The sequence below is a fragment of the Dromiciops gliroides genome, chromosome 4, assembly GCF_019393635.1.
Source record: "Dromiciops gliroides isolate mDroGli1 chromosome 4, mDroGli1.pri, whole genome shotgun sequence".
In the NCBI taxonomy this organism is placed as follows: Eukaryota; Metazoa; Chordata; class Mammalia; order Microbiotheria; family Microbiotheriidae; genus Dromiciops; species Dromiciops gliroides.
The window spans coordinates 224,129,439-224,201,527 of NC_057864.1; the positions used below are offsets into that span (position 1 = coordinate 224,129,439).

General features: G+C 37.5%; 3 protein-coding genes across 3 annotated transcripts in view; 1 reads left to right on the plus strand and 2 right to left on the minus strand.

Moving 5' to 3' along the window:
- Positions 1-6,710: 6,710 nt before the first annotated feature.
- Positions 6,711-28,010, minus strand: LOC122755683 (protein SCO1 homolog, mitochondrial). Its single transcript, XM_044004416.1, has 6 exons — positions 27,530-28,010; positions 25,285-25,375; positions 22,887-23,084; positions 17,926-18,018; positions 16,038-16,153; positions 6,711-7,480 (listed from the first exon to the last, which is right to left on the minus strand). Exons 1-6 carry the CDS (start codon positions 27,977-27,979, stop codon positions 7,346-7,348), a joined length of 1,083 nt encoding a protein of 360 aa, XP_043860351.1. The 5' UTR covers positions 27,980-28,010; the 3' UTR covers positions 6,711-7,345.
- On the plus strand, positions 27,918-50,060 carry ADPRM (ADP-ribose/CDP-alcohol diphosphatase, manganese dependent). The gene is made up of 4 exons (XM_044004417.1): positions 27,918-28,015; positions 45,893-46,545; positions 46,881-46,997; positions 49,435-50,060. The coding sequence occupies exons 2-4, from the start codon at positions 45,918-45,920 to the stop codon at positions 49,749-49,751; spliced, it is 1,062 nt and encodes a 353-aa protein (XP_043860352.1). The 5' UTR covers positions 27,918-28,015; positions 45,893-45,917; the 3' UTR covers positions 49,752-50,060.
- Positions 50,061-56,711: 6,651 nt separating this feature from the next.
- Positions 56,712-72,089, minus strand: part of TMEM220 (transmembrane protein 220) — a 19,116-nt gene continuing 3,738 nt past the window's right edge. The window contains exons 3-6 of the mRNA XM_044005394.1: positions 66,844-66,904; positions 60,411-60,534; positions 57,513-57,572; positions 56,712-57,106 (exon numbers count right to left, since the gene is read on the minus strand). Of these exons, the coding sequence (XP_043861329.1) occupies positions 56,971-57,106; positions 57,513-57,572; positions 60,411-60,534; positions 66,844-66,904 (381 nt within the window). The 3' untranslated portion in view covers positions 56,712-56,970. The remainder of the gene's footprint in view (positions 57,107-57,512; positions 57,573-60,410; positions 60,535-66,843; positions 66,905-72,089) is intronic.

Here is a 72,089-nt window from a genome sequence, read left to right on the forward strand (position 1 = left end):
CCTAGCTGTCCCCAGAGATAATTTTTACAAGAGGAATAATAACAAAGTAGGGGAATTGGATTTCTGTTCAGAATTTTTTCTAAATTGTTTGACTTGTTGTATACTCTAAAAAGAAATTGATCAGCAGAACAGAGCTTACAGAACATATTACAGTCCTAAGCCCCAAAATGAAGGTGAAGACACTACAGTATATAAAGTCCCAGCCATAATCTTTGGCTCAGATTCCCATATTAATCTCTTATTAAGAGTCTCAACGAATTCAGGAGTGAGAAAATCAGAGATGCCAGTTCCTTAAAGAGATGTAAATTCTGTGAAATCAAAATGGGCTAAGAATGAATTACCTAACTTCAACTCAAAACTTTAAATAATTAAACTCAAAACTTTAAATAAAAATTGTTTTACATAATTGCACATGTATAACCTATACTGATTGCTTGCAACCTTGGGGAGGGGGGAGGGTAGGGAGGGAAGGAATGAGAGGGATAGAATTTGGAAAGCAAAACTTTAAATAAATAAATAAATTACCTAACTTCAGGACTGTAGTTGAGTTGCCCAGATGATTCTTTGGCACTCATTCTTAAAACCGATCATTAAGTATAACAAAAAAAAAGTTACCATATGGGGACAAACTATATTTTCCTTTTTAAAAAATGGCTCATTTCCCCATGTGCAAATATGTATGAAAGCACACATAGGTTCTTTGGATCATGGCTCATGTTTGTGGTTTACACATCTGAGAGAGTGGATATCCTGCAAAGAAGGGAAAGAAGTTAGAAACAAAATTATTACAATTCATTTTGTATATAAAATGACTACCCAGCTCATGAATGACAACATGAAAATGGCTGGTCTGTTCTGCACTGTGGGTGGGAAAAAGCTCCTCATATATCCATGGAAAGGGAGTCACCATCTTCTCTAAAACTGCTGCACTGGGTAAGGCATGAAAGATCACTTTTTAGCCCTTATTAGAGTTTTCCATTGAAATAAAAGCTGAAATGGTGCTATCAAGCTGTGCTACATAAAATGCCTGAAATATTATAATACTAACAGGACTATTTCAGCCACTTTTGTACTATTTTCCCCATTGTTATTTTGGTTGTATTATTTCTTAGAATAAATGAAGGTCACTTCTACCTTCAAATTCTATCAGCTTAGTGAGATTTTGTGGGTTACTGTGGAAAACTTCACTAAATATTGTCTCCACTCAGTGAGGGCTAGAGCAATCTAGTCTCCCCTGAAGCCTCTCCAGATCTCTTCCCTACCAATCCCAGAAGATTGAGGGTAACATTATGGAAGCAGTGGTTCCATAAGTTTCAGTGGCAAGAAAAAGGGGTAAGGTAGCATAATAACGGGGGAGACCCTAGATTTGGAAGAAGTGGGTTCAAACTTCAGCTTTGCTATTTCTTTATCTTGAGGCACTTGCTTCACTTCTCTATTCTTCAGTTTCCTCACCTATAAAATCAGGAAATCCTTTGTGATGATATAATGAAAGAGGGCTACATTTAGAATTTTATTGAACATAGCAAGCACTTAATTGACATGGATTTGAATTCTGTCTGTCATTTACTACTGGTATGACCCTGATCAAATCTTAACTTCTTTGGACCTCAGGTCATTATCTACAACATGGGGAGTTTGGACTTGATGGTTTCCAAGGTTTCTTCCAGATCTAAATTTATGATCCAGTGAACTATAAAACAGGTTGGACAAGATGATGTTTAAGGTCCCTTCCAACAGTCTACACTTCTATGAGAACTGGGGAGATGAGCTTGTGCTGTAGTTCTTTCTAGGGTTAATTTGCTGTATGATCTTGGGCAAATCACTTTACTTCTCTAGGGCATTTCATTATGTGTAATATGAGGGGATTGGACTGAATGATTTCTAAGGCTCCTTTTGGTTCTAACATTCTATAAATGCCACCCTTATAACTTGATGCTGGAATAAAAAAAGAGTAAAGACAGAAGATTTTTTTTTTCTTTCAAAAGCTGCTGCCTCCTTTTCAAGATGATTACCCAAGGTCTAACCTGCAACAGCTGAGAATGAAGGTTTGAACTTATCAACCCATACAACGCACTTAGTGCAAACTGATCCAGGCAAATGTTTGATGGCTTAAAACAGACAATCTTTTTTAATCTACTTGGCATTTCAGATTCAGTTAAGATCTCTCAGGTTACATGGAAATATTCTTTTAGTAAATTCTTCACCTTCTTGGGAAGGTTCCCTGAGACAACTATCCTTTCTAATTTATAGCCCCTTATAAGCCAAGTGCTACAGCTGCTTATTAAGGAAACTAACTGAAAAAGGAAGAATGACTATAAAGTTTACTGATTTCTAACTTGTCTTGTTTGGTGTTGTTACGTAGACAAATAGCAGCATATTGAACTTAGTAGGTACTTAATGACTGTCTGCTGAATCGAAACTTTAAAAGCATTTTTCAGGAGGTATGGAAAAGTCATAAGAAAATAGCATTAATTACTAGCTATATGACTTTGGGCAAGTCACTTAACCCTCATTGTCCCATGAAAAAAAAAAAGTAAAGAAATAAAATAGCATTGCTATACCAATCAAATTACCATGGTGATACTTTATAGAACTTGATGAAATAACAAAATTCATTTGGAAAAACAACAAAAAAAGTATCTAGAAAGTCAAGGGAAATGAAAACAAATAGGGATACATGGAGAATAGCAATTTCAGACATTAAACTATATCATAAAGCAAGTCATCAAAACCATCTGGTATTAGTTTTAAAAAACAGAGATAGATCAGTGGAACAGACTAGACAAGGGAGGATCACAAACAACAGAACTCAATAAAGTGGAAAACAAATGACTTAGAAAAAAACTCCTTATTTGATAAAAGTTGTTGGGAAAACTAGAAAGCAATCTGGCAGAAATTAGGCTTAGACCAACACATTATACCATACTTTCTAATGTATATTTGACCTTAATATTAAAGATCATGCTATAAAAATTAGAAAAGAAACAGATCACATACCTCTCACAGCTAGAGGTAGAAGATGCATTTTTTTCACTTATAGTATGTTATTTTTTGCCAATTACATGTAAAGATAGTTTTCAACATTCATTTTTATAAGATTTTGAGTTCCAAATTTTTCTCCTCTCTTCTCTCCCTCCTCCCCAATATAAGCAATGGTATACATCATACATGACAATCATGTTAAACATATTTCTACATTACTCATTTTGCAAAAAAAGAATAAGAAAAGGAAAAAACCTCAAAAAACAACAACAACAACAAAAGTGAAAATAATATGCTTTGATCTGCATTCAGACTCCATAGTTCTGTCTCTGGATGTGCATAGTATTTTCCATGAGTCTTTTGCAATTGTCTTGGATCATTGTATTGCTGAAAAGAGCTAAATCTATCACAGCTGATTATCACACAATGTTGCTGTCACTGTGTACAATGCTCTCCTGGTTCTGCTCACTTCACTCAGCATCGGTCCACTTAAGTCTTTTCAGGTTTTTCTGAAATCTGCCTGCTCACTTCTTATAGCACAATAGTATTCCATTACATTCATAAACCACAACTTGTTCAGCCATTCCCCAATTGATGGTCATCTCCTCAATTTCCAATTCTGTGCTACTACAAAGAGAGCTGCTAGAAATATTTTTGTACATGTAGGTCCTTTTTCCTTTATCATCTCTTTGGGATATAGACCTAGTAGTGGTATTGCTGATTCAAAGGGTATACATATGCACAGCCCCATAGCCCTTTGGGCATTGTTTCAAATTGCTCTCTAGAATGGTTGGATCATTTCACAACTCCACCAACGATGCATTAATTTTCCAATTTTTCCACGTTAGAAGATGTATTAATCAAAAGAGGTAGAGGCAATTATAAAAGACAAAATAGATAACTTTGACTACTTGAAACTGAAAAGCTTCTGAACAGGCAAAATCAATGCATCTATGATAAGAAGGGAAGTGGTCATATGGGGGAAACAATCTTTGTAACAAATTTCTCTGAAAAAGGTCTGGTATTCTCCAAAAGATATGTGGTCAAAGGAGATAACAAAACAGTTCTCAAAAGAATTACAAAGAATTCCCAATTACAGGAAAGAATACTTCAAATCACTAATAAGAGAAATGCAAATCAAATCAACCTTGAGGTTTTTACCTTACATCCTGTTAATTGGTGAAAATTAAAAAAAAAAAAAAGGCATGTCAATATTGGTTGTAGAATGATAGACACATTGTTGGCAGACCTGTGAAATGTTACAACTCTTTTGAAAATATGACTTGAAATTATGTAAAGTAACTAAAATGTCTATAACCTTTGAACTACTATCTTCATTACTGGTTTCAAACCAAAGGAAGTCATTGATAAAAAGAAAGTCCCCATATACTCCAAAATATTTATAGCGGCATTTTTTGTGATAACTAAGAATTGGAAAAAAGTAATTAAGCAATGGATAAATAAATTGTGGAATATGAATTTAATAGGATATTAGTGTACTACAAGAAATGATATATGTGATGAATACAGTGAAGCATGCAGAGTAAAGTTATGCAGTCAAAAATATACACATTAACTACAACAATGTAAATGGAAAACACACACGCACACCAAAAAAAACCCCAAAAGTAAACATAATTGTAAATATCCGGCAATACTTAAATGAAGAGATATTAGAGGACACCCCTAATACACACCTTTGAAGAGATGGGAGTTGGTCAGGTGTTACATATTGCACAAGTTTTTAATTTTTTTCAGTGTATTGATTAGGTGTGCTGTTTGTGTTTTTTTTTCTCTTCAAAAATACTATTTGTTATAGGGGATGGCTCTCTGGGAGGGGGAGCCAGGAATACTTGAGATAACCATGATGATGTAAGAAACAGAAGATATCAGTCAAAACATTTTTTAAGAAAGACTACCATTGGACCGGAACTCTTAAAAATGGAAGCAAAAGTATTTTTTGGAAAATGTTAAATGTATAAACATAATTCAGTAAGCATTAAGAACAGATCATCCTAGAGAAGACAGTGAGACTTTTAAAATGAGGAGTGTTAGACTAAACTCCAACAATGTATTGGGAAAGTAGGAAAGAATGGAGTGATTGGAGTTTAGAACAAGGATGAAAGATTGGTTTAGAAATAAACCAGAGGGAGAGTTGGAATAAGAGATTTTGGTTGGTGTTTTAATATATCCTGAATTAGGATATATTAGTGGGATCAAGGGTGTGACTGTGTTGACATCAAGGTGAACCTAATGGTATGGCTGAAGTGAAGTGAAAATGTAGGTTATGAGAATTGTGGTTAATGAGCGAGGAGGACAGTGTGCTTGAGAGAACATTTCTATGCTGAAATCTCCAAGTATAAAGTTAGAGATTAGGGTTGAGGGGTTAAAAAGGTAATAATACTTTGTGTAAGGCACCATACTTAACACTTTAAAAATATTATCTCATTTGGTCCTCCCAGCCCAGCAAAGGAGATACCATTATCCCCATAGAAGACTTGTGTCATGTACTCAACACCTTTAAAAAATAACTGAAGTTTAGTAGATAACTGCAACAATGATTTGAGTACAATAACGAAATTAGATAGAATGAACCTTAAAAGAGGTGTAGAGTTATGGTTATTATAATAGAGAAGGGTCTGGAACTGTCAGTGAGTAGCAAGATGCTTATTTACTTTTCTGATCAGCCCTGTGTACTGGGGGGAAATGAGAAACAGTATACTCTGCACTGGAATGGGTGGTGATGAAGAATCTTCTGTAGGGAAAATATATTTCCTGAAGTTATCAGTAGATACAGAGTAAAACAAAGAGGTCTAGACTGAAGGGGACCAGGAGCTGAGGTGAGGTAGGGATGAATGGGATGGGAATGGGAGAACCATAACTGTCAGCAGTTTTGCCTAGGTGCCTGAAACACTAAGTCAAAGGATTAGGAAAGGAAATGGGAGTTTGCTAGCCTTAAGAAGAGAAAGCAGTATCAAGTGACTAGGGATCCCACTACTGAAAGTCTGATAATGACATAAGAATAAGTCAAGTTATTCAGGGAGATCAGATAAGGCAACTGGATTAATAAATACATGGTGAATGAAAGCCATTCATGACTGAACTCAAAATCAGTTCCTTTGCCTCAGCTCAAGATATCAGAGGCTGATACTGTCAAAAGATTCCTTGAGATGTATAGCAACTTGGACCTGGTGTCTTGATGTTCTACAACTGGATGAGACTCTAATGGAAAGAAGCTAATGTAACTACTTGACTCCTGTTGAGATAATGTCTTTAAAGGGTGTTTTCAGGTTAGCTCTATGCCTTTTTTACATTAGGATATTTAATCAATATCCCACTAGAACAACTTTATTTTAGGTGATAACTACCCATGAAATAAAACTGATAGTTAAGACAGGGAGCACAGGATAGGCAAATTCTGAAAGTTCAGCCTAAAATTTTATTTTTCATATGGCATTTATTTATTCAAAACTTAGGTTGTGTTTGGCTCTGAACAGTTACACTAAAGTAAGGTAAAATCTTCAAATCGTTTTTATCCCAGTAACCCAACCTCCTATCTCTAGAGCAGTACACTGGCAATTAATTTAGGCTCAAATATTTACCCACAAGGACTAAGATCTTGGTTCTATTAGAATTTAAAAAAAAAAAAACCTGAACTAAACTATGCAAAAGGAGGTTAACATCTTTATTTTACATTCAGTGCAACTATACAAAATTATAAACCATTATTTATAATCATAAGTCACTTTTATTTCCAATTATTCCCACGGAAGACCTCATTCACAGGACAAGTGAAGGACCCAAAACAGTTATCACCAACTTAAAAAAAAAAAATTAAAACCTCCTGTGAGTTCCCCTTCCCCAGATCGGTTGATGTAGGTTAAGCAAGCAATAAAGGTGGCATCTCTGCTTTTAAATATAAAAACTACCTTTGCCCAATCATGGTCCCAGAAATCAGAGGGAAGAGAAATAGTATTCTGAAGGTTCCTCCTTTTCTCTGGAAATGACTTTCCACAATTCCGGAGTGTCTGTGAAGCCAGGAGGTCAGCAAGATGAAATACAGGGCACTGAGAGGGCCTCCAATGTCTGTGGATAGATTACATCTATGATTTTTATGCTATCATTAGCTATTGCTTTGATCTCTCCCCATACCTTAGTAATGCCATGAGAAGTGCTTCTTGAGAGACTTTAATCATTACAATTCAAAGAACTGAGCAAACTTGTCTTGTTCTCCTGCTCTGGATGGGACAAAGGTCCAATGCAGTCAGGGTATTGGATTTAGAGAAGCTGAAAACTTTGTCCTAAGGGACATAAAGTTCTCTTACTGTTAAATAAACATCACCACAACACAAGCAACATTATTTTAGTGTTTCTTCTTGTGATCTCTCATGTGTGCAGCAATTGAGCCAGCTATTTCTGTATTCTTCTTGTTTTGGCCAAAATAATCCAGAAATTTACCATCTGGGCCAATCAAGTACATTATTATCGTATGATCCACCTGCACAGAAAGAGGAAAATATAAACTGGTGAGGCAAGCAATGGCTGTGAAAAAGAGGATAGCATAACTTTTACCAATGATTATTAGAAAGTATTGTTACATTATTAAATCTGACTTTTCAGGGCAAAAGTGCCATGTAAAATTTGGGTCAAATTATGTTACAGTAATTTCCTAAGGACTGACTAAATATTCTTCTGTGTACTGGAATATTATTGCATCAAATATTTCTTGATCTATTTAGTCAGAGATTATATTCCCTACTTCCTCTTAATCATCCCCACCCCCATCTTCAAAGAGTAGATACTTCAGTTTAAAAAAAGCATTTTAAAAAATGAAATAACTGACTTCAAGCAGGGGCTCCATCTTTTCTATCCCTACACACTCCAATGTAGGTTGGGTATGCTTCCTCATTCTTCCTTCCCAACCTGAGTGATTTTAGACTGAAAATACCTAAATTCTCTAAAATCTACTTCAAAGATCATCAGCCATGCTAAAAGAAGCAATTAACCAGCTATCTCATTAAGTAAATTTTTTTGTCTTGTGCCGAGTATGAAGGAGGTTCTACCTATTCAATGAAACTACTTGGAAATGCTATTTAAGAACATGTACATGACATGGGGGAAGACGGAAGAAAGGTAGCAACAATGATGCAAAAAAACCAAAAAGAGACATAGTAAATATTTTTAAATGCACAGAAGAGAAAATAAGGAAGTTCAGAAGGAAATACAGAAAACCAGGACAACTTTAAAAGGAATGTGTAGAATTCATTACCTACTTTTAAAGAAAGCAAGCAGTGTGACATGGAAATTCAGTTTCATATAGAATCCTCTTTTAGTATTCTTTTATGTGCATGGAAATGCTCTTTTTTGTTCAAGTTAATAAAATTAATTTTTCAAAAGTAGCATGTACATATACTAATTTATGAACAAAACATTTCATCCAATTCCTGAACTTTAATATATCTTCTTTAAAAAGCCTAGGAAATAAAAGTATAAAATGGTGTCAATAAGAATGTTACATTTAAATCAAGCACAGCAATTTTTATTTTGAATTGGACTAAGTCTGTTTGATCAAGACTGTTTACTGCTTATACTATTAATACTTAAGTGTGCATAAACTTGGAAGAAGCCAGGAAGCTAAGAGAACTAAATCAGCAATCAGGCCTACAGATTTTAACAGTGAATTTAGTACTATTGCCAGGAATTTCAAATGTGGAGACTTAGGGGGCAAGGTGATTATTTTATCTTCTCCTTTATAAACTTCACCCACCAAGTAATCCTATCAGAAGTAAAGTTCCCTGCATACTCCTAAAAAGGAATATAAATGACACCCTTGTGAAATAATTTTAAATCCATTATCCTTTTTTCCCCTTCTGGTAGAGTTCCTAAAACTGTCCCTAGTTTACTTTTCTCTAATTTAAGGTTGGATTAGCTAGCTAATCTCAGCTAAATGTCTCCAGAAAGTCCTATTTTAAAAGAACACCTCAAGTATTACATCTATCAATCAAGAACCTAACACTTAGTACCAGAGTCCTCAGAATTAATAGTATGTTTGGCTTTCATTTGGCAAGAAAGACTAGAATGTATACCTAATACTAAATCAGAGAGACACACAAATACAAACATACATTGGTAAAGTTATTTCTTATATACACATATGTATAGAGAAAGAGCCAGTGTCACTTGTCAAAGGTCTATTCATTTACAAGAATATATCCTGAGGGAATTAAAATAGCTAATGGTTTCTTTTGTTTCAGAATAATTCAATGGGGGAGCTCAACTCCCACAAGGAATCCCTGGCTAACCCTTTGGCATATATACTCTAACCATATAGGTAGGTAGGTAGGTAGGTAAGTAGGTAGGTAGGTAGGCAGATAGATAGATTAGATAGATAGATAGATAGATAGATAGATAGATAGATAGATAGATAGATAGATAGATAGATAGATAGAGAGAGAGAGAGAGATAGATAGATAGATAGATAGATAGATGAACCGAATGTTTCATAATCAAAATGAAAATAAATGTCTAGGAAGCTAGGTGATACAAGAGATACAACGCTGGGCCTGGAGTTAGGAAGACCTGAGTTCAAGTTTGACTTCACACACTTACTAGATTTGTGACCCTGGGCAAGTCATTTAATTTCTGTCTCAATTTCCTCAACCATAAAATGGGGATAATAGCCCCTGCCTTGTAGGGTTGTTTTGAGATCAAATGAGATAATATTTATAAAGTACTTAGCATAATACCTGGCAGACAGTAGGTGTTATATAAATGTTTTTTTTTTCATTCCTTCCCCTTTCCCCTTCAAAGTAAAATTGATATGCATTTTATTTTAATATAAACCACTTAGGACTTTTAATAACTGTTTATAACTGAGGGTTTTCAATGACTTTCTTTAGCCTAGTCATAGACCAAATGCAAAATCAAAACATTGGGTTACAAATCATAAACAGGTAACAGCCTGAAGTATATATGGGATCTAACTAAAGCAGTCCTTGCAAACACACCATTTACCATCAATATTCACCACCTAGCCCCAGCAGTTCTCACTCCTGTAACAATTAAATCTATTTTAAAAAGATATTGTGGATTAGGGTTAGGGTTAGCGATCGCTAGAAAAAATCCTAGACTTGGGAGTCAGACGACTTGGGTTTGAGGTATGGCTGTAACACTCACTTGCAGAGCAAATCACTTATTCTCTCTAAGGCTCAGTTTCAAATATTTAAAATGGAACAACATGTGTATAGTATCTACATGAATTATTTTTGAGGAATGTTCTTTTTAAATGTAAAGGACCATACAAATATGAATTATAATTAAAGTGTAAAACAGAAGACCATTGACACAGTAAGTAAGTTCAAGAGTTTTATGGATCATAGCATGGTTCCTTGGGACCTAGCTTCAGAGAGGCTCTCTCAGCCTTGGAGAGAAAAAAGGGATGCCCACAACATGTGACCATAACTAAACAAAGAGTTAATATATTTACCTGGTAAAAACTGACTTACCCTCTAAGACTGGATAATTAATTACAAGACTGCTATATATTACCACAATGCAAACTGATGCTGCCTCAAAGAAGCATGCTAATAAATGTTCAGGTTTATTGTTAGTTGTGGATTCAGACCTAATCTATTCTGTTAAATATCCTAGTTTGGTTGTAGTATTCCTGGTTTCAGAAGACCTGCCTGAATGGACAGGTGTCTTAAGACCCAGTCAGGGATTTCTATCCATTCAATTCAGTCAACATTAAATTCCCCTCATACATCATGCTACATTCCAGCCAAACTGGGCTACTTACACCTCATTCACAACATTCCACCTCACACCTCCATGCTTTTTTTTTTTTTTTAATTGGACTGCTGTCCCTTCTCACCATCACCTCTGAGAATCCCTAACCCTCCCTTTTCAGGACAGTTCAAGTGTCACCTACTACTTGAGACCTTTCTTCGTTCCCCCTACTTGTTAGTGCTTTTGCACCCCCCAATTACAAAATATATACAAAGTATTGTTTTCTCCCCCAGGAGAAGCAGTGTCTGGCACATAATAGATGCTTAATGTTTGATGATTTAAAGACAAAATTCTAATACTCCCTTGCAATGCTGGATGAGGACTGACCACAAAGATATGAACCTACTCTATTAGGTTGGAAAGATTTCATCTACAGGAGAACGTGGGATTATATTCCAATGACTAGCAAACTTCATCAGCTTTGATACAATCATGGTATTTTATATAATGTACAACAAAGAAAATTCAAAGAAAAAGAATATTTGTATTACAATTTTCTGGGTGAAACATAAGATCCTTGTATCTCTAAAGCTCTGTATTTGAGACATAATATTTTTTTGGGGGGGAGGGGGGGCAATGAGGGTTAAGTGACTTGCCCAGGGTCACACAGCTAGTAAGTATCAAATGTCTGAGGCCGCATTTGAACTCGGGTCCTCCTGAATCCATGGCCAGTGCTTTATCCACTGTGCCACCCAGCTGCCCCGAGACATTTTTGGTTTCTTTTGTTTTAGTGAGGCAATTGGGGTTAAGTGACTTGCCCAGGGTCACACAGCTAGTAAGTGTTAAGTGTCTGAGGCTGGATTTGAACTCAGGTCCTCCTGAATCCAGGGCCGGTACTCCACCCACTGTGCCACCTAGCTGCCCCAGAGACATAATTTTTTAAGGTGCTGAATAAAATATGGTAAGCAAGATGCTTTAAAGGGATCAATAAACTATTATGAGCGAGTATAATTAATATTCCTTCAAGATAATCAAAGATGAAAAATTTTTAAAAACCCAAACCCTTGAGGTTGGATAGCTTGAAGACTAAGGATAGGAGCTAAACCTGTGATTTCATCAGTACATGCAATTCCCAAGTGAGGAAATTCTACCAATGCAGATGGCACCTTCTCTGATAAAAATACTGAAAGATTAAATGACTTTGTTACCCACATAGCACATGAGAGGTGGGACTTGAATCTCAGTAGTCAAGGATCTGAAGGTGATCCTCAAATCAATTTCAAAAATTCCATCTTGTTTTATGTAAGCCCTCCACTCTCGTCCTGGATGTGTTCCTCAGTTTGGAAAACTCCATCTTAAAATAATCTTGAGTTTTATCTCTAAATCAATGATGAGATGTTAAATGATTAAATAAAATTGATCCTCTTGTGACTAATTTGAATTTTCCCCTTTTCATCCTGACATCATTAATTTTCTTTAAAAAGTGGTTTCTAAATTTTATATGATACTATTTTTACAATAGTCATGAACCCACATTAACTTATAAAATAATCAAATGATTCTTTAGTTTGTACTTTATTTTAATAAAATGGATTAAAATTTTATACTACACAAAGCTTAAATATACAATAAAAATAATGTATAATCTTAGTTGTGCTCCATTCACTGTCACACAAGATCACAGGGTCATATATTCTGAAATGAAAGGGACCTTCTTGCTTCATTTTAAAGTTGAGGAAATGGAGGCTTACAGTAGGCTCATTCAGGGACCAGCCCCTGTAGGCCATAAGTCAATCTCTGAAGGGCACTGCTAATAGATGAGATAACCCAAATCCTCTGGGTACATGCTCTGTGATCTTGGGCAGGACCTCACCCAACTAGAAGACTTTACAAACACAATCTAATCTAAGTGAATTCTTGCCTTTAGGAAATAACCCATGTCATGTTGTACCCCTGGTCAGACTCTAGGGAAACCCAGCTTATGAGGGAGAAAATCAAGCAGAGTGACCTGGGTAGAGATGGATTCCTTTGTCTAAATTGCTGGAGGCACAGCCCAGTCTTATGATCAAGTCACTTCTCAGCAGGAGGAGCTTAAAGCTCTTAGACTACCTCCTCATTAACTCTACTTGTTCACCAATCAGGGTTGATTTTCATCTGTCAGGGGTACCTCCTTTTCCAAAAGTATTTAAGCATTCAGACATCAACATGGTTTTGTCTTTGGTTATTGAGAGAAACCACTGACCATTAATTCATTGCTTATCAACTAACCAAAATAATAAATTGTTAATTCCCCAGAAATAGTCTGTCGGGCTTTCCATTTGTTTCACTTTGAACCCAGGTCCTCTTGAATGAAAATTCACCTCTTTTTTTTCCACTGCACCATGCCACTTCCCAAAAGGCAAAGGGGGAAAAAAGATTGCAGTGGGACCCTCTCTGAATTTTTAATCCTCTGTACAAGGGCAAGCTAGGTATGTAGGAACAGGTATGAGAATCTGATTATCATGAGGAGGAATCATTGCTCTAAGTGCCTACCACCTTCCCCCAGTGGGTCGCAGCTCCTTCCTCTGCAGTAGGGTCGTGTATAATCTACAATGGGAAGAGCATGGAGGTGAGGAAAAGTAAGTGATTCATCCCCATTTGCCCACACCTGTGGTCCAACAACTGTGTTTTTCCCTTCGTCCACTCCCTACCAAATGGAATAAATTTGCTGTGTTAATATTATTTTCATTGACTTTGAACTGAACTTTATATACTTATGTGGGAACTATATTTTAAAATATCCCACTTTAAAATGGAGGGAGGGGTTTAGCTCCAATATGGAAAATTGCCTTAAAATAATCTTAGCTTTTGTCCCTCAACTTCTCCCTGTGGTTATTCTAGAGATTCCATATCTTCCCCAAGAGATGACTATTTGTGAAACTAAATATGAACCACAAATGACACACTCAATGGAATACAGAACTTGCTGTTAAGGAGCAGAGAGGAGGGTGTAGGTATATGTGGCTGTAATGACTCCACATTCTCCCTGGTGAAGGAAGATAGTGTAGTTCCAAACCCTCAACATTCTACCAACTAGAGATGTTTTAGAGTTAAGCCTACTGCACACTATACCTTAGGGGAAATTATTTTAAAATGGGTTATCAAAACAATACTTATGTGATATAAACATTCCCAGAAAAAAAAGGTTCAAATCAGCTTAAAATGGAGATTGAAGAATGGCCCTTTATGAAATCCAAGGCTTGGGAGGCATTGGGATCTGAAGAGATAGAAGTTGGGAGAAGGGTTCAGGATTGAAGATATGAGAGCATAAAATAAAAAAATGTTTTTCAATTATGTCAAGACACAGTAGAAAGAAGAGGAAGAGATGTATAAATGGATCTCTTATTGCCACTTTCATCATTAATACAGAAGTCCTATTTTTCTTGTGGGATTCTTCTATTTATTGTTTGGGGACCATTTTTTTTTAAGAGAGGAAGATACAATGTTAAGTACATCTTAACTTAGGAAAAGAGAATTCTTCATATTGTGGTTAAATAAAAAAAGCAGGGATGGTAGAAAGGAAGAAAAGAGAAGAGTAAAAAAGGAAGACATAGTGGACTGGATCAGGACAGGAAAGAGAAAACCATAAAGGAAGGGGGAAAAGAGAGGGGTAGAAACAAATATAAAGGTAAAAAAGAGGAGTTAGTAAGCTGGTTCAATGGTAAGCTGTTTTTCTTACATGTACTATTCATCTCAACAATGGATTTTAGAATCTATCATGCATAACTGTCCTCTGAAACTGATATTGTCTTTTCTGGAAAGGGAAGCAGATTGTTTGCTTTTCTAATTAAATATTAAAGTGTATTTGCAGAAAATGTTTATTTTCCAGTGGAATTATGAAAGTTTTTCATGAAAATTTTAGGTATAGAGATTTTTAAGCCTTAGATATACTTGATTAATTTTCCAAACTATAAGACTGCCATTTCTTTAACATTCAAAGCTGTATAGCTGCTTTATCTTTTTTCCTTCAATGATTAAAGGGGTCTCATTCCACAACTTTATTTTATTATTATTTTTTCAAAAGAATGATCTCCTTATTTTACCCAAGCTGGAAGTTCAGTGGCTACTCATGGGTCCAATACCACTACTGATTAGCATAGGACTTTCAATCTGCTCTATTTCCAACCTGGGTCAATTTGTGTCTCTCTTGTGGTGACTGGGGAGAATCCCCCTCTCTCCTTTGATCCTGGGGGTTCAATTTAGTGTGGACATTTGTACTTAGCCCACTGCAGCTCAAAATGTGAGAGTTCCTCATAACGAACTTCAGCTTCCTGAGTAAGAGGAATTACAGGTGGGATTTCCACACTGTGTCAGAACTTCTAACTCTAAAATGACTATCCTAATCTTTCTCTCAATGGATCTCAAGTTGTAACACCTTTGCTATATTGGACAAGTCTATGCTCTAGCAACAAAAACCTGAGAACCTGGATTATGCCTCCCTCTACTGGTCAGTGTACCCAACAACACTATAATAAACATTTTAGTTCAGTGCTAGGACCCTTAGAGGACAGGTAGTTCAATTCCCTTATTTTACAGATTAGGAAACTGAGGCCCACAGAAAGGGAGAGAAATCACACAAGTAATTAGCAGAGGTATAAAATCTGAACCAAGGTCTTCTGATTCAGATACACTGCTTTTCCCATACCATTCTGACTTGCCCTTGTTTCCTAGCATTGAAACTTAACCACTAATTTCCAAAGAAAGTATTACCATTGGGTCCTCTGGGGAGTGGTGGGGCAGGTAACTGGAAAAGCTTGTAGGAAGTATGGTGTTGGAACAGTTGGGGGCTTATGGAAAATGGGTGGGCAAAAGCAAGGAGCACATTATTTTGTGCCCCATTGGCAGTTAAGGCTAGAGACCTTTTCATGCATTCAAGTTCTTTTTATAGGTAGACACAAATTTACAAATGAGTTCTACTTCAAAATTATGTCAGCCATCTCAATCAGAGCATATTTTTCCACAGGAATATGCTACAAATGGGGAAACCAAGTAATTTAAACAACAAAAATCTAATTTGTGCATACATGATAACTTACTTGCTCTTCCTTATGAAATGGTCTGAAGACTGTGTGTCCAAAAACCTATGACCTATCTTGGAAGCCCAATTATAACCTTGAAGTTTGGCAAATTATCCCAAATTCATTCCGATGTTAAAGACACTTTCTTAAGGAACTGGGTATAGCTGGTGCAATTCTTTTTTTTTTTTTCCATCCCTGAATCCAATGATATTCTCGAGAGGTTATTATGGAAATACAAGAAATTAGGGCTGAAAATGGGCATTTACTTACTATATAGTCCTCATCTTCATCCTTTGGTCCTGGGCTGTAATAAACTCTGTATGCTCTGGCAACTTGATCAATCTCTTTTGGACCACCTGTCAAGCCAACTAGCTTGGGAGAAAATTCTAAAAAGGAAACCAACAAATGAGCATAGTTTTGATGTAAAACATACAGTAGACAGCTTTCTCTATTTGAAAAGTCAGCATTAATTGTCAGCGTTAAATGAAATATGTCAGCAGTTTGGATGCACGCCATGGTTTTGCTTGACCCTAACCATTTCTAAGTTGCTATAGTGCTAAGAACTTGGTAAGATCATGAAAATTAGTCTAATACAGATCAAATTCTTTAATGGTAACCACCACTACAAAGCTAGGGTGCATTTACTTTAAAGACTTATAGTGTTAAACTGGAAGGGACATCAGAAATCATTTAATCTAAGCCCCCCCCCCCTTTTTTTTTACCAGTGAGGCCCAGCCAGGTTATGTAACTTGCTTAGGGGCAGAGGCAGGAGTCAAATCCAGGTCTCTTTCAAACATTTCATTTAAATCACTTTTGGGGGTTGGGGGGGGGGTAACAAAGATTTAAAAATAAATACCTAAGGTAAAAGTTTCATTTAGTAGATACAGTTCAAAAAATGATAAAAGAATATGGATACTTTATAAGCATAGCGACAATTATTTAACTATGTAAATTTTAAAGAAAATGTCCTAAGTAGTTGATAGCAAGTTATATACTACTTTCCAGTAATTTCCTTGATAATGTATTTAATGTTTAGTACCAATATCAATCCCTAACTATTGATAAAGAAGAGTTGGCTATGCCTGGGCGATACTTTCCATAACATCAACTATAATAAATTTCTTAGTTAAGACTAATTCATTCAAGAATCTTTGCTGATAAGTTCAGTGCAAGGATTCTAAGAGTCAGAGGTTGAAATACTGAGTAATGCAGGTATGGGGAGTAGGCAGTACAAACAGAATGATGTGTTTTTTCAGGGCAGGGACTGTCTTGCTTGTTTGTATCTTTATCTCCAAAGCTTAGCCTATCACTTAAGTTCTTAATAAATCCTTTCCCACAAAAAGTGGCTTTTGCTAAAAAACCAAGAATGCCCACATACACCAGTTAGAAAGTGTATTATTTTCACAATTTAAAAAATGAAAACACTAAAGCACAGAAATAGGAATGGAACCCACATCTGTCCCAGTACAGACCTTTCATGGTCTAATTTAAGCTCAACTGTGATGTGAAGATAAAAACAAAAACACTAGAGAAAATGTCATCAAAAAATTTGGTTTGGGGCCAGCTAGGTGGCACAGTGGATAAAGCACTGGTCCTGGATTCAGGAGGACCTGAATTCAAGTCCAGCCTCAGACACTTGACATTTACTAGCTGTGTGATCCTGGGAAAGTCACTTAACCCTAATTGCCCTGCCAAAAAAAAAAAAAAAAATTGGTTTCTAGTCCTGTTTCTAACACTTAATAGCTGGGTATGTCTTTAAGTTACTTAACCTATCTCAGCCTCAGTTTCTCATCTGTAAAGGGGGGGGGGGGGGGGGGGAGGGAAACACACGAGTAACAAATACCTTTACTTCTTAGACTTGCTACCTCAAATGAAACAATACATATTAAAGCACTTTGAAAAGACTATAAAAAATAATACAAATGTAGAGTGTCATATTACAACCATTAATGACAGTTTAAAAAAAAAAACACAAGGCGGGCAGCTAGGTGGTGCAGTAGATAAAGCACTGGCCCTGGATTCAGGAGGACCTGAGTTCAAATCCAACCTCAGACACATGACACTCACTAGCTATATGACCCTGGACAAGTCACTTAACCCTCATTATCCCGACAAAACACACACACACACACACACACACACAGCTAGCATATCTTACCTTTCACATATCTTGCAACAGCTTCTCTGTTGTCTCTCTCTGGGTCAATAGTGATGAAAAGTGGTTTTAAATTTGGCAGAGTTGGAATACTATCTGAAAGAAAGTTTTTTTGGTAGACATCAGTACCATTAACCATCAGGCTAATTTTTTTTTTTTGTAAGGCAATTGGGGTTAAGTGACTTGCCTAGGGTCACACAGCTAGTAAGTGTGTAAAATGTCTGAGGCCGGATTTGAACTCAAAGTCCTCCTGAATCCAGGGCCGGTGCTCTATCCACTGCACCACCTAGCTGCCCCAACCATCAGGCTAATTTTAATGGACAGATTAGCTCAGTAGCCTAAATAACAGACTGAGGACTTAAGAGCAATTATCATTCTAGCTTGGCTTTTAATTCTCCATCAATCCTTTTTACAAAAAGAAAGCACCTAGCATCATAGTGAGAAGTAATCCTATTCCAGTTTATTATAAAAATGCTAAGGTTATCTGTGGTCATATTGAAGAAGTTATGACTTACAGCTTCAGAAGTAGCATATCAACTTGAATATTACATTGTACCATGCTGCATCATAAAACATTTTTTAAACATAAGACTATGTTTAGGTTCATTTATTGCATACATAATTTATTGTATACAAACTCAATTGAAGAAAATACCTTACCCTAAAAGAACCATCCCCAGAATAGGATAAAATTAGTGCTGGAAGATTTTTATATCTAGTATTTATAAGAAGCCCAGATTTAAGATAAATATTTAATATCTAGGTTTTTTTTAACTATTTGGAAAGGTTAGCAAAAGTAATATTGTTCTAGTGGTACTGCATGTCTGTGAGTCATGGAATACCTTAAGTCACTGAAGGCTTAACTATGAGGGTTACCTAAAAAGCAATGTAGAGGCACATGATTGGTGTGAATGGACTACAACACATCATCGACCAAACAAAACAAAGGATATCATTATGAATTAACTATTGTAAAATGTACACCAGTCACATGGCAATATTGAGGAAAAATAATCGGTAGTCCATTTCTTCTGGTATTCATGCAATATCAAGAAAAATAAAGAAATAATACCAGCATATTGAGGGTAAGAGCTGGGGCACCAAATGAGAGAGTATCCACTTCTATGAAACCACAGCCAAATCAAAGGATCAGAATAAGAGAAGCCTGACCATTTATTAATAAATTCTTAGGCCAAAATAATCCATAAATCAAAGAAAATAAAAATGGCTCCCAGTTCCATATATACCCTTTCTGCTATAACAGTGACTGTGTCAGAGAAGCAAAAAAGGGAACAGAGGGTCTTAGCATCAGACTGTGTAGAGAGTCTACAAAAAATAACTGAGTTGTATGCAGTCTTTTCCTCCCATTTGTTTCTTTTTTTTAATTTAGAATTTTATTTTTCCAAAATTACATGTAAAAACCTTAACATCAATTTTTAAAACTGTGTTCCAAACTCTCTTCCTCCCTCCCTCCTCAACTCCCCTTAAGAACTCAAGCAATTCAATATAAGTTATACATGTGTAGTCATGAAAACATTTCCACATTAGTCAGCTTGTGAAAGAAAACAGACAAAAAAACCTTTAGAAAAATGGAACTAACAAAAAATTATATTTCAATCTGTATTCGGATACCATCAGTTCTCTACAAATAGATTGCATTTTTCACAAGTTTTTCAGTTATCTTGGATCACTGTATTGCTGAAAATAAGTCATTCACAGCAGATCATCTTACAATATTGCTGCTATTTTATATATAGTACATTTCACTTTGCATCAGCTCATGTAAGTCTTTCTAGGTTTTTCTGATAGCATATTGCTCATCATTTTTTATAGTAAACTACATTTATATAGTACTTTAAAGAGATTTCCTTAAAATAAACCCAACGATATTGATTATTGCAACAATAGATAACACATTTATATAGTACCTTATACCTGACAAAGAATTTTCTTCACAATAGCCTATTTTATCATCCTCCTCCTCCTCCTCTTACATTGCTCTTGCCTCTGCTTCAATTTTTTTTCAGTTACTATTGCTGTTTCCCTCCATCCTATTCCCTCCCCATGATATTTACTCTATTTTATATCTTTTTTTTCACCCTTTGCCACTGCCCCCTCCCTTCTTTCAACCCCCCCCCCCCTTTATCCCCTTCATCATCTACTTTCCTGCAGGGTAAGATAAGAGTACTATAATGTGTATGTTATTCCCTCTTTGAGCAAATTCTGATGAGAATAAGGCTCACTCACTCCCCTGTACCAACCCCATCTTCTCTACTCCATAAGCTTTTTCTTACTTCTTTTATGGGATACTTTATCCCATTCCACCTCTCCCTTTTTCCCAGAACATTCCTCTCACCCCTTAATTTTATTGTTTTAAAGATATCATCCCTTCATATTCAACTCAGACCGGTTTCTGTCTAAATATACTCAATTCAGCTGCCCTAATAATAAGAAAGTTCTTATGAGTTACAAGTATCATCTTCTCACATAGGAATGTAAACAGTTTAACCTTTTGATATCCCTTATGATTTCTTTTTCCTTTTTATGTTTCTCTAGAATCTTTTATTTGAAAGCCAAATTTTCTTATCAGCATAGGTCTCTTTATCATGAATGCCTGAAGGTCCTCTTTTTCACTGAAGTCCCATTTTTTCCCCTTGAAAGATTATAGACAGTTTTGCTGGGTAGGCGATTCTTGATTGTAATCCCAGTTCCTTTGCCCGCTGGAATATCATATTCCAAGCCTACTGATCCTTTAATGTAGAAACTGCTATATCTTGTGTTATCATGACTGTGGCTCCACCATACTTGAATTGTTTCTTTCTAGCTGCTTGAAATATTTTCTCCTTGACCTAGGCATTCTGGAATTTGGCTATAATATTCCTGGAAGTTTTCATTTTGTGATCTCTTTCAGGCAGTGATTGTGGATTCTTTCAATTACTATTTTACCTTCAGCTTCTAGAATATCAGGGCAATCTTTCTTGATAATTTCTTGGAAGATGATGTCTAAGCTCTTTTTTTTGATCATGACTTTCAGGTAGTCTAATAATTTTCAAATTATCTCTCCTGGATCTATTTTTCCAAGGAGATATTTCACATTGCCTTCTATTTTTTCATTCTTTTGGTTTTGATTTATTGTGTCTTGATTTCTCATGAAGTCATTACCTTCCATTTGCTCAATCCCAATTTTTAAGTAATTATTTTCTTCAGAGACCTTTTGTACTTCCTTTTCTATTTGGCCAATTTGGCTTTTCAAGCTGTTCACTTTTTTTTCATGACACTCCTGCATCTCTCTCATTTCTCTTTCCATTTTTTCCTCTACCTCTTACTTTATTTTCAAAGGCCTTTTTGAGCACTTCTATGGCCTGAGACCAATTCATATTTTTCTCAGAAGCTTTGGATGTAGGAACTTTGACTTTATTATCTTCTTCTGAGGGTGTATTTTGATCTTTCTTGTCACCAAAGAAACTTTATAGGGCCAGCATTTTTTTTTGTTTGATCATTTTGCCAGCCTATTTCTTGACTTTAACTCCTTCTTAAAGTGGGGCACTGTTTCCAGGGCGCAGCGTCCCAAGCTTCAGGGGGTCCCAGGTGGAATGATTTAAGGAAAGGCACGTTACCCATTCCCCTGGCCTGTGCTTTGGTCTACAAGCAACCATAGGCCTGCTTGCCTTCTGACCCAGAAGCTATATGTAGTCTTAAGTATGAGAATCTTGTCTAGTGACATATTATTAAGGAAAGAAAATGAAATAATCTTAACATTCTTGCTATAAAAGAAACGAATACAAAAAAAAAAGCTACAGCTAAATGGAATGATGATCTATAGTTGCTCTTTGGAGAGGTAAATGAAAGTGGAACCAGTTCTATGATGTACTCAAAGACAACACAAATATAGCATGGGAATTTTATTTACTTTGTTTTACACTGTTGTATGGCTTATGTGCTAATATGTATTTTGTATAGCTTATGTTGCTAATATTATTGGAGGATGGAGACATAGATAAATTCTATAAAGAATTTATTAAGATGTTCCAAACTAAATAAATACTTGATGGTCTCAATGCAAAAATAGGTATAAGGAAGGGTGATGATAAAAACTTGGAAAATATGGTTTTGGAATAAGAAAGTAAGGTCAAAGGCTTGTAAAAAGTATGGAAGTTTCATGTCTATATTTCATAAATATCTTCTTTGAGAAACTGGCAGGCAATGGATACGGTGAAATGATACTACAAAAAATGAAATTGTTTCTCTTTTTTAAAAAACAGATATTTCTAAAATAGCTGTCTTAGTCAGACATTGACCTTTTGGAGCAAAGACCAAATTCAATACCAAACTAGAAGAATCAAAATAAGAAACTATGGCACCCAAAGAAGGTAACACCATCCTGACATATATAAACAAGCTGATGTTTAAAAAATGACAAAAAAATAAAATGATTAGGAGCATCATGGACTATAACTATGTATAAAGGAAGTTTTAAAAATAGATTTTGCTAACCTTAAGTCAAAATTACAGGATTAACCATTTCCAATAATAACCACCCAAATCATCTTTTGGTTTAGGGGCAGCGAGGTAGCATAGTGGATAGAGTGCCAGGCCTAGAGTCAGGGAGATATGAGTTCAAATCCAGCCACAGACACGAGCTGTGTGACACTTAACCCTGTTTGTCTTGATTTCATTATCCGTAAAATGAACTAGAGAAGGAAGTGGCAAACCACTCTAGTATCTTTGCCAAGAAAACCCTAAATGGGGTCAGAATGAGTTGGATATGGCTGAAATGAATGAACAACAACAACAACAAATCATCTTTTACGAAGTTTAAAATTAATTTCCTTAGAAGATTCACAAAAGAAACAGACTAATTTGATTCTGACAATGTTCCTTTAAAACTAATTTAAATTTCCAAAAATATATTAAAAAGCAGCAGTAAGAAATGTAATATGGGAAAATACAGAGTGACGTCTTACCAATTTCATCCACTACAGCTATCATTTTTTCCAGTTCCTCTGGACAGATATCAGGACAATGAGTGAAACCAAAGTAAATCAGTATCCATTGTCCCAGGTAGTCCTTATCAGTTTTGGGTTCTCCATTGTGATCCACCAGTGAGAAAGGTCCTCCAAGTAAAGGCTTTCCTATTGCTCGTTTCCGTTCCTTCTCTAACTCTAAAACAAAATATTAACAATAAGTATCAGGACACCTAGCTCATCACTTTGTCAGCTGAGGGATACAGTTAGTAAAGGAAACAGAATACATGATAATAACATATAATATATGGTTTCTGCCTGTAATACTTGTGAAACAAAGTGACAGAATAAAACTGAATGCTAAATCAATTAGTATAAGAGTTAGGCCTTATAACTTACTTGATTTAAAAACTGGAAAATTGCATTCAATTAAAAAAGCATTTATAGCACTGTTAACTCAAAGACCAAATGAAACAGATACTGCTTTCAAGAAGTATACAATCTACTGAGGGGAAACAATATGTACATAGATAAATAAGTATCATATATATACCTAGAAATAAATTAAAAAATAAAGTAATTTGAGGGGTCATGCTAAAAAGGAAAAATTCACATAGAAGAGGTATCACTTGGGCTCAAAACTGAAAGGGAACCAAGAATTCCAAGAGACAAAGGTGGGGAAGAAGAACATTTCAGGCAAAAGGGACAGTCTGTCTTTCAAAGGCATAGGTATGGTTTAGAGACTATAATGGGGAAAAGCAAGTAGGTCAGTTTGACTGGAGAACTGATTATGTGAGAGGAGGACTGTGAAATCATTCTAGAAAGATAGGTTGGAGCTAGATTGTGAAGGACTTTAAATGCCAGACATAAGTTTATATTTTACTTAGAAGAAAGAAGCAACAAAACTGAAGATTCCTGAGCAGGCAAATAAGACCTTCACTGTAGGAATAACAATTTGGCAGCTTTATGGAAGATGGGTTCAAAAAAAAAAGGATTAAAGACAGGGAGACCAATTAAGAGGCTACTACAATATTCAAGGTGAGACATAATAAGGCCCTGAATTAGAGTAGTAGTTGTGTAATTGGAGAAAGGAATGGATATAAAAGATAGTTCGGAGGGAGAATTGACAAAGCTTGTCAATCAATGGGATATGAGAATGAAGACGTACAGATGATTCCATGGTTGTAAACCTGAGACTAGAAGGATAGTGGTATCCTTAGCAGAAATAGGGAAGTCAGGAATAAGGGTCAGTTTAGGGAATAGAAAAATTAGTTCCATTATGGACATGATAAATTTGAGATGCCTATGGGACATACAGGTGAAGAGAACAGATGACTAGGCATATAGATTTTATCAGTAAAGAAATGAAACTTGAACCAAAGATATCACCAAGAAGGAGAGAAGGCTACATCTAACAGAGCCAAAGCCTATACTCAGGATAGTCTAAGATAGAACAATCAGGAAGGAGAATCGGGAGAAAGCGATAACATAAAAAACCCACGGAGGAGAGAAAATCCAGAAGAGGACAGTGAACAGTAGAAAACACTGCATAAGTCAAGGATTGAGAAAAAGACGATGAATTTAACAACTAAGATGTTGTTGGTAACCTAGAAATTTCAGTTTCATTTCACTGGTGGAGTAAGAAGCTAGGTAGAGGAATGAAATGAGTGTAGGAAGTGAGAAAGTGAAATCTGTAAGTATAGATGGCTTTTCTAGAAGTTTGAAAAGGAGAAGGATGAGAAATATAGGATGACAGATGCAAGGAATGGCAGGGACAAGTTAAGGTTTGTTAGAGATGGGGGCAAGTTTTTTCAACAAACAGACAAGGAGTCATTGGATAAAGAAGAATAGAAGATTATAAAGAGACTAGGTATGAAAAAAGGAATGAACTCCCAGAATGAAAAGGAGGGGATGGGAACAAAAGTACCAAAATAAAGGGGTTTTGACAAGAAGGGTAACTTCTTCCTCAAAGGGTAAAAGCAAAGGAGAAGGAAATGAAGGATGACTTCATGTTGTAGAATTGGGGGGAAGAGGCTCACAATGGATGGCTTTGATTTTCGTGGTGAAGCATCATGGCGAAGTATCCATTTCTGAGAAGGAATAGGCAGGGATTGGTATAGATAGCATGGAGGGGAAAGAGGTTTGGCACAGACTGTAAGTAAGGAGCATAAGCTATTAAGGGCTTGAACTAACATTGTCATTTCCAGATTAAAAAACCAATGAAGTTATAATAGCCTAGAATGAGTCCCCAGATTTAGGCTACATCTTAAAATGCTACATGGTATTAAAACAAATCTAAAACACTGAAATATAAATCTAGGAACAAGTTCTAAACATCCCTTCTAGTACATAGTTATAAAATGCTCTGTTCAAAGGCCATCAGGGGAGATGTACATACTCTCTGCCTTTTCTTTCTTGAAGTACTTCATTCCAGCCAATAAAGCTCCACCAACAGCAAATGTGAATGCCAGGGACTTCCAGGAAACGGGCTACTAGGACAGAAATTTCAACAGTAAAAATAATAATAGGCTGCAAATATGTAATCCTACTGATTTTACTTTAATAAAAGTAGGATGGGTACAACTGGAATAAAACTATACAGATCCAAGTATACATAAGTCCCAACAACCTAGTTTTTGATACAATGTATTTGAACTTATACAAGTTTCTATTTACTATTTGATATTGAAATGCAAAGGGACTTTGACACTCACAGTCACATACTGTACCCTGATACGAGTGAAAATAAACTGAAGATGTTAATTATAGGACCTAAAGGAGTAGTAAAAATAATATAAGGTAGCTCCGCCTCTTCTCATTTCTAGTGACTGCTAGTACTATGACTTGTGACCATACTGATTTCTCATTCAAGAAACAGCTCTTGCCTGTGTGCATTTGCTGAGGTTATCTGAGATTTTAAATTACTTAGAATAAAATCCCTAAGATTAGAAGTAGTGTAAATTTTAGTAAAAACAATGAGTCTTAAGTCCCACTTTCCAGATAAAGGCTATGATTTCTTCCTAGGCACATGAAACATTGTTTTGGCCTAGAAGATATTTAATTATCCTACAAAGGATACTAGCTCCATGATAATCCTATGTTTGGAAAGAAAAACAGACATAAGGTCAGAAGACACAGGTGTGAATAAAAAATGTGCAAAGGCATTTCCATCTAATTTGTTAGGGTATGATTTCAGCTATCTTACAGTTCAAAGGATGTTAGATTTGGAAAAGACCTTAGCAATCATCTAGCCCAAGCCCCTCATTTTTAAGGAACAGTAAATAAAGGCCCAGAGCAAACCAGTTCTTCACACACTAAGCAGAAGTTTATTAACTTTGAGTCTTTCCCTCATCTATAAAATGGTGAGAGCACCTCAAAAGGTTGTTCTAGGCAACTTTGTGAACACAAAGGATTCTATGAATTAAAGGTGTGTGGTTTAAAAAAACAAAAACGAAACAAAGCCCTATTATATTAGTCTAAGATTAAAGGTGCATGGAATTGTGAATGAAAAGTCAACCTTGGAGTTAGGAAGAGCTGGGTTTAACCGCTAACTCTCACACATATATAGGCTGTGTGATACTCAGCAAGCCACTTAATCTCCCAGAACAGCTGCTGATCTGCACTGATAGAGGCTATTTCCTACAATAATGAAATCACACACCCTAACCAAGAGGGAGAAAAAGTGTCTAAAGTACCTATGCACGTGACTCTATAGTATTATAAGGAAGAAACTTTGTAAACCTTGAGGTACTATAAACAAGTAACAAGTTATTAATTCAGTCAGAAAACATTTAGTAAGCACTTATGTTCCGGACACATTCTTAAGAGCTGGGGATACAAAGAAAGGAAAAAGACAGTCCTTGTTCTCTTGGAGCTCACAGTCAAACAAGGGAGAGAAATAGAAACAATATACATAGAGGATAAACTGGAAATAATCAACCAGGCACAAGCGTGTGGTGGGGCGGAGATGTCAGGAAAGCTTGCATAAGGTGATGTTTTAGCCTAGCCTAGAAGAAAGCAAGGAAAGCCAGGAGCAAGAGAATTCCAGGCATGGGGGTTAGGAGTGGGGGGTCAGGGGGAAGCAGCCTTTGAAAATGCCCATTCAGGAGATGAACTGTCTTGTTGGAGGGACAGCTAGGAGCCCCATGTCACGGGGCCTAGGAGAGAGAGTGGGGGGACTGTGCAGAGCTGTAGGAGGATTAGGGGAGGGTCAGATTCTAAAGGGCTTTGAACGTCAAACAGGATTTTTATGTTTTGCTCCTGGGGGTGATTATTGGTAATGATGATAATGACAACAGATGAGCCGAATGGCCTCCACTCTGGATTCATGATATGGGTAGGAGTAAAAGTCGATGCAAGGCAGCCAGGTGGCGCAGGGGACAGAACGCTAGGCCCGGAGTCAGGAAGGCTCATCTGGTTAAATCTGACCTCCGGCACTTACTAGATGAGTGACCCAGGGCAAGTCACTTAACCCTGTTTCATCCATAAAAGGAGGAGAAGGAAATGGTAAACGACTGTGAGGGTTCCGGACAGGCGAGGCTTGGAAAAATGAAAAGATGGAGGAGGAAGAGAGGAGGGGATGGAGAAGCTTGGCAGAGCCCTCGGAACACCTCCGACTGGGCCCAGGACCCAGCCTTACTTACCCCCGCTGCGTGGGGGCCACTCGGGCCCTTGGTTCCTCGAGGTAGCGGCCCCTCAGTGGAAAAGAGCCGGCTCCCGCAGAGTCCATGGGCAGCGCCCGCCGACTGCCAAAGAGACCGCGGCCGCACCGCCAGCTCCCCTCTCGCTCGGCCCAGCCCCAGGGGCTCCCCTCCTGCACCAGTCGATCTCTGGTAGTCTCTCTTACTCCCCAGGGCCGGACTTCGGCGCCACAATTCTCGCACTGATAGCCCCCCAGGTACCCCTCCAGGGGCCACGAGGCCCCTGCAGGCCCACAGCGCTAGCAAGGAGCTCGCCATTGGCTGATGGAGAGAGACCATCCGCGCGAACACTTCCGGCCTCTTTAACTTCCGGCTGAAAAGAAAAGGCCACTCTCGCCCGCTTGCACGCACTCTATGATTCCGCCGGAAGGGCGACTCCTCTTCTGGGTTCATAGTTAGGGGATTCGCGGGTCTCGGTGAAGGGAAGCGGTGAGTTCGCTTTGCGGGGGATTGGTGGGTCTCTCTTTGGTGTCTGTGCTCTCAGCTTCCCCTTCCCAAGTATCCCTGTGAAACAAGAGACTCACTGAAAGGTGGAAGGACAGGCGGAAAGAGGCCGAGGAGGAGAAAGAGGAGGCTGAGGCGGCTCCTTGGAAACAGCCAGACTGCTGGAGGAAGGGAGGGAGAATGATCGGGACATGGGTCAGGAAAGACAAGCCCCCTTCCACCTTTCCGGCCCACGTTGGAGATGTTTTTGGAGGTTGGGAGCCGCACCGAGGGATCCTTGCGACCCCAGCCTTGTAGAAACACTGTGCTAGCCTCTGAGACCGTCTATCTACTTGACTATTCAGCGGTCGCTGCAGATGAGTGTGGGAGAAAGAACACCGGATTTGGAATCAGAAAAGTTGATTTCAAGGCTCTAAATTCTTTTGGGCTTATTTTCCTTATCTATAAAGGGAAGGGGTTGGATGACTTGGAAAGTTCTCTCAAGTTTAGATTATTCTGCCTTTCTCTGGAAGTCATTTGACTCTGTAAAATTAGGGAATTAGACTAAAATGATTAATTTATTTAGCAACACCCTTTAAAACTCCCGCTCTGTTCAGAATTCTGCGCTAGGCACTTGGGAGAGGAAGGGTCGTCCTGTTAAGAGTTTGATAAGACAGACTGCTTTCCGCAGCAAGCTGTGTAAGTGTAGGGCTGATAAGATGTTACACAAGTTTTTGCAGTAATAATAATGTTGGGCATTTTTATACCGTAAGACATTATAACAAAAATGTCATAAAAATATAACAAAAGTGTCTCAGAGTGTTCAAGAGTGCAGTTATTTCACCTCTTTGGGTCTCAATTACCTCCACAATAAAAAAGGTAGTTGGACTAGATCCTTCTGTGGTTCCACAATCATTTATTAAGCTCTTATTATTTTCAAAATATTGTATTGGGTGACGAGGGGAAGGATAAAGAATATTAAAAAGGCCTTCCCTCCAACAGCTCGATTTGCAAACTTCCTTCTAGATCTAGAGTTACTAAAAGGAAACCAACTAACCTTGTAAACTGTTTACATAAATTTAATCATTGGTATTCCTTCTCTAGCCTTCTGTTTGGCAGAAATTACTGGGGTGGGAGTGAAGAGTAAATTGACTTCATAGTTTGTAATTTAGATATTGGAAAATTAACAGGATTTCCACCTAGGAGAAGAGGTTTGGAGATAGGAATTTGAAGGCATATGAATCAGAAGCAGAGAATAACCCATTTTGTTTGAAGATTGGTTAGGTGAGGGAAGGGCTTGGTCCACATTCTGTTAGATTGCCTGCTTCTCAAGAGCAAGGATTGTCTTTTACTGTTCTTTGTATCTGTTAGGGCCAAATTCAGTATGGGGAGAGTTAATTGGGCAGCTTGCATAATATTGGGATTCAGAAAATAATGGGGGACCTCTAGGTCCAGAGTTTCCCCTTGTCCAAACTGCCTCTTTTTCAGTTATGTCTCCCAGACTAGGAGATTAACAGCCTCTTTTCCATTTTATTAATGGTAACAAAATTTACAACACAAGTGGAATTAATAAAGGCAGGTACAATGAGAAAGGGGTACCTCACATAAGCTCTACTTCCTCAGTTACTCAGAACAGTTTGGGTCTGGCAAAAACTAATTTAAACACTAAACTTGTTTCCAGCTCAGTTGGTTTAACAAGCCAGCCTTGCTGGAAGGAACACAAACTCACCACCACCTGGCATCTGCAGTTCTAAGGAGAATCAGCTTTGCAGAGTCTCCTGGTGAGGTCTGAAGATCAAAAATACAAGCTCCTCTCTCAGCCTTCCTCCTCTGTCCCTCTCTGAGTCCTCTCTCCTCCTGCCTCTCTCACAGGCAGGGTGGTTCTTAGTCTCCAATTGGTTTAACATACCCCCCCTGGGCTGTCACCATTATAATTTGGCCAGGCCCATGTGGGCATGGGGGAACTCCTAGGTGGGGGTACTCCTAAGTGGGGGTTAAGTACTTAGTTTGATACTTTGACTCAATAAATGTTCTTTGTGTTGTTTGTTCCATAATCTCTTAAAGTACACCCCCCATCTTCTCTTAGGCTTTTGAAGGTTGCATCTTTTCCATCTGACCATAATGAAGCAAAGATGGGGTTATAAAAACTCCAAATCACGATTAATTCCTTACATATCCTCTGCACCTAACACAATGCCCTGGCACATAATAGGCATTGAATAAATGTTTACTAACAACTTCCCTCATAAATTCACATACAGAATTTGAGTTTAGAAGGAACCCTGGCATTCAGGACTCTTCACAACTTGGCCCCAACTTTCTAGCCTTATTATATATTACTCACCTTTCTCAGTGCATTTTATTATCCAGTCAACTAGCCTTCTTACTTGTTCTCTATACACAACATCCCATTTTCCCTTCTCCATGGTTTGGCACTTGCATTGGTCTGTCCCTCATCATCTGGAACACACTCATTTTTCTCTTACAACTTCTAGTGTGCTTCAAAACTTAGCTCAAGCTAGCTCAAGCTCCACCTTCTATATGAGGTCTTTGTTGATCCTTTCAAATGCTAAGGCCTCACCCTATCAAAAATTACCATATATCTTTTGTATATTTCTATATAAGTACATAAGTCTCCATCAATATAATGTAAGCTCAAATAAAAGGAATGATAGTTTTTTCTTTGTATCCTGAACACCTAGCATAGTAGGAATGTAATAAATGCTTGTTGATTGATAAGCTAGCACAAAAATAATGCTCTTGAGTTAAAGATGGTCCAAGATAAAGAATGAAATCTTTGGTAGTAGAATTCCAGGTCTCAGTCTCCCCCCTCGGCTCCCCCCCCCCCAGCTGTTCCCAGAGCCCTAGAATATATTCCATATCATCCACCAGGACACTAAGATTAAACCATCAGGGGCAGGGGGGTTTTGCCATGTGCCTTGCCACTGTGCTTTTTTGAGACAATTTAAGCTGGTTCAAACTCAGGATTAGAAGTAAATGAAACACACTGACAGAATACTTATCACAAAAGGAAGTTGACTCAGTAGTATGGAAAATATATTCAGAAAAGATCAGTGTTAGTTCAGTTGGGTTTGCTCCCCTCCCCATGGAAATTGCAAGAATTGGTCAGAAAAATTTGTTGACTCACACTGCAGTGGTGTTAAGGTCAGACCTGAATGGATGGCACCCATTCAGATTTGATTAAGAGATGAAAAGTACCTATAGCTCATTCAACAATTTAAAACATAGAAAGGACACTTAGCTTGCATAGACCAGGACTTCTTAAACTTTTTCCACTCTCAACCCCTTTTCGCCTGGGAAATTTTTACACAACCCTGGGTACATGGGTATATAAAATAGGTATACATAACCTTTTACTGTTGCCAGATTTTTCACAATCCCCACAGTTATAAGACCTCATATAGGGTCATGACCCACATTTTAAGAAACTTGGGGATACAACCACCTCCACACCCCTATCTCCATATGTAAATCATGTTAGCAGGATAGGGTATGGGAAATCACATGGTTTTAGGACATCCTCCAAGTCTGAAGGACCCTGACCCAACACAGGTAGCCCTTAAGTAACCAGGAATCCATGCCAGAGGCTACAATGTCTGAGAAACAGCTTGAACCTTGATCCTCCCTAGGCTTATCAAGTCTTGAGGACAGCCTTGTTACTTTTCAGAGAAAAAACAGACAACAAAGGTTATGGGGAAGAGCAGAGAGCTCCAGTAGATATTTGTCCTATCATGTAATATCTGATGGTGGCCAGGTCCTAAAGATAGAAGACTTTCTACCATTTAAATTCTTTTAGGAATTTTATTGGAATAACCCTCCTGTCATCAATACTAAGAGAAAAAAAGTCATTAATCAGAAATAATTAAAACTCTTCAGTCTGCCTAATGCTCAGAAGATTAACAATGTTGATAAAAAGGAAAATGGATAATATTAGAGGGGCTATGGGAAAACAGGTATGTTAGTGCACTGTTGGTGAAGCTGTGAATAGCTCCAGCCATTCTAGAAAACAATTTGGAACTGTGTCCCAAAATTTACTAAGTTGTCGTCATTTGATCTAAAGACAGATATCATTACTAGGTTTAAACCTCAAAGAAATCTTTTTTTAGAAGAGGGAAAGGGGGGAGATGACAGAGTATAGGCAACAACCCAGCTGAATTCTCCCAATATTCCCTTCCAAACAGCTTAAACATGTCAAGTCAACTTTTGGAGTGGCAAAGCCAACACAAAGTCAGAGTGGTACATTTTTCCAAACTAAGACAACTGAGGAGGTCAGTAGGAGTGGTTTTGACTATGGGCCTGTCCCTAGGGCAATGCACGCAGCAGCAATAGCAGCAGCTTCAGGAGTACTCAAGCCAGAGATTATAAGGGGGTAAAACAACTGGAGACCCTTTGCTGGCACTGAGTGCACCTGGTGCTGATTGGCAACTCTCTTGCTCATACTCAGTTCTGGGTTGCAGTTCTAGAGAGGAGGTGTGCTTGTGGTTGGCCACACTAGTCAGTTATATCTCTGCCTGTTGGCAGAAACCAAGCCACTGCCAAAGGGCCACTCCTTAGGGTTCTTTACACCCCCTTGACTCCCTTCCTGCTAAGGACTAGTCATTATAACACAGCCTGGCAACAATAGAAAGGAACCTGTCAGTTCCAGATCATCATCAGCAGAGGGCTGATGATGCACCTTTGTGCTTGGTGCACCTTTGTCATTGCATGTGCTAGAGCTCAGTCTGCAAGGGTCCTGTGTTTTAGTGTGATGTAGCTTCTACCACCATCACTATCCCCAAAACTGGGATATATTTGTCCATATCCCAAATTCCAGAAAAGTCTAAAGATTCTTGGGGAGAATCAAGCACTGTTTTTTCAAATGCCTCTAGTGCCTTATTCCAGAGTTACATTTCACTTGGCCTAATTCCCAGTGGACCCTAAAATACCACCTAAAAAGTCCCAAGCAGTTCTTTCATCACAGTTTTTTAAACAATCTGAAATTATAGGGCCACCGACCTCAACAAACTGATTATGTCTATATCCAACTACAGGACAACTAGGCCAAACCATATAAAACTGGTGGGGTCTGGTACCCCATCATACAACGTATTTGTATTCTCTCTTGCCGCCCCTCAACTGAAGACTACTTGTTTAATTACATTTACATTTCTACAGTCATTCAAAACCAAATTTATTTTTGTATTTAAGGCTTTTCCTTTTTTTTTTTTTTAATGTATGAGGTATTTTATTTTTCCCATTACATGTAAAGATAGTTCTCAACTTTTGTTTATACATGCTTTACAATTTCAGATTTTTCTCCCTCCCACCCCTCCCTCCCCCCTCCCCTAGACAGCAGGTAATCTGATATAGGTTATATCTATATATCTCTATACATATAGATATAGATCTAGATATAGATATACACACACATATATATACACATAATAACATTAATCCTATTTCTGCATTAATCCTGTTACAAGAGAAAGAATCAGAGCAGTGATGCAAAACCTCAAAATAGAAAGAAAAAAAAAACCAACAGCACCCAAAACAAAAGAAATAATATGGTTCAATCAGCATCTATACTCCACAGTTCTTTCTTTCTTTTTTTTTCTTGGATTTGGAGATCCTCTTCTATCATGAGTTCCCTGGAACTCTTCTGTACCATTGCATTGGTGAGAAGAATATAGTCCATCACAGTAGGTCAACACTCAATGTTGATGATACTGTGTACAATGTTCTTCTGGTTCTGCTCATCTCACTCATCATCAGCTCACGTAAGACCCTCCAGGTTTCTCTGAACTCTTCCTGCTCATCATTTCTTACAGCACAATAGTATTCCATTGTATTCATATACCATAACTTGTCCAGCCATTCCCCAATTGATGGGCACCCCCTCAACTTCCAATTCCTTGCTACCACGTAAAGAGCAGCTATAAATATTTTTGTACATGTGGGTCCCTTTCCCCCTTCCATGATTTCTTTGGGCAAAAGACCTAAAAGTGGGATTGCTGGGTCAAAGGGTATGCACAGCTTTATCGCCCTTTGGGCATAATTCCAAATTGCTCTCCAGAATGGTTGGATCAGCTCACAGCTCCACCAACAATGCATTAGTGTTCCAATTTTCCCACAGCCTCTCCAACATTTATTATCTTCCTTTTTTGTCATTTTAGCCAATCTGATAGGTGTCAGGTGGTACCTCAGAGTTGTTTTAATTTGCATCTCTCTAATCATTAGAGATTTAGAGCATTTTTTCATATGGGAATAGATAGCTTTGGTTTCTTCATCAGAAAACTGCTTATTCATATCCTTTGACCATTTCTCAATTGGGGAATGACTTGGATTCTTATAAATTTGATTTAATTCCCTATATATTTTAGAGATGAGGCCTTTATCAGAAGCACTGGCCTCAAAAATTGTTTCCCAGCTTTCTGCCTCCCTTCCAATTTTGGATGCATTGCTTCTGTTTGTACAAAAATTTTTTAATTTAATATAATCAAAATCATCCATTTTGCATTTTATAATATACTCTATCTCTTGTTTGGTCAAAAACTGTTTTCCTTTCCAAAGATCTGATAGGTACACTATTCCTTTCTCTCCTAATTTACCTATGGTATCACCTCTTATGTCTAAATCATGTATCCATTTTGACCTTATTTTAGTATAAGGTGTAAGATGTTGGTCTATGCCTAATTTCTGCCATACTATCTTCCAGTTTTCCCAGCAGTTTTTGTCAAATACTGAGTTCCTATTCCAGAAGCTGGAGTCTTTGGGTTTATCAAACACTACATTACTAGTGTCATTTACTACTGCATTTCCTGAGCCTAACCTATTCCATTGATCTACCACTCTATTTTTTAGCCAGTACCAGATAGTTTTGATGACTGCCGCTTTATAGTAAAGCTCCAGGTTTGGTACCGCTAACCCACCTTCCTGTGAATTTTTTTTCATTATTTCCCTGGATATTCTTGATTTTTTGTTTTTCCAGATGAATTTTGTTATTATTTTTTCTAGCTGTATAAAATAATTTTTAGGTAGTCTGATTGGTATGGCACTGAATAAGTAAATTAATTTAGGCAGTATTGTCATTTTTACTATATTAGCTCTGCCTATCCATGAGCAATTGATATCTTTCCAATTATTTAGATTTGATTTGATTTGTGTGAAGAGTGTTTGGTAGTTGTGTTCATAGAGTTCCTGGGTTTGTCTTGGCAAGTAGACTCCCAAGTATTTTATATTATCTACTGTTACTTTAAATGGAATTTCTCTTTCTATCTCTTGCTGCTGGACTTTGTTGGTCATGTATAGAAATGCTGATGATTTATGTGGATTTATTTTATATCCTGCTACTTTGCTAAAGTTGTTAATTGTTTCAAGTAATTTTTGACTTGATTCTCAAGGATTCCTTAAGGGCTTTTCCTTTTGAACTATCAAGATACCATGTCAAGTCTTATATTATAGATGACTTCCTGAAAGCAGTTTCCTTATTTAGTAGGCTTCTCCAAAGCAATTAGGTGAAAACCATTAGCAGTACAGATTCTATCCCAGCTGGGGCATAATGATTTAAATTTTTAGCATTGTTTTTTTGCTGGGGGAAGAACAAGCAACTTCCCAGGCCCAAAACTTAATCTTTTCTTTCTGTTTAAAAATAAACCAAGTTTGGGGCAGCTAGGTGGCACAGTGGATAGAGCACTGGCCCTGGAGTCAGGAGGACCTGAGTTCAAATGCGGCCTCAGACACTTAACACTTACTAGCTATGTGACCCTGGGCAAGTCATTTAACACCAATTGCCTCACCCCCCCCCCCAAAAAAAAAAAAAAAAAACAAGTTCTCAGGAAAACTCTTAGAAGAACTTGCAGGAGATTTAAATTACATGCCTAAAACTTCCAGAGAGCCTGGAGATCACCACTATCCACAAATACAAAAATCGTGCAAATTCAACAGTAGTTGATTGCTTGCACTTACCTTTTAGGGTACATTTCTTAAAGACATGGAATTTTTACATCCATCTCTAGTTCTTGAATGACCAGACACAGTTTACCTTTTTAGTCCTTTGCAAGTGATGGAGGAATCCTTTTATAAGTGACTACCATTTCCAGAGTCATCACCAGAACCATAGAGGACACAGTGAACTCACCTTCCTCTGTCCCCCCCCCCCCCCCCCCCGCCCCAGTTCAAGGAAATCATTCCATTTCCACATGCTGTCTATGTCACTTGTGGTAGGCCAGAACTGACCAGGCCACTATGGTGGCTCAGTTGACTTCTTTTGTTTTGACCTAACATTTAACAAAAGGTTTACTTAGCAATGGCAGGGGAAGGATATTAATCAAGATTACAGGTACATTTGAGTACAATTTGCTGGGTTTGGTCAGCCTTAAGTCTAAAACCTCAGGTCCCTGCTGGAGCAGGATCTTCATGACTATTGTGTCCTCAGGCAATGAAGAAATTGCATCAGCTACCCTACCTAGCCTTAATATCTTGAACTAATAAAATCATGAGGACAGTTTTTGTAACTTTTAAGAAAATATTAGCTTAATTTGGACATTGCTTCCTCTATACCACTATACACTTGAGTGTCCATTGGTTATTCCTTTCTATGTTACAGGATCATTTTTTTGGTCATACATTTCTTTGAAAGAGTATTTATATGACAAATATAAAATGTAGGCCTCTAAAATCTCAACCTCAGACCAACTTCCAACACCACTGAATTGAATTCAGGCACCAATAGTAATGTTATAATCTGTAAAACTACTGTGGGAAAACTTCAAATAAAATTTAGTCTTATTACAACTTTAAAAGCTTTTTTACATCACTATTACATCATAATCCATCTCCTCCCACAACTCTCCCTTGTAACAAATTATAGTTAAGCAGAACAAATCAACATATTTGCCATTCCTGACAATTCCCTGACTTATTCCTCACCTGAGAGGAGGAGGAGGTATGTTTCACTGTCATTTCCTCTAAAGTAAGCATTAGTCATTGCATTGATCAGAGTTCTGATGTTTTCCTTTAAATTTGTGAGAAATGATTATTAGTAACCTATATCTTAGGGAGATTCAGAACTTCCTTTCCCCCTTTTTCCAAAGCCTGACTTTTAGAAGTCCAGTTTCTTCATGATAATAAGATCTCTTCATGTTGGTCTGACCCAGTCCCAAGCTTTCAAGGAATCTAGGGTGGGGAAGCTCATTGTGTTCTATTCAAGCTTGGGTGGAGAAAGCTCCCCTTGTCTAGATAGGAAGGCCTCTCCCTACAGGGAGGGGACACTCAGCCTACCCTTTGAAAAGGGTATAATCTTTGAATTCATAGCCCAAAGTTGGGAGTACTCTGGTATAGCCCTTCATTTTAATGTGGCCTACCTCCAATTACATTAACCAATTAGATTTGATTGCTGTTTGATGAACTGTTTCAAGGGTATATAAACTGTGAGCTCACTGCTGTTATTGTCTTTGGTCAGAGAGATGGCCAAATGACCACACTTTTATTAATAACCTGCTGGCTTTATTAATAAAATGATTCAATTACCCATAAACTATATCTCTCAAATTTTTAATCAGCACACATTATTGTGGTCATTGTGTAAATTGTTCCCCTGACTTCATTCTACATAAGTTCATGTAGGTTTTCACAAGTTTCTCTGATTCCGTCTATTGACATATCTTTTTCTTGTAGTGACATACTGTCCCATTAACATTCATACAGTATAAGTTTGTTCAACCATTCCCCCATGAATGGATACCCACTTTGTTACCAGCTTTTTTGCTACCACAGGAAAGCACAACTAGGTTCCCATTAGTGGAATAATGCATTCCATCAAGTGATTGCATCATTTGAAAGCATATTATATATTTCCACTGGACTGGGGCCATTTATCACATTTTACATAATTATAGCTTCAAATAGTGTGAATTCCATTGAATACATGCAGCATGCTATAGATATTCTTGTACATAGGAATTTTTCTTTCAATCTGACTTTGGCAGGTCTCTCTGGTAGTAGAATCTTTAGGTCAAGGCATTTTATACACAAACACACACATAACTTTTCTAGTATAGACCCAAATCATTTGCAGAGTGTTTGGAACAGTTTGCAGCTTCCATTGGCAAGATATTAATATGCCTACCAATTTAGCAAAAAAAATATTGTTTTTATTGCTTGCCGAGTAGTGTGATAATGTGATACTAAAGATATGATGACAAAAACAAAATAATCCCTGCCTTAAAGAACGTATGGTTATGGTAGTAAGGGAGAGGGAAGACAGTGATATACAAACAAGGGTGAGTAAACACAATAGTTTTATGGAAGTGGAAAAACATTGACAGTTTTGCTTGGGGCCTAGATCAGGAAGGTAAAGCAGGTAGTATAGTACTGAAAAGAGCACTAACTCTAGAGTCAGAGGACATGTGTTCAAATTCTGCCTCTGCAATCTTGTGGAAATCATTTAACTCCCTGGACTTCAGTTTACTCATGTGTAAAATTGTTGTTTGTCCTTTATTCTCGAAAAGGACCGTGACAGATGTCATGACTTGCAGTGAATTGGATTTAAGTGAGGAAAAGTCACCAGCCCCACTCTCCTCTGGAGCTATCTGGGTCCAGTGGCAAGATATATATTATCAGTTACAACTGGTCTGAGTCTATGAACTATGTGAAGCAAGCAATGCTTCACATAGCAATGCTTGTAGCTTCATTACAGTGTTTTGTGAAAATAGCTGCCAATTAAAAGATGAATTCCTTTTTTTTCTCCATTCTAAAGCAATGGGTTTCTAGCTGTGTGACCTCGGGCAAGTCACAAAATTCTGTTTGCCTCAGTTTCCTCATCTGGAAAATGAGCTGGAGAAGGAAATGGCAAACCAAATCCAGTGTCTTTGCCAAGAAAATCCCAAATGGAGTCACAAAGAATCAGACACAATCGAAAAATTACTGAACAATATTAATACTGTGGTTTGAAGGAAAGAAATTTAATTTGATTTTCAGCCCTTGCTCATGTTTTTTGGAAATAACAGCACAGTTGCCCATACTTTCCCCATCATAAACTTCTCATAAACCTCTCCTTTCTATCTTCTTAACCCCTCCAGTGAGGCTTCAGGTGATAAACATAGTGGCCTTTCAGTAAAGAAAGGTTAGGACTTCTGGGGTGCATTGTTTCTTCCTAAAAAGAAGAGCAGATAGGCCTCTACAGAGGATCACAGTTAAGTAATCCTCTAGGACAGTATATGTTGTGGATCTCAATGTATGCCCAAAATCTTTTCAGGAACTCAAGGCCAAATCTTTTTAATAATAAAATACTTCTTCCTTTTCCAACTTATCTTTGTGTATGAGGCCAGATTTGTTTTTGTTTTTTTTCCCATACTTCAACCCAAACAACATAGAGCAACAGCAGAAGTAGGTATGTAAAACAATACCATTTTCACTTTTTTGTTTTAGAAAATATACTCATTGCTATATAAATGTAATTCATATTAATATATAATGGGTTTGTTACTGTTATTTTAAGTGAATTAACCAGTATTTTAAAAATTTATCATTTTAAGGTGTTTTTTTTTAATATGGCATTTATTGGTAGATATAACCTAAATAACCAAAAACTCTTCGACATAATTTTTTTTTTTTTTTTTGTGGGGCAATGGCGGTTAAGTAACTTGCCCAGGGTCACATAGCTAGTAAGTGTCAAGTGTCTGAGGCTGGATTTGAACTTTAGTTTTTGTACAAACAGAAGCAATGCATCCAAAATTAGAAGGGAGAGACAGAAAGTTGGGAAACAATTTTTATAGCCAGTACTTATGATAAAGGCCTCATTTCTAAAATATATTGGGAACTAAATCAAATTTATAAGAATCCAAGTCATTCCCCAATTGAGAAATGGTCAAAGGATATGAACAGGCAGTTTTCTGATGAAGAAACCAAAGCTATATATTGCCATATGAAAAAAATGCTCTAAATCACTATTGATTAGAGAAATGCAAATTAAAACAACTCTGAGATACCACCTGACACCTATCAGATTGGCTAATATGACAAAAAAGGAAAATAATGTTGGAGAAGTTGTGAAAAAATTAGAATACTAATGCATTGTTGGTGGACCTGTGAACCATTCTGGAGAGCAGTTTGGAACTATGCCCAAAGGGCTATAAAGCTGTGCATACCCTTTGATACAGCAATACCACTATTAGGACTTTTTCCCAAAGAGATCATAAAAAAGGGAAAAGGACCCACATGTACAAAAATATTTATAGCTGCTCTTTTTGTGGTGGCAAGGAATTGGAAATTGATGGGTTCCCCATCAATTAGGGAATGGCTGAACAAATTGCGGTATATGAGTGTAATGAAATAGTATTGTGCTGTAAGAAATGATGAGCAGGTGGATTTCAGAGAAACCTGGAAGGACTTGCATGAACTGATGCTGAGTGAGATGAGCAGAACCAAGAGAATATTGTACACAGTATCAACAACATTATGTATTGATCAACTGTGATAGAATTGACTCTTCTCAGCAATACAGTGAATGATCCAAGATAGTTCCAAAGGACTAATGATGGAAAATGCTCTCCAAATCCAGAAAAAAAAAGAACTGTGGAACCTAGATGCAGATTGAACCATACTATTTCTATTGTTTGTTGTTGTTGTTGTTGTTGTTTTTCTTTTTTGAGGTTTTTTCCTTTTTGCCCTGATTCTTCTTTCATAACATGACTAATGCAGAAATATGTTTAATGTGATTGTACATAACCTATATCAGATTACTGTCTTGGAGAGGGGGGAGGGAGGGAGAAAAATTTGAAACTAGAAATCTTATAAAAACAAATGTTGAAAACTATCTCTAAATGTAACTGGAAAATACTATATAGTCAAGAAAACTATTGGTATCCCATTATTTCATCACATACTTGTAAAATAGAAGTTTGTGTGTGTGTGTGTGTGTGTATATATGTATGTGTGTATATACATATATATATTTATATGTATATATGTGTGTGTGTGTATATATAGTAGGCTTCCACCAGTAGCAGATGACCATGGATCAACGCCTTGAAGAGCCACAGGCTCTTCACAGTGTGGCTGTGCAGTCCGATACGGGAGCTGCAGCTCCTGCCCCAAGGAAGATATCGGAAAACTGCACTCTCTGTTGCCCGTCGGTTCCTGCATCTCATTCGTTTTTCTTCCTCCCAAGCTTGAAGGCCCATCTCAGGTGTGCACAAGCTGCTCCTGACTACTGAACTCCATTGGGCACGGTCCTTGGCCATCTCCTCCCAGCTGCCAATGTCTGTTCCCAGAGCCCTCAAGTCTCACTTGCTCTGAGTGACAGGCAAGTGTGGCATCATCGGCGAAAAGCAGGTCCCTAAGGGTGCTACCTCTCACTCTGGTTTTGGATCTCAAACGTGAGACGTTGAACAGGCCTCCGTCCAACCGGGAATGTAGATAGATGCCATCAGTTGACGAACCAAAAGCATGACGCAACAGCATGGAGAAGAAAATTCCAAACAGTGTGGGAGCAAGCACGCATCCTTGCTTGACTCCACTGTTTATACTGAATGCTTCAGAGGTGTTGCCTTCGAACTGTACAACACCCTGCAGGTTGCAATTAAAGGAGTGAATGAGGCTATGGAGTTTAGGAGAGCAACTAATTCTCGAGAGAATTTCAAAAAGACCTTCTCTGTTAACCATATCAAACGCTTTGGTCAGGTCTATGAAGGCAATGAAGAGGGGTTTTCTTTGTTCTCTGCACTTTTCTTGCAGTTGGCAAAGTGAAAAAAAATTATATCGATAGTTGACCTCCCTGCTTGAAAGCCACATTGTGATTTGGGGTGAACACAGTTGGCAAGTTTACACAGTCTTAGCAAGATGACCTTGGCAAACATTTTCCCAACAACACTGAGAAGTGAAATTCCTGTGTAGTTGTTACAGTTACTCCTGTCTCCACTGTTCTTATAAAGAGTAACTATATGGGCATCACGCATATCCTGTGGCACTTCACCTTCTAACAATTCATGCAGGGGCTTTAATAGGACGTTTTTTAGAGCATTTGATCAATTCAGCTGCGATACTGTATACACCCAGAGCTTTTCCACATCTTAGGGGGCTAATTGCATTCTCAAGTTCCTCAAGTGTGGGTACATTGTCCAACTCCTGTAGTACAGGGAAGGACTCCATGATGTTTAAAGCTGATTCTGTGATAGAATTTCTGATGTTGTACAACTCAGAAAAGTGCTCTACCCATCTTTCCATTTGCTTAACTCTGTCCGTAATGTATTCTTCAGTACTGGACTTGAGGGGTGCTGTCTTGCTCTGAGTGGGTCCACAAGCTTTCTTGATGCCTTCGTACATTCCTCTGATGTTTCCCGTGTCAGCAGCAACCTGTATTTCCTCACAGAGCTCAACCCAGTATTCATTCGCACACCTCCTCACGATTTGCTGAGCATTTCTTCTTGCAGCACGTAGTTTCTGAAGAGCACTTTCATTCGGAGAGTGTTTGTAGTCAATGAGCATGGTGCGCTTGGCCTCAATGATGGGATTCATTTCACTGCACTTGGCTTCAAACCAGTCATTCGTTTTGCTGGTCCTCTTCCCAAAGACATCAAGAGCAAGTCTGTGGACACTCTCATGTATCTGTTTCTATTTTTCAGCAGCTGATGTAGCAGAAGAAGACATGATCAATGCATTCTTTAGAGATCTCAAAAATTGATGCACCTTGATGAGATTCATGGTTTTGCTAGTGTCAATATGAGATTGCCCTGTTGGTTTAAGGTGATGCAATATTTTGGGCTGGAGCCGCACTTTACAACAAACTAACAAGTGGTCAGTGTCACAGTCGGCACTGTGGTATGACCGTGTGTTAAGAATGTACTTGAGGGGCAGCTAGGTGGCACAGTGGATAGAGCACCGGCCTTGGATTCAGGAGTACCTGAGTTCAAATCCAGCCTCAGACACTTAACACTTACTAGCTGTGTGACCCTGGGCAAGTCACTTGACCCCAATTGCCTCGCTAAAAAAAAAAAAAAAAAAAAAAAAAAAAAAAAAAAAAAGAATGTACTTGAGAGCAGACTGCCTGGTTATTATTAAGTCCAATTGGTACCAATGTTGATATAGATATATATCTATATATCTATATCAACATTGGTACCAATAGTTAAGCCATTTCTCACCTAGAAAGAGAAATGTCCAAATAGGCACAATCCACTCTTGTCCTCAGACATTTCCCTTTACCTCTAAATGATTTGAGGTGATGTTTACAGGAATCTTGAAAAAGAAAAATATTATATGTTAAAATACAGTTTAAGGTCAGTATTCCAAAACAGTAGTCATTTCTCAGTTCCTTTCTTGGCCATTTTCCTCAAGAATTGCCAGGGCAGCCTCCTTGTATTCAACATTGACCATTCTTGAATTCTTAGTTGGGTAAGTAAGTTCAGTCACTACAGGGAGTAGGGAAGGCAGTGATCTAAATCAGACAAATTGTTTAATTTCTACCCTTAATTTACTTTCTTAAGCCTTTTGTTCTTGACTTAACCCACCTTTCCAAGAGGGATAGTGAGAGGGGGAACACAAATCTGTAAAGGGCTTTTAGACCAAAGAAATATTATTTCTTAATATTTCTACAGAAACTGAAAAAGTAGGTTTATAAATGCTTTCAATACATTTCCTACCCCTGTAGCATTATTAGTCCTCAACACAGATACATTATCATCTACTTGGCCACTTTTTCTTTGCACTATTTTATTGTCCAATTTAAGTTAGTTTCTGGTCAGATATACCACACCATATTTTTAACAATCCCAAGGTATTCCTGGACACTTAAGATCACTTTTAAAATAGCAATGTTCTTTCTGTGATCCCATGTCCTTGTTAATCTTGGAATACCCGTCTTTGAAAAAAAATCAAAACTCTGGTTCATCCAAAGGGCAGTGGAGATAAACATGGTGGGCATAAGTAGTTTGCAGCATGTTTACAGCAATAACCTATTCCCAAGAAGAAATATAATGGACATTATACAGCAAACATATGATTGGATAAATAAAGGGGACTAGGTAGCCATGTATTATGTGAAGAGTGAGGATCTTTGTAGATGATCTGAGGGAAACAGAAAAGAATTGCAGAGGATGTATCCACATTGTCTCTTTCCTGGAGTCTGCTTGCACATTTCCAAGTACTTATTGGAGATCTCAAACTGGATGTTCCATCTCAAACTCAACATATCCAAAATTGAACTTATTATCCTTCCCCATAAACCCACCTCCCTTCCATACTTCCCTATTTCTGTTGATGAGGCTAGTAATCCATATACTAACCTACAGCTTTATCCTTAACACGTCATTCTCCCTCACCTCCCATAGAAACAGCTAATCCTTTGTCAAAACATGTTTCTTCCTCCACTGTATCTCTTGTATCAATTCGCTTCTCCCTACTCAAAAAGCTACTACCCTAATTTAGCCCCACACTCTTTCCTGAATGATTGAATTGGGTTCCTAATTTGGTCTCTACCTCAGGTCTTTCCCAGCTTTAGATCATTCTATACAGAGCTGCCAAACCATGTCACTGCCCTTATTCAATAAGCTCCCATTTCAAGTACTGGAGTAAATATATGCCTACAGTAAGGGAAGGGGGAATAGACTACACAATCAGGGGAAGGTTCATAATTATAAATAATATAGTGATGATAGGTTGCTTGACCCTATGGCAAGTCACTTAACCCTTCTTGCCTTAGTTTTCTCATTTCTAAAGTGAGCTAGAGAAGGAAATAGCAAACCCCTCCAGTATATTTGCCAGGAAAACCCCAAAAAAAGGTCACAAAGATTCAGACACAACTGAAAAGTGACTGAACAGCAGGAGTTAAAATGTGGGTTTATTTGACACAACATAGCTAGTAATGTCTGTGACATTGGACAAGTTACTAGGGCACATTGCCTTTGGTAATTGTATAAGACTTTTAAGTTACAACTGTTACTAGTCTGCATTGGTAGAGGGAATTTCCTCACAAAGAAATCCCTACATTGATGAAATCATGGGCTCAGAAACAAAAATATATGTGTGTACACATAGTTTTAAGGTTTGTAGAACATTTAAAAATGTTATTGTATAGATAATCATTTCTTGACTTGTGCAGAAACAATGATATTCCTATACTTCTTTTTTTTTTTTTTTTGCAGGGCAATGGGGGTTAAGTGACTTGCCCAGGGTCACACAGCTAGTAAGTGTCAAGTGTCTGAGGCCGGATTTGGACCCAGGTACTCCTGAATCCAGGGCCGGTGCTTTACCCATTGCGCCACCTATATACTTCTTAATGAGAAATTGAAACAAAACATTTTATAAAATTAAAATCTCAGTCTAAACCTATAATTTCCTTTGTTAGGAGCTCCCATTATGGAGACTCCCTCCAACTGCGTAAATCAACTCACCTGTAACTTAAAGTCTGAGGGGCAGCTAGGTGGCACAGTAGATAAAGCACTAGTCCTGAATTAAGGAGGACCTGAGTTCAAATCCAGCCTCAGACACTTGACACTTACTAGCTGTATGACCCTGGGCAAGTCACTTAATGCTCATTGCCCCCCCCCCCAAAAAAAAAAACAAACCTTAAAGTCTGAGAGTTACACACTGAAAGGTTAAGTGATTTGACCATGATCACATAGCTCATAAGTGCCAGATGCAGGACCTTATTCCAAGTGCTTCTGACACCAAGGCTGGCCATTTTTACATGTATTTTTGAAGATGGTTAATTTATTGGTCTTAAATTTATTAGTTATTTTTAACATTTGCAAACCTGCAGCTTCATTTAGAATTCATTTCAAAGTTAAAGTAATTTCAGTATTTTTTTCTAGTCATTATTAAAAATTAACAGTCCTTAATTTGAAAATTATTGTTTTAAAATTGAGTTGTCTTTTTCATATAATTTAGTTTTCAGGAAAGCAGTTTAAAAGTTATGGCTGAAACCCCTAGTCCGGAAGCCATAGATGGAATCTCAAAACCTGGTCCAAGATCTATAGATGGGAGCCCATGCTTCAGTTTTGGAGTTATATCAGATATTCAGTATGCTGATTTAGAAGATGGCTATAATTTCTATAAAACCAGAACGAGATACTACCGATACAGTCTTCATCATCTTCAGGAAGCTATTGAAGAGTGGAATGCAGAAAGCAATCAGTTCTTTTTTGTGGTACAACTTGGTGATATCATTGATGGGTATAATGCACAGCATAATATGTCAGAAGAGTCACTAAAAACTGTTCTAGAGGAATTTAAAAAACTCAAAACCCCTGTTCATCATACATGGGGAAACCATGAATTCTATAACTTCAGCAGGGACTATTTAAGAAACTCTAAGCTTAACACAAAGTTTTTAAGAGACCATATTTCACATTGTCCTGAGACCACACCTTCAGAAAACTATTATGCTTACCACTTTGTACCTTTCCCTAAATTTCGTTTCATTTTACTTGATTCTTATGACCTAAGTGTCCTTGGAGTGGATCAGTCTTCTCCAAAATATCAAGAGTGTATGAAGATGCTGAAGGAGAAGAATCCAAATGAGGAACTGAATAGCCCTCAAGGTGAATTATTCCTTTCAACTGAAAATCTAATACATTTTCTTAAAATTCTTCAGATACCTTTTATTCAGCAGGAAGATGAACAATTAAGGTAAAACTATAATGTTACTGTTTAGGGTCAGGATTCAGTGACAAATATAAATGTCACGTGGCTTATTTGCTACAAATTATGAATGCAGTATGAGTTATGTTTTTTAACTCAGAAAAAAATCTAGCAATTTTCCCATGTTATATCCATTTAAGCAAAATAAATATTTATTCCTTTTCCCATCCTAAAACAAAACAGAATATTCAGATGATCAAAGACATTTTTGTTTGACCTGCTTTATTTGTTACAGGACTTTCCGAACCTCAGTTTGTCCAGTATAATGGAGGATTCAGTCAGCAGCAATTGGACTGGTTCAATGCAGTTCTTACTTTCTCTGACAAAAACCAAGAAAAGGTAGTGGTTGTGGGTAGGTTTTTAGCTTTGTGCCTTTATGAATTAATTATTACTTGAATACTTTAGGAATTGGGAGAATTTTTTGCTTTTCAAAAAAGAAAAGAAAGTTATTTTATTTTGATATCCCAATCTTATAAAATGGATGTTTTGTTTCAGTTTCTTATTGGGAAATACATAAATGTTATTAATTTTTCAGGATGAGTCCAGAAATGACCATCTATAAAATAACAATGTTTTGCAAACCTTAAAGCCCTACATTTTCATTTGAACTTGTCATTTTATTAGGCTAGGGAGCACCTCATGAGGAAGCTTGCTCTTTACAGGTACCAGAAACAATGTGCTCTGGTGACTATTGCCCATGGTCATGCAGACATAAATGATAGCTATTACTTCTCTTCCTCCCCCTCTTCATCCTACTATTACTTCTGCTACCATCTTTTATTTAAATTTTTTAAAGTCTCCCTCAAACGGGATTAACATAGATGTCAAATATAAAAAGAAATTACTAATTCCAGGACCTCAAGCAAAATCTTAGAAAGCTTCTCACCAGTGAAAATTGACTGAGCAGAAGTGAGGAGGCTACTTGTTTTCCAGAGAGAAGTTAAAGTGATTTACAGGAGCAGCTACGTGGTGCAGTGGATAGAGGAGTCAAGAGGACTTGTTTCAATCTCACCTCAGACACTTACTAGCTATGTGACACTGTGCAAGTCACTTAACCTCAATTGCCTTAAACATCTGAGATCATCTCCAATCATCCTGATATGCATCTCACCACTGGCCCCAGATGGTTGTGGAGGAGAGAGTGAGGTTGGTGACCTTGCACAGCCCTCTCTCACTTAAATCCAATTCAGTGCAAGTCATGACATCACCTCCCGATGTCATGGCCCTCTTTGAGAATGAAGGACAAACAAGTGATTTACTGTGCTAGGCAGTCATTTTCCAAAGAGTGGGGATACAAAGGAAGGCAAAAACCAGTCCATGACATCAAGTAATGTACATTCTAACAGATGATACAACATGTAAATAACAAGGCACTTAGCAAAATACACAGACTAGATAGATGAGAGACAAGTAAATCACAATCATGCATACAAATTTCCAATAGTCTGTTTTGATAAGACCTTGTTCTAGTGTTCATGGATTTGGGGGTATAGCTATGAGTATAGGCAACTGAAAGTACCCTGAAGCCAGAAAGATGAGCTTATAACTGTTTTTAATCTGTAAAACAAGCATAAATAAACTGAGGGCGTCAAATTCTTTCCTAATAGTAAAGTGCATAGACTTTGTGATGTTTATTTTGCCATAAAAATTGTTTTTTTTCATTACTTCCCTGATTCTTAGCTTGGTTCCCAATATACAAGGTTTCCTTGTAGCCAAGTACTAATGTATCATTGGTGAATTATTACTGTATAGTATATCCTTCTCCCTTACACTATATATTTCAGTCTACCTTGGCAGAGAATCTCAAGATAAAACTCTTAATTCAATTATTTCACATAAAATAGAATTTGTAAATGAATTATATAAATTAACATATAAGAACACACAGTTCAGATGACAAACATGAAGTAGAAGGGAGTGAGAAGTAGAAAAGGGCATCATATCAGGTGTCCCTAAATGGAAATCTCTAGCTTTATAGGGTAAGACTTGTTAGAGCTTATGCTTTGTTGGCATATACACCTCTGGAGTCTGGAGTCCTCCCAAGGGCATGATGAGGTATCGCTTCAGTGAAGATTCATACTGCTGATTATTACTACAGCAGTTACTGTGTACCTACTGTAGTTTTTAGGCAACTGAGAGTCTTAATGTAAAACTATGTCCTTGGGTGGTTTTTGTTGTTTCAGAGATCTAATGCACCTCTGTATCAGGCCCTTCATTTTACCTTATTCCTTGTCAAACTTCTTTAGGGAGAGCAAAAGGGATACCTAGAATCCATAGATTAATAAAACAATTAAAAAATAGAAACAGGATTCTACGGTGATAGGTATTGTATGCATGACCCCATACCCTCTGGATTCCATCTTTCTGATATATGTAAACTATTTAGATTTAAGGGGGAAATGCAAGTTTATTTATCCTAACCATACATGTCCAGGCCTCTTCTAGCTTGCATAAAGGGGCACACCTGTATTCTCTCAAACCAAGGCAATGTCCTCATTATTACCTTGAGATTATATGTGTGCTGAAAGTCTCATTGTATGAAATTATAAAGGAGGATATTTTTGTTACTGTATAAACTTTCTTTCTCTGTTTTGCTAAAAAGGGGGATAATCTTGACACATTTTGCTAGATTATTTGAATTTTAATCTGGGTTACGCCTGGTCCTCATTAAACAGTCTGGTGTTTTACATTACAGCTAAATAATAGTTTTCAGCAACCAGTAATTTTAATGGAAAGATGAGAAAATATTCCCAAACTAGTTCATATTGTGTTTTCTTCTTTAATTACAGGTCATATTCCTATTCATCCAGACTCCTCTGACAATGTGTGCCTTGCTTGGAATTACAAAGATGCTCTCTCCATCATTTGGTGTCATGAATGTGTGGTGTGTTTCCTTGCTGGTCACACTCATGATGGTGGGTACTGCAAAGATATTCATGGTGTGCACCATATCACACTGCAAGGAGTTATTGAAACAGCACCAGACAGCCAGGCTTTTGGTACAGTGGATGTTTACCCTGATAAAATGGTGTTAAAAGGAAGAGGCAGAGTTCCAGATAGGGTCATGTATTACAAGAATGAAAAGGAGAGAAATTCTGTTCTTTGAACGCCTTTTCTTTTTTTGTTGATTTCAAGAAATTTCGTTTTGTTAATAAATAACTCAGTACCCATTTGGCATGTTTAATACATGTAATAAACTATGTATTTTTCACATTAGTGTGTTTATTATATATTTTAGAAGTTCTGTTTTGAATAAAAATGTATATTTGTTTTGTGATTAGAATAGTAACTATTATCTTCCTATTACCCCTCATGGAGCTAACAACAATAATAATCAAACATTTACATAGGACTTAAAGGTTTGCAAAGTGCTTTATAAATGTTCTATCTTATTTTATCCTCATCACAACCCTAGGAGGTAGATGCTTCTATTATTCTTTGCTCTGAAAGCTATTTGGTCACTGATGAATAAGTCAGGGAACCGTTTCATAGGTGAATGTATAAAGCTGTGTATCATCATGTGGGGACCTTTCCACAAAGAATTGTATTTCTCTCCATCCTATTCAGTCCCTTTGATATTTACTCTGTTTTGGATCTTCTTTCACTCTATCCCTCCTCAAAAGTGTTTTGCTTCTGACTGCCCCATCCCCCAATCTGCCCTCCTTTTCTTCACCCCTCCCCACTTATCCCCTTCTCCCACTTTCCTGCAGGGCAAGATCTATTACTACACCCAATTGAGTGTCTATGTCATTCCCTCTTTGAGCCAATTCAGATGAGAGTAAGGCTCCCTCACTCCCCCACACCTCCCCCATCTTCCCCTCCACCCCATAAGCTTTTTCTTGCTTCTTTTATGTGAGATACTTTATCCCATTCTACCTCTCTCTTTCCCTTTCTCCCAGTACATTCCTCTCCTTAATTTTATTTTTTTTAAAGATGTCATCATGGGGCAGTTAGGTGGTGCAGCGGACCAACCACCAGCCCTGGACTCAGGAGGACCTGAGCCCAATCTGGCCTCAGATACCTGATACCCAACACTCACCAGCTGTATGACCCTAGGCAAGCCATCCAACCCTGACCACCCCACATGCAAAATAATAATAATAATTTTAAAAATAAATGCTTTAAAGATATCCCTTCATATTCAACTCACACTTGTGCCCTCTGTCTACGTATACTCCATTCAGCTGCCCTATTAATGAGAAAGTTCTTATGAGTTAGAAGTATCATCTTCTCATGTAGGAATGTAAACAGTTTAACCTCATGGTTTCTTTTTCCTGTTTACCTTTTTATGCTTTTCTAGGGACTTGAATTTGAAAGTCACACTTTCTATTCAGCTCAGGTCTTTACATCAAGAATATCTGAAAGTCCCCTTTTTCATTGAAGTCCCATTTTTCCCCCTGAAAGATTATATTCAGTTTTGCTGGGTAGGTAATTTTTGGTTGTAATCCCAGTTCCTTTGCCCTCTGGAATATCATATTGCATACCCTCTGATCCTTTAATGTAGAAGCTGCTAGATCTTGTGTTATCCTGACTGTGGCTCCATAGAACTTGAATTGTTTCTTTCTGGCTGCTTGCAATATTTTCTCCTTGACCTGGAATTTGGCTATAATATTCCTTGAAGTTTTCATTTTGGGATCTCTTTCAGGAGGCGATCAGTGGATTCTTGCAATTTCTATTTTACCTTTTGCTTCTAGAATATCAGGGCAATTTTCCCTGACAATTTCTTGGAAGATGATGTCTAGTCTCTTTTTTTGATCATGGCTTTCAGGTAGTCCAATAATTTTCATATTATCTCTCCTGGATCTATTTTCCAGGTCAGTTGTATTTCAAGGAGATACTTCACATTGCCCTCTAGTTTTTCATTCATTTGGATTTGCTTTATTGTGTCTTGATTTTTAATAAAGTCATTAGCTTCCATTTGCTCAATCCTAATTTTTTAGCAATTATTTTCTTCAGAGAGCTTTTGTATCTCCTTTTCCATTTGGCTTTTCAAGCTGTTGACTTTTTTTCATGACTTTCCTGCATCTCTCTCATTAATCTTTCCATTTTTTTCCTCTATCTCTCTTACTTTATTTTCAAAGTCCTTTTTTGAGCACTTCTATGGCCTGAGACCAAGTCATATTTTTCTTAGAAGCTTTGGATGTAGGAGCTTTGACTTTGTTATCTTCTTCTGAGGGTGTATTTTTGATCTTCCTTGTCACCATAAAAACTTTCTAGGGTCAGCATTTTTTTCTGTTTGCTCATTTTGCCAGTCTATTTCTTGACTTCTAACTCCTTCTTAAAGTGGGGCACTGTTTCCAGGGTGCACTGTCTCAAGCTTCAGGGGGTCCCAGGTGGTATGATTTAAGGAGAGGCACATTACCCATTCCCCTGGCCTGTGCTCTTGTCTACAAGCAACTACAGGTCTTCTTGCCCTTTAACCCAGGAAGAGAATTCCATTTCACTGTGCCTGCAAGCTCCTGTGCACCTGTGCCCCTCCTCTGCCTGGGCCTCTGCCCGACTGCTTCCTGGGTCCAAGCGTGGGCAAAACAACAGAGTCCTGCCTCAGTGCCAGCAGAGACACCTGTAATTTCCCCCTGGCCAACCACTTGACCCCCTCACCAGTCCTTGAGCCAAATTCCAGAAGCAGCTACCACCACGGCTGATTTAAATGCTCCAGAGGTCTGGGGCAGCCTGCTGCAGCCTGCCTGGGCCTATATCTTTGCTGGCATGGCCATCTGCACCCCACTATTACTCTGGTACAACAGACCTTTCCTGCCGACCTTCTAAGCTGCCTTTGGCTGGAAAATGATCTCCTCCTGTCCTTTTGTGGGTTTTGCTGCTCCAGGAATTGCCTTATGGCATTATTTGAAGATATTTGGAGAATTTGGCGGTAGTGCTCCAAGAAGTCACTGCCCTTTGCTCTGCCATCTTGGCTCCGCTGAATGAATAAATCAAGTAAGGATAAAAGAGATATAGGGTAATGCAGTGGATAGAGCACCCACCCTGGAGTCAGGAGGACCTGAATTCAAATCCAGCCTCAGACACTTAACACTTACTAGCTGTGTGACCCTGGGTAAGTCACTTAACCCCAATTGCCTCACCAAAAAAAAAAAGAGAGATAGGCATGTGTGTAAGTAGTAGGGAAGTGGCTAGTAGACATGGAAAGATTGAAAATAAGTAAGAGGGGGAATCAAGGTTGATATTTTGTCCTTATAACAGATATAACAGAAAAATCCGACTTTACAAATAATAGTAAATTGTTTACCACTTTGAAAAAAATAGAGAACACTCAACCCAAAGCATAAAATTTTAAGGCTAATCTTGTCCTCCAGAGTATCTATCTATCCATGGGTATAGCCACATTACCCACCATCCATAAAACTGTTGCAGTCAATAAGTCAAAAGAATGCAGTAATCACTCTGCCAGGGTGAAGTGGCCCCACTGTAGCTTCACTAGACAAAGTATCTGGCCAGCCTTGTCCCAGACCAATGCACACAGAACACACAGAAGCAGACACACATGCCCAGTGGGTTCAGCTATGATTAAAGATCTGTCAGAGTCCTTCACCAAGAGATTCACCTTTCACCACCTCTATTGCAGCCATGGTAGCACTATCCAAAATATGAAGTAGTTTTGACTGCTGCTTCAGAACTCAGCTTTATAGCATTTTCCATAAAACCTGAGGCTTGGGGTAGTGGAAAATGTGTTGGATTGGTAGTTGAGGATCTGGGTTGGAATTTGGCTCCGCTATTTCCTGTGTGGGTTTGAGCACTTAACTTCACTTAACTTCACTGGGCCTTAGATGCCTAAATAAAATCAAGCCAGATGATCTCTTAACATGCTTTCCAGCTCTAAATTTATTATCCTATTATTTTCATCCTGTAGATAACTTGTCTGACCCTGTTTTCTTAAGTGACTTGAATCCAGGACTTCTGTTTCCAACTAAAATATTCTTTTCACTACATCATATTTAAGCACCTTGAAGGCACAGACTATATATGTTGTTTTTGTTTTTGTTTTTTACCTCTGTAGTCTAAGAAATAGCACCATACCTTGCACATATTTTCTCCACTGTAGAAATTACTTTTCACTATTTTTATTCACTCTTCTTAGAAAAATGTTGAGTGTTTGCGGCAAACTGGCATATATTAAGAAGGCTGAAATTAACCTATCTACAGTTTGGCAAATGAGACCCGTCCCAAGGTAAAGAACCATCTGATTGATCCTTTTTAAAATTAACACTCTAGGCAGCTAGGTGGTGCAGTGGATAGAGCATCAGCCCTGGAGTCAGGAGTACCTGAGTTCAAATCCGGCCCCAGACACTTAACACTTACTAGCTGTGTGACCCTGGGCAAGTCATTTAACCCCAATTGCCTCACTAAAAACAAAAAAAATTAATACTCTAATGAGTTAAAACAGGAAATTCAAAAACTAAAAAAGCCTTACTTTTTCATACATAAAGTAGGCTTTAAAAGGTAATTTCATTGTTTGAACAGATTCTAATTGCCAATTTGCATAAAGCTGTTTATCATGACTGTTATAACAAAATCTGATATATACGAAATGCTGTCCATATGAATATTACAGCCATCAGTGTCACATAATTTTATTAAAAGAACAATGAAATTAAATTTTATTACTCAGAACCTCTTATAAAATGTAGTTTGTTGCTTAGTAAGTTGCATAAAGCAACTTAATGAAATTTATTGGCTTAGCTATCAATTTAATAATTTTCCTTTTTTCCACATACAAATCTATTATTAAAAATTACGGAAGACATCCTTTCATGTTCATTCAGCAAATGATTTCTGGCCATTGACTATGGATATGGCCCTATATTTTCTCTCTAGTTGACAGCAAAAAAGTAAACAGTCACAGAAATAGGCTCAATGATCCACTCTCCAAAACAGTGATAGTTATCAACTTCTTATAAGTCTATGAGGTGCAGCTAGGTGGCATAGTGGATAAAGCACTGGCCCTGGAGGCAGGAGGATGTGAGTTCAAATCCAGCCTCAGACACTTGACAATTACTAGCTTAGTGAAGCTGGGCAAGTCACTTAGCCCCCAACGCCTCAAACATCTGGGAGCCACCTCAGGTCATCCTGATGTATATCTTGCCACTGGACCCAGATGGCTGTGGAGGAGAAAATAAGGTTGGTGACTTTGGACAACCCTCCCTCACTTAAATCCAATTCAGCGCAAGTCATGACATCACCTCCTGATGTTATGGTCCTCTTCAAGAATGAGGAACAAGGGGGGCATCCAGGTGGTGCAGTGGATAGAGCACCGGCCCTGGAGTCAGGAGGACCTGAGTTCAAATCTGGCCTCAGACACTTGATACTTACTAGCTGTGTGACAGTGGACAAGTCACTTAACCCCAACTGCCTCACCAAAAAAAAAAAGAAAGAAAGAAAGAAGGACAAGGGGGCAGCTAGATAGCACAGTGGATAAAGCACCAGTCTTGGATTCAGGAAGACCTGAGGTCAAATACAGCCTCAGACACTTGACATTTACTAGCTGTGTGACCCTGGGCAAGTCATTTAACCCTCATTGCCCCTCAAAAAAACAAAAAAATGAAGGACAAACAACAACATAAACCTATATTAATAACTGAAGTCTGATATTTGTCAAAAGTACAACACAGACAACAGGTTTTTTTATTATCAAGGAGCCTTAAAATAATATTTTTCTATCACATAGGTCAATTAAATCTTATCCCATGATCCTATGAAGTTAAGATCTAAAAATCTCCTTTACAACAGTGATATACAATGCTTCAGGCTTTTGGAAGATGCATAATTACAGTTATTCTACATTCTGATTGTTTCACTTAATTATTAATGCTATTTATCAAGTCTTAAAAAGCTGCATCTATTTATCTCACTTAAAATGTTTTCTACACAAAAACTTAGGACCAGACTTTGGTCTGTTTCTCTTTTAGATTGCACTGGACAATCCTTTTTCCATTTCCTAATCTGCCTCAAAGTTTCCCCATCATAGAAAACTTCCCTTACTCTTACCTTTTTGTTCTCCAGAATAGGCATTCCTTTGGTTCTTTTCAACCTTAAGATTATAATGAATACCAGACATCCCTCTATCAGTATGGTGAACCATTCATGGATCTGTGTCTCTGTTCCTTGTCTTGGAAACATATTTGAGTCATTTTCTCTTCCTTGTAGCTTTCTCACATGTGTGCCACTAAACATGCTCTTTTAAAATTTCAAAACCCAAGTGGTAATAATGCTACCCCAAGTTTGTTGAGTGCTTTTATACTTTTGAGTTTCTACATTACCTTATTTAATCATCAAAATAATTTTATGAGGTATATAGGGGAGATACTTCCATTTTTATATGATGAAATAAACAAGAAGTTGACCAGCTGCCCAAATAACACAGTAGTCTATGTTTTAAGGTGCTTTACTATTTACAAAGAGCTTTCTTTACAACTTGGGAAATAGTACATGTAATGTTATTGCAATTTTAAAAATGAAGAAATAGGCCCAGAGAAAATAAATGACTTGTCTCACAGTTAATAAATAATAATAGTTTAGAGTAGCAGTCAAATCCCAAGCCTCAGTTTAGTATTCTTCCCACCACATCATAGCACTTGATTGGATAATTTCAATGTTTTTCTTTTATCATCGTAAAACCAAGGACGATTTTATAACTTTTTTGTACGTAGCTGTTACATGTAAAGCAATCTCTGTCTCTCAGTAGGGATTAATTACTATAAGGAAATTGATCCTAGATAATTTTCCCTTCAAGTCAAACATCTTGTTGTTTAAATAAACTTCTTGTTTAAAAAAAAAAAAAGAAAAGGCTTCCAATGACTTTTTACTTCTATCTAATCTTAAACTCTATTATAGTCACTCAGGTTTTTTGGTTTTTTTTTTTGGTGAGGCAATTGGGGTTGTGACTTACCCAGGGTCACACAGCTAGTAAGTGTCAAGTGTCTGAGGCCGGATTTGAACTCAGGTCCTCCTGAATCCAGGGAGGGTGCTCTCTCTATCCACTGTGTCACCTGGCTGCCCGTAGTCAGTCAAATTTTTTTTTTTTTAAAGTGAGGCAATTGGGGTTAAGTGACTTGCCCAGGGTCACACAGCTAGTAAGTGTGTGTTAAGTGTCTGAGGCCGGATTTGAACTCAGGTACTCCTGACTTCAGGGCCGGTGCTCTATCCACTGCGCCACCTAGCTGCCCCTAGTCAGTCAATTTTAAAGAGCTCTTGGGTCAAAACTCTTTACTAGTACATCTTAAATCATATGAATTGACTAACTTGTAATCAAATTTAATATGACAGACTTATGAAAACATTCATTTTATGAAAAGGATGTATAAATTCATTTAAATGGCTGTCTTGCAATGTGTTGGCCAAGTAGAACGCATCTCTTTGTTTACATATATGTAGACCCATGTGATAAACGGGCAAAGAGAAATAACAATGGCAACAACCAGTTGAACTCTTCTACCAACTGGATTTCTAGAAAGAAACAAAAGATCAGTGTTATTATTTTAATTAAAAATTATCCCATCAGAAGTACTTTAGAAAAATGCCCAAAGATCAAAAAAGGACAATGATTATTCACTTTCATATACTATTTTATTTATTTGCAAAGTGCTTATGCAAAGTAAAGTTTATTGAAGTATGCCATGATTTTCAAGAAATGTCTTTAAAAGCTAAGATTAATAATAATTGTACTACTTATTATAACACAACTGAGAAAGAAAGTCTATATTAGTAGTCTTAAATCATAAAGCCAACTAGTATTAGTTTTCTCTGGAAAAGTAGGTACTTTTAAGAGTCTTTCCCTCACTAGCATTTTTATTTATAGTACTTTGTTAGTGTTGAAGCTTCTTAATTTTAAACTAATGGGATGAAAACTTACTTTGTTGAGATGTGGCAAAGACTTAGCCATACTATAATAATCCCAAGCCCAAACAGCTCCCTAAGAAAAAAAAAAGTACAGTATTTTTATATCTTGAAAGTGATAAAAAATGAAAAACCCATCAAATTAGTTACCCTGTCCAAGATTCCTCTAATACTAATTTCTGATTGTATACCTACTCTCAATCTATATGAACTCCAAATCATTTCATTCAGAAGTTAACAACCCAATATAAGATAAGAGACAAGTGACTCTCCACTTTATTTGTGAGAAACAAAAAAAGAAACATAAGTAAAAAGGTTAAATCAGTCATTCAGCAAGAATTTATTAAGAACCAGGCATTGTGCTACTGAACAAGAACTGAGAAAATATGGTTCTTGTTTCCAATCAATTAAAAAAGGGTATTCCTATTATGCAAGATTATACATTATAAAAACTCCCTCTGTGGCATGCTGTTAACATGACCCTGGGAAAATTACTTAACTTCCTGACCCCTCCCCACCCCCAATAATTCTCTAAGACTGCACTGGTCCTGATGTAGAATTGGAATCAGAAAGACCTATGTTCAAATCCCTCCTGAAACATTTAGTACCTGTATGAGCCAGGGAAAGTCACTAACTTAATTTCTCACCTGTAAAGTGGGGATGATAATAGACCTACTCTATGGGATTGTTATAAGGATGAAATAAGATTTTATATATATATATATATATATATATATATATATATATATATATATATATATATATATATGTGTGTGTGTGTGTGTGTGTAAAGTATTTTGCAGTCATTACAGTTCTATTATTGTTAGCTGCTATTATTATTAATAAAGGACATTTTTCAGTAGAAGTTCCCTATATAGGTGAATGTATAGGCCTAGAGATAAAAAAGTACTGTAATAAGGTCAGATTAAATCTCAAAAACTGTTTATTGTATATTTAATGTATATTTAATGATTTAGATGTCTGTCAATGAGGAGGGGTGACCACTGGAGAAAAGTAATTTGTGATCACTAAAGAGTATATACACTTTTAGATGGAGCTATATAGTATGGGTTATGATCAAATGTGCCTCAACTTTTACATAAGGTAAGAAAGACTATTCAAAGCCAACATTAGTGAGTTTGGATACAGGGTTTGACAAAGGTAAAGGTTATTTCATCTTGTTGGGCTTCCTTTCATGACCCTAGATTCAATACACTCTGTTCACTGGCAACATTCAAAGATTCTATATACTATATAGAGAGCTTATTTTCAGGTTCACCAATGAAGCAGTAATTTTTTAGCTTTGTGGCAGCTTGAGGGCAGACCTAGGCTGTACTGAACTGGATCTGAAGGCAGAAATAGGAACTAGTGGGTAAAATATACTTGTAAAGTCTCTGAATTTCAACAGATGACAAGTAGATAGTGAAAATGTGAACTACAGATAGATATTATGGGAGTAAGAAAAGAATATTAGTCATAGAAGTTGATGAAAGAAGAATTCAGTGAGTTAGTATGATGGGGATATGTACCTCTAGGCATTAGGAATGGCTTGATGGGAGCAGACTACCAAGGGCATAAGGAACAGGCAAAGACCAAGGAAATTCCACTAGTGTTAGGCCTCAAGTGTTATTACTCAGTGGACTGATTAAACTTAAACTAAAACTAAAATAGAATGCTGAAAAATGAACCATTAAAATGATATACAGGCAATCCAAAATACTGTGAATCCTTGATGATTCTTTACATCAGAATCAGATTAAGGATTTGCTGAGCTCTTGGGAATACATATAGTGGTGAGGTTTTTTCTCTGTTAATTAGGAGATTTGCATTCAGTTCCTTGATGTGTACTGATTACTCTGGGAGGCATTGTAGTACAGCTGGAAAAGCTCCGGAGTTAGAGGCAGAAGACCTGGATTTAGTACCAGCTCCACCAGTTATTCAGTTTAATTATGGGTATACAACCTGTCATACTTAGTCCTTGGGAATATTGTGGGAATCACATGTGATAATGTAAAAATACTTTAAAAGTCAAAAGTCTCTACAAAAGTAAGATATTACATTACTGTGTTGTTGGTGGAGCTGTGACTTGGTCATGATTCTGGAAAGCAATTTAGAACTCTTCCCAAAAAGTTACTAAACTGTGTGTATGCATTCACCCAATAACGCCTTCTCTAGGCCTATATCCCAAAGAGTTTTGAAAGTGTGGACAAAATGTACAGAAATATTTATAGCGGCTTATTTTTTATAGACAAAGAATTGTGAGTGGTTGTCCAACAACTGAGGAATGAATGGGAAAATAAATTATGGTATGTTAATATAATGTAATACTATTGTGCTGTAAGATATGATGAAAGGAACAGATTCAGAGAAACTTGCAAAGACTTGTATGAACTGATGGCAATGTGAAGTGAGCATAGAACAATGTATACAGTAATAAAAAATTGTAAAGACAATCTTTTTTTTCCCTTTGGGTGAGGCAATTGGGCTTAAGTGATTTGCCCAGGGTCACACAGCTAGTAAGTGTCAAATATCTGAGGTTGGATTTGAACTCAGGTCCTCCTGACTCCAGGGCCAGTGCTCTATCCACTGTGCCACCTAAGCTGCCCCAAGACAATCTTGAAATATTGAAGAACTCTGATCAATGCAATGACCAACCATTATTTCTAAGGACCAATAATGAAGAATGTTACCAACCTTCTCACAGTGTTGACCGACAAATATGCCTGACTGCATATCTGTTACAAAGGTTCATTTATTTGTTTAGTACATGTGGAGGGGGTGGTGAGAAGGAAAGAAAATTTTTTGTTCATTAAAAAAAGTTGATTTAAAACCAGAAATAAGGCATTTCATTAAGCAGTTAAAGATTTTTTAATTCTCTACCCATTTAAAACAGACATGCAAAAGTCTTGCTCACCTGCCTTCCTCCTCATGTAAGATGTTCCTTTCTGTATGAAGGAAGAGGTAGAAGCCCAAGTTAACAGCTCCCAGAGCACAAAGGAATAAGTGCAGCATGGTAAGGCTCTTCCAGATATAATTACCTAGGAAAAACAATGCTAAGGCTATTAATCATGACTGCATGTCTTAGAGGAGGGCGTTCCATAAGAAGAAAATCAAGGGTATGGATTTTTGTGTCAGCTGCCTTATATTTAAGAACTTATTAACAATAATAATCCAATGCAAGGTACTCAAGGCAAGCTTTTGATTGGGCGTTGCATTCAAACATGTTTTGTGGAAGAAGCATACTCATCAATGAAAAATGGACTGCCAGCATGGAGAAGAAATGGCAAGTCACTGCACTTGTTAGATGACAAAACTTTTCTCCACCAGGATGTAACATATCACTTCTATGAGCAATTGATATAAACATATCACTTCTATAAGCATTTGTTATGAAAAATCCATAGCAGATAATCCCTAGTACAATCTACTTGAGAAAAAAACATGAATAGATATAAACTATGTATAGCTAGAAAATAATATGAAAGCAATAATCAAATGTGTGGTAAAGATTCATAAGCATCAGAGAATGTCACAATAAGGATATAATTATTGAAGTAAATCAGGAAAGAATTCATGAAGGTGTGAAGCTAGAATTTAAAGGGTAGATAGAACAAGAAATAGCTGTATATGTAAATCCAAATATCTTTCCCACCTGCCTCAAATTTCTTACCATTCCAGTGCATTCTACATATTGCTGCCAAGATAATTTTCCTTTAGTGCAGATCTGACCATGTGACTCTTACTCAACCAACTCCAACAGCTCCCTATTGCCTCTAGAACAAAATATTAACTCTTCTGTTTAGCTTTTAAAAGCATTCATAATCTATCCCCAACCTACCTTTTCTGCTTCACATCCATATTATTCCCCTTCCCACACTTTTTGTATCAGTCAAATTAGTCTTCTCACAGTTCTCATGGTAAAATGTTCTTTGTTCTTAACTACACTCCAGAATCTCTCTTTTATTTATTTATTTATTTATTAGTTTTCAACATTTATTTTTCTAGTTTCAAATTTTTCTCCCTTCCCCCTCCCCAAGACAGCAAGTAATCTGATATAGGTTATATATGTACAATCACATTAAACATTGCTGCATTAGTCATGTTATGAGAGAAGAATCAGAGCAAGAAGGAAAAACCTCAAAAAAAGGAAAACAACAAAAACAATAGAAATAGTATGGTTCAATCTGCATCTAGGTCCCACGGTACTTTTTTTTTCTGGATTTGGAGAGCATTTTCCATCATTAGTCCTTTGGAACTATCTTGGACCATTCATCGTATTGCTGAGAAGAGTCAAGTCTATCACAGTTGATCAACACACAATGTTATTGATACTGTGTACAATATTCTCTTGGTTCTGCTCATCTCACTCAGCATCAGTTCATGCAAGTCCTTCCAGGTTTCTCTGAAATCCACCTGCTCATCGTTTCTTACAGCACAATAGTATTCCATTACACTCATATACCGCAATTTGTTCAGCCATTCCCCAATTGATGGGGAACCCATCAATTTCCAATTCCTTGCCACCTATTCCTAAGCTCTCTAGTGTTTTTATTAGGAATGGGTGCTGTATTTTGTCAAAAGCTTTCTCTGCGTCTATTGAGATAATCATATGATTTTGGTTAGTTTTCTTATTGATGTGGTTGATTATGTGAATAGTTTTCCTAATATTGAACCAGCCCTGCATTCCTGGTATAAATCCCACCTGGTCATAGTGAATTATCCTGGTGATCGCTTGCTGTAATCTCCTTGCTAATATATTATTTAAGATTTTAGCATCAATATTCATTAGGGAAATTGTTCTATAATTTTCTTTCTCTGCTTTTGCTCTCCCTTGTTTTGGTATCAACACCATATTTGTGTCATAAAAGGAATTTGGTAGAACTCCTTTTTCCAAGTAATTTGTATAATATTGGAATTAATTGTTCCTTAAGTGTTTGGTAGAATTCACTTGAAAACCCATCTGGCCCTGGACATTTTTTCTTAGGGAGTTCATTAATGGCTTGTTCAATTTCTTTTTCTAATATGGGCTTATTTAAGGATTTTATTTCTTCTTCAGTTAACCTGGGCTGTTTGTATTTTTGTAAATATTTATCCATTTCATTTAGACTGTCAAATTTATTGGCATACATTTAGGCAAAATAGTTCCTAATTATTGCTTTAATTTCCACTTCATTGGTGGTAAAATCACCCCTTTCATTTTTGATACTGGTAATTTGGTTTTCTTCTTTTTTTAAATCAAATTAACCAACGGTTTATCTATTTTATTGTTTTTTTTCTTAAAACCAACTCTTAGTTTTATTAATTCTATATTTTTCTTGCTTTTAATTTTATTAATTTCTCCTTTAATTTTCAGGACTTCTAATTTAGTATTTAATTGGGGATTTCTAATTTGTTCTTTTTCTAGCCTTTTAAGTTGCATGCCCAATTCATAGATCAACTCTTTCTCTTTTTTATTGATGTAAGCATTGAGAGATAGAAAATTTCCACTAAGCACTGCTTTGGCTGCATCCCATAGATTTTGGTATGTTGTCTCATTATTGTCATTCTCTTGGATGAAGTTATTGTTTCTATGATTTATTGTTTGACCCACTCATTCTTTAGAATGAAATTAGTTTCCAATTGATTTTCATTCTACTTTTCCCTGGCTCTTTCTTACATGTAATTTTTATTGCATCATGATCTGAGAAGGATGCATTTACTATTTCTGCCATTCTACATTTGATGATGAGGTTTTTGTGCCCTAATACATGGTCAATTTTTGAATATGTGCTATGTACTGCTGAGAAAAAGGTATATTCCTTTCTATCTCCATTCAGTTTTCTCCAGACATCTATCATGTCTAAATTTTCTAGTATTCTATTCATCTCTTTCACTTCTTTCTTATTTATTTTGTGGCTAGATTGTTCTAATTCTGAGAGGGGGAAGATTCAGATCCCCCACTAGTATAGTTTTGCTGTCTATTTCCTCTTGTAACTTATTTAACTTCTCTAAGAATTTGGATGCTATACCACTTGGCGCATACATGTTTAGTACTGATATTACTTCATTATCTATAGTACCTTTTAGCAAGATGTAGTTTCCTTCCTTATCTCTTTTATTTAAATCTATTTTTGCTTTGTCTGAGATAAAGATTGCTACCCCTGCTTTTTTGACTTCAGCAGAAGCATAATATATATCTTTACCCTGTGTGTATCTCTCTGCTTCAAATGTGTTTCTTGTAAATTCACATATTGTGGGATTCTGATTTTTAATCCACTGCTATTTGCTTCTGTTTTATGGCAGAGTTCATCCCATTCACAGTCACAGTTATTAATTATTATTATTGTTATTATTATTATTTTAGTGAGGCAATTGGGGTTATGTAACTTGCCCAGGGTCACACAGCTAGTAAGTGTTAAGTGTCTGAGGCCGGATTTGAACTCAGGTACTCCTGACTTCAGGTCCGGTGCTCTATCCACTGCGCCACCTAGCTGCCCCATTCACAGTTATTATTATTGTCTGTTTCCCGCCATTCTATTTATCCCCTTTGTACTTTCCCTCCTTCTTTCACCCTATTCCTCCTCACCAACATTTTGCTTCTTACCCCTGCCTCCCCTAATCTGCCCTCCCTTTTATCAGCCCCCCTCCCTTTTCTTTACGCTTTTCTCCCCTGCTTCTGCCCTCCCTTCTATGAGTCACCCCCTTTCCCCTTACCCTTTTAGTTCCCTAAAGAATAAGCTAAGTTTCTTGTTGTTGTTGGGTTTTTTGTTTTTGTTTTTGTTTTTTTGGTGAGGCAATTGGGGTTAAGTGACTTGCCCAGGGTCACACAGCTAAGTGTTAAGTGTGTGAGGCTGGATTTGAACTCAGATCCTCCTGACTCCAGGGTCAGTGCTCTATCCACTGCGCCACCTAGCTGTCCCAAGCTAAGTTTCATTATCCAAATGAATGTATATGTTATTCCCTCTTTGAATCAAATCTTTTGAGAGTAAGGTTGAAACAATGTTCACCCCTCACTTCTTTCCCTCTACTGTAATAGGGTTTTTGCACCTCTTCATATGATGTAATTCACCCCATTCTACCTCCTGAATCTCTCTTCTTTTAAAATGGAACTGAAGTACCATTTTCTTCCTAAAGGCTTTACTTATCCTCTCAACTGCTACTGTTGACACTTCCGGTAGAGTACTTTGTCTTTAACTACTTGATGTGTATATACATACATCATATATGTTTATTAACTTTCTGCTCTATGTGTGTGTGTTGTGAGAAAATAATTATTAATAATGAATTTCTAGGAGAAACCCAGATGTGTTAGCAGATCTCACCCCTCCCCAGAACCAACCTGGGATGAGTCTTCAGCTTAACAAAAGGAATGCAGATTGATTCTTCTGATTAGCTAGGGGAAGAAGCACACCTAGATGGTTGGAATTTGATCTCTAGACCACCCCCCAAGACATGTCAATTAATGGAGTTGAATGATGCTAACCAATTAGCTTAGATAAATGTGTGGTTACCAGCCTCTATTAGAAAGAGGATAAAGTCCCTGGGGAAATGAGGGTCACACTCTCTTGCCTCTTGGATCTTCCTCCTGGGACTCTTACTCTCCAAGCTGCCTATGTAATTGTTTAGGACTAATGGGGAAGTCAGAGAGACACGTGGTCAATATTTTATTAATTTGTGATATTAATTAATAATAAATGCTTACTGCCAAACTGATGTAATAGCCATTAATTTATGCATAGCAATATTTTAGAAACTCCAGCCTAGTCCCACAATATTTTAAATAACACAGTATATACACACATACATACATATACATACACATACAGACACGTTTATTTGTTTTTTCATTTATTTGTTTTCCCCATTTGAATGTAAACACATTTTGAATAAAAGATCCTTTCATTCTTTGTACTTGTATCCCTAAGGCATAGCAGAATGCCTAGCACATAGTTAACACTTAATTAATATTTACTGATTGATATTCTCCTGCCTGTGAGTCAGAAGCAAACAGTGAGTACATAGTTTACTACACTGATAGCTTTGGTTGTATTAGAACATTCTATTTTTTTGTTTTGTTTTGTTTTGGCAGGGCAATGAGGGTTAAGTGACTTGCCCAGGATCACACAAGAACATTCTAACTAATTCAACTATCTGTTTAGAGATTGGTTCATGGGGAAAGAACTGCACTGTGCAATCTTTAGAATAGATGTTAATACCTTATTGTTCTACCATTAATACATCAAGTTATATTATCTTTGTACATGTTCTGGCCCATTTCCCTGAAACTTGCATAGGTTTAAAGAAATATTTAGGCTATTCCAAATATTTGGCTCATTAGCGAAGAACTGAACTGAGCAAAATAAAATTCTACCCAAATGAGAATTTACTGAACTTTCTTCTCTCTGATTACCCTCTTCTGCATATTCTTTTCTCCCTAAGTTTCAGTAACACTGCTTTCTCCCAATTCTCCTCCTACTTGTCTGTTCCTTAACAATTTCTTTTGCTGAATCTTTATCCAGGTCATGCCCAGTAATAATGAGTATCTGTCAAGGCTCCATTCTGGGTAGTCTTCTCTTCCTCTATACTGTTTTACTTGCTGATCTTATTTCATGATTTTTAGCTCATTTCCATGGTTTTAACTTTCTATTCTATACAGCTAGGTGGCACAATGGATAGAGAGCTAGGCCTGGAGTCAGGAAGACCTGAGTTCAAATCCAGTTTCTAGCACATAATTGCTGTCTGTGGGCCCCTGGGCAAGTTACTTTCACTTTCCTCAAGCAAACTGCCTCAGGGAGGGCAGGTTGAAGGGAAAAGAAAGGTGCAAAGAAACTCTGATTTAAATGCATAAAATAGAACAAAAGGAAGTTCTGAAGAAAGCACAAAAAAGCAAGAAAGTTTTGAAAATAAGGTATGGGATTTATATTTTAAAATGAGATCTAGACATCTGGGGGCAGTGCCAATATGGGTGGAGTAAAAGAAGTACTATGTCCCATTTCTCCCAACATTCCCCTGCCCTCAAACAACTTTAAAACAATGTTTCAAATTGAATTCTGGAGTGGTAGAGCCAACAAAAGGTTGGGTGAGACATTTTTCCAGTCCAAGACAACTTAGGAGGTTGGATGGAGAGATCTATAATACTTGAGTGGGAGACATTAACAGCAACAGCAGCAGCAGCTTCAGATCTTTCCAAGCCAGAGATGGTAAGATCAGGCAACTGGTTAGAAAGAGATGGAACCATTGTGGTAACACAGGGCTTTAGACCAGGAGCTATTTGGCAACTCCATTGCCTATACCTACTGCCCAGTCACAGTACCTTGCAGTGAAGATAATAAAATTGCTTTAGTTCAATTCAAAAGCTAATTTCATACCTGTGATCAGAGGATTAAGTCCAACAAGTAGAGTAAGTATAGCTGGTATCATATATATAACCTGTTAGCAAAAAAAGAATATCCCCAATATCACATGATTGCAGAATTATTTAGCAAAAGGAATGGACCCAGAGTACAAACCATTCAGAGAACATAGGAAGTAAATAAGATAGAATCACTGGACATCATTGTCCATAATGAAGTTTGAGTCACTCTTCTCAACCTTTATATTACGGGATCATGGATAGAGTGTAAATGGACCTTAGAAGTAATTTAGTCTGCATTGTTGGTGGAGCTGTGAACTGATCCAACCATTCTGGAAAGCAATTTGAATTATGCCCAAAGGGCTATAAAGCTGTGCATACCCTTCGACCCAGAAATACCACTTTGGGTCTTTTTCCCCAAAGAGATCATAAAAAAGGGGAAAGGACCCACATGTACAAAAATATTTACAGCTGCTCTTTTTGTAGTGGCAAGGAATTGGAAATTGAGGGGTTGCCCATCAATTGGGGAATGGTTGAACAAGATGTGGTATATGAATGTAATGGAATTCTATTGTGCTTTAAGAAACGATGCGTAGGAGCAGTTCAGAGAAACCTGGAAGGACTTGCATGAATTGATGATGAGTGAGATGAGCAGAACCAGAAGAGCACTGTACACAGTATCATCAACATTATGTGTTGATCGACTGTGATAGACTAGATTCTTCTCACCAATACAAGGGTAGAAGAAAGGTCCAAAGGACATATGATGGAAAAGGCTCTCCAAATCCAGGGAAAAAAAGGAACTGTGGAATATGGATGCTGATTGGATCATACTATTTCTTTTGTTTTTGGTGCTGTTGCTTTTCTTTTTTGAGGTTTTTCCTTTTTACTCTGATTCTTCTCGTATAACATGACTAAAGCAGAAATGTGTTTGATGTTATTGTATATATATATATATATATATATATATATATATATATATATATATAAAACCTATATCATATTACCTGCTGTCTAGGGGAGGGAGGGAGAAAAATTTGAAATAGGAAATCTTATATAAACAAATGTTGAAAACTATCTCTACATGTAACTGGAAAATAATAAAATACTTTTATTTTTTAAAAAAAGAAGTAATTTAGTCTAAATCCTTCATTTTATAGTCGAGGAAACCTGAGGATCTGACAGATTCAGTCTTTTTGCCCATGATCACAAGGTAATATAGCAGAACCTGGTCCTTTGATGACTCCAAATCCAGTGTTCTTTCCATTGTACCATATTGCCTCTAAGAAATAACCATTAAGATCCAGTTTTCCAGTTTGAAACTATTAGTATGATTATTAAAAACATCAATACAAATATAGTTATGACATTTGTCCTCAACAGGTTTAGGCTTACAAAGTCATCCTGCAGCATAAATTGCTAATTTTAAAATATTTCTAACAGCCAGACTTATAGCAATATAAACATCTAGACTAGCCAGATGCCTGCTAGAAAATTTAACTGCTAATAACTGTTGCTTTATGAAATCTTTCCACTTTAAAATAAGTCTTCATATTAGCCATAGTATTTTATTTTATCTTATTTTTTGAGGCAATCAGGGTTAAGTGACTTGGTCAGGGTAACATAGCTAGTAACTGTCTGAGGCTGCATTTGAAATCAGGTCCTCCTGACTTCAAGACTGGTACTCTATCCACCATGCCACCTCATTAGCCTTAGTCATAGTATTGTAGAGATGAGTACCTTACAGCTCATCTGTAGATGTTATTTACACAGCTCATGGTAGTTTAGGTTTACCACTTACTCCAGACCAATCTGGATGCTTAGTAAAATCAAAGCATGAAAGTCTTGTTAGCTCTTGAACTGTCAATCTAATCTTTCTAAATTTAATCTCCTGGGAAACTTGGAACATGCTTTCTGATTCAGTATCTTCTCAGTCTTAGATCTTATTTCCCTGTTAGCTATAGAAAAAGAAGAATGAGGTTAGAAATTGCAAGCAGGGGGCAGCTAGGTGGGACAGTAGATAGAGCACTGGCCCTGGATTCAGGAGGACCTGAGTTCAAATCTGGCCTTAGACACTTGATACATACTAGCTGTGTGACCCTGGGCAAGTCACTTAACCCCAATTGCCCCACCAAAAAGAAAGAAAGAAAGAAATTGCAAGCCGTATGGTTCCCTCCATAATGATGTTTTGATTAGAAAAGTTATTTTGGCAACCACACGCCTAAATCACTATACTCTTTTCAGATCTGATTCCCCTTGATCAATGCGTGATTACCATTGAAAAAGTATTCTTTACTAAAACAGGCTTTCCACTGATTTTCAAAACCCTCTAAAACACTTAGGAAGGAAAAAGGGTTTTGGCTTCTTTAAGAAAGAGCCATGGGGCAGCTAGGTGACACAGTGGATAGAGCACCGGCTCTGGATTCAGGAGGACCTGAGTTCAAATCTGGCCTCAGACACTTGACACTTACTAGCTATGTGACCCTGGGCAAGTCACTTAACCCCAACTGCCTCACTAAAAAAAAAAAAAAGAAAAAGAAAAAGAAAAAGAAAGGAAAAGCCAGTTCTAGGGGCAGCTAGGTGGCACAGTGGATAAAGCATCGGCCCTGGATTTAGGAGGAACTGAGTTCAAATCCAGTCTCAGACACTTGACACTAGCTGTGTGACCCCGGGCAAGTCACTTAACCCTCATTGCCCTGCCCCCCCAAAAAAAATTTAAAGAAAGAGCCAGTTCCTAACAAGTCTAAATATAGCTGTACAAAAGACATTTTGAAGTGGAAACATCACTGGGCTGAGAGCCAAGAAGCCTTGGTTCTAGTTACAGTTCTGCAACTACCTTTGATCTTGGGCAAGGTACATATTTGGTCTACAGTTTCCTCATATGTAAAATGAGGGGACTGAACTAGATGGTTTTTAAGGTTTCTTCCCTTCCCCCAATACTTTGAATCCTATTAAAACAGCCACAATTTAAATACGTTTACAATGATTTTCTCAAAGCAACTGTCTCATTGAAAACAAGTTATTAGGTCCTCACTTAAATCTTTAAAACTATACATTTATTCATCTTGAACTTCAGGGCAGAGATTTTAAAATTTACTTTTAATTGTCCTACAAACTTATCCCATCGTACCTGGAAAACAATGATGCCCACTGTGAGCACTCAATGAAGAGAGCAAAATGCTGATACTAGGTTAGTTTTGGGAGCTGTTTCATCAGGTGTACCAAAGTTTCAGGGATTTGATTTGACTCTATATTGAATCTGAATAATTGACTGATGCACCAGGCTCTGTGCTAAGCACTGGGGATATTAATACAAGCCAAAAGAAAGATTCCCTTCCTTCAAGGAACTTGAGGGTGATACACATGAGAAAGCTAAAAATTGAAGGGGAAAATTGGGTGGGTGGGGGAGCAGGGAAGGTACCTTAGGGAAGCCTAAGTTAAGGTTAAGGAGGAATTGACAGAGGAAAGGGGAGCAGGGGCAGAAGAATTACATTTCCTCTAAGAAAGACAACTTTTGGATATTTTTCAAGCACCCTTCACATTAAGATCAATCAAGGTCACATTCACCTCCTGGGATCTGTCCACTGCAGCAACCATGGTAGGAGGAGGGGCCAGGGGACACCAAGAAGGAGTACTAGAGGGAGAGGGCAGAGAGGAGCCAGTGGTTGGAGAGAACAGAGGCACCTTTGGTATAACCCAATTCACCAGCTCTCAGAGGATGATTTCGATAGTGACTACCCTCTAACCATAGAAAGAAGGGGGCAGTAATATAATTTTTATTATGTTAATGTAATAGAAAAATGTAAGCAGTATTATAATAAGATTCTGCTTAATCAGTAAACTGAATTAAATTTGACAGTCTAAAGTACGTGAGAAATGATTAGAATAAAATTACATCACTGGCTACTACTGCTACACAATTCAAAACAAGACAGAAGTCTGGGAATCCTTTCACTGGAAATGCCTGGTCAGACCAAAAAGAACTGAATAAGGTCTAGATATATAAATTCCAGATATTCCATAAAAGTATAATGCTAACTACTTGATACTGTAGGATGATTTTAACATTTTAGCAGCCTTATGAGGTAGGAGGATGCCCATTTTACAGATTCAACATTTAATAAGCTCCCACTATTGCGAGACACATACTGGTTATGTGACTCAGACAAGTCACTTAACTTTCTTGGTGCTCAGACAACTCTGTAAAGTTTCAGATTCACTGCTGTTCTAAATTGGTAGAGGGAATTTTTTTAACTGGACATCAGTGAAAACACAGATCAGTACCACTATTCTTCCCAAAATATGGTGAGAAAATTGAGCCTCAAAGAAAAGTGGTGACTTGAACTGCTGATGGTCAAATATTTATTGTCAGGGATAAGAATTGTAAGATTCTGGTTTTTAATCCACTCTGCTATTTGCTTCTGTTTTATGGGAGAGTTTATCCCATACACATTCACAATTATGATTACTGCGTATTTCCCCTCCATCATATTTTCCCCTTTGTACTTTTTTTTCTTTTTTTACCCTATTCCTCCTCACCATCATTTTGCTTCTGACCACTGTTTCCCTCAATCTGCCCTCCCTTTTCTTTCCCCTTTCCTCCCCTGGTTCTGCCTTCTCTACTATCAGTGCCCCGCCCTCTGGGACGGAGCTAAGATGGCAGAGAGAAGCCAGGAAGTTGCCTGAGGTCTCCTGTGTTTCCCTCAAAAATAACATTAAATCAAACCTCTAAACAGATTCTGGAACTACAGAACCTACAAAAAGACAGAGAGACACAATATCCTTACTTGAGATAATTTAGAAGACTTCAGGAAAAGTCTGTCTTACTTGGGTAAAAGGGGAGAGCGGCTCAGTACAGCTTGACACAGAGCCAATCGGCACAGCTGAGAGTGGCACACCACAGAGGGAGTCTGGACAGGGCAGCAGGAGGCTCCCAGAAACAGCATAAATAAGTCACTGGTCCTAACTCAGAAGGTTGGTGGCACAACAGGCCATTTGTGAGACCTTCCATCCCTGCCTGGGCATGCAAACTGCCAGTTAGAAAACCACCCAAAGGACAGGCATGACTTAGCCAAGCCATCCCAATACAGGGAGCAAGCTCAGGGTGGTCAGGAATCCAAAAGTCACAGAGGTCTCAGAGCAGAAAGTCAGTGACCTGGCCCCTATCCTCCAGCACCAGAAACTTGCAATAGTGACCCCTGTGCCCCAGGAGCAGATTTCAACTTTATAAGTTTAAAAATAGGCTACAATTTGAGTAAGAAA

Excerpts from the sequence above, each read along its gene's own strand:
- LOC122755683 (XM_044004416.1), bottom strand. The coding sequence starts at position 27,979 with ATGAACCCAGAAGAGGAGTCGCCCTTCCGGCGGAATCATAGAGTGCGT. Across the intron at positions 18,019-22,886 it reads AGCTGTAGTGGATGAAATTG|ATAGTATTCCAACTCTGCCA; the intron begins GTAAGACGTCAC and ends ACTTTCTTTCAG. Across the intron at positions 7,481-16,037 it reads ATGAAGATGAGGACTATATA|GTGGATCATACGATAATAAT; the intron begins GTAAGTAAATGC and ends CTTTCTGTGCAG.
- ADPRM (XM_044004417.1), top strand. The coding sequence starts at position 45,918 with ATGGCTGAAACCCCTAGTCCGGAAGCCATAGATGGAATCTCAAAACCT. Across the intron at positions 46,546-46,880 it reads GGAACTGAATAGCCCTCAAG|GACTTTCCGAACCTCAGTTT; the intron begins GTGAATTATTCC and ends TATTTGTTACAG. Across the intron at positions 46,998-49,434 it reads AGAAAAGGTAGTGGTTGTGG|GTCATATTCCTATTCATCCA; the intron begins GTAGGTTTTTAG and ends CTTTAATTACAG.